Genomic DNA, 72,089 nt, shown 5'->3' on the forward strand with positions numbered 1-72,089 from the left:
GTTTTAGGGGCTTTTGAAACTAGGCGTTTCATATTATATTATTCAAACTATCATAATAGCATAATATAAGGCCAAATTAATTATACTGCTAACAAATAGTACATCTTTTACTATCCGAATAAGTGCAGTTATAGATATCTAAGTATAAGTTTCAAATTTTGCTAAAAAAAGCAACTAAGTACGTTTTGCATTGCATCGGGGTTATTTTATTTAAAATTTATTTATGACGTCTTTGCACTTGCGAATATTTAAAAAAAATTATTACTGAATAATATTTTAGCAAAGAATTCATTATGTATATTCAGAATCGAATAAAAATAATATCTAATAAAATTGATATAAGTACAAGGGTTGTCACAATTTAGTATGTTGACACGGTTATATTAAAAAAATATATGCAGTTGCCAAAATAATTATTCAAAGTAGTTTAAGTTTTTTAAGCTTCTAAGGGTTAATTTAGAATAGTATTAAAATAGTATTTATAAAACAATAGAAATAGCATATTAACACTTACGGCCTGGAGGCAATGCAAAAAGATAGGATAATTGTTTGCAATTTTTATACAGGCGATAAAAGCCTAGATGATTTTCACCCTGAGGGCTGAATGAGAACTTAGTCTTCTTACACGTCAACAATTTTGCCGACAGTGAGATATATGAGCCTGCTACAGAGCCTCTATCTAAACCTTTGAAATAAAAAAGGTAGAACGCAGTAATAATTTGCATATAAATGAACAAAGTTATATTTAAACGCATGTAAATGCATTGTTATATGGGTTATGCATAGATAAAAGGGTAATAAAACTGAATTAAAAATGAGTTTTAAGTGCTATTTAATGTGTGCAACATGTTTATTTTTTACATTATTATACAAATAAGAACGTAAAATATTAAAAATTAAACTTATTACATAATATTATATATATAATATGATATCCATGACGTATTGAATTACCACAAGGGCGATCAATAGTCATCCAGATCGATGAGACTTCATTTTGAAAGTCTAGCTTTATTTTCATAAAAACGGATAATTAGCATACTTCAAAAATTGTGCACGTTGGGAAAATTTTTATTGGCAGTTCAGATAACTCTAAATAAAAGTGTCTACTATTATACTAATATTTTTAATTTGCTTTTAGTGCTAAGTGAGACGATACAGACAGAAAATCACTTTCCATAAAATATTATATATAGAAGAAACATATTAGTCTAGACGCAAACCAATAAATTATCTATGTTTGAATGTATTAGTTTAAAGAAATATTGATACGTAGAAATTTAACATTGTTATTAGCTTCAAAAATAAGTGGTTGTAGCATATATCCAGGTTTTAATTAAGTACTGTGCGAAAACATCTTCTTGGCTACGTAAGGAAGCGCTGTTGGCGACTAAATGGGAGGAGCTTCTTAGTTTATAATGGAAGTGCGGTTAAAAATGAGCGGAGCATGTTAGTTCATAGTTTTAACATGTAACCAAGAAGATGTTTTTGCACTATAAGTACCTAATGTATATCGAATTTACATACAAATTGCAATCAATATGCAATTTACTATGGCTGGTGTCAATATTGAAAATGGAGATCAAAACAAAGGTGTCGATTCTGTCGACATAGAGATACTCATTTTTTATGTGTACTTAAGTGCATAATTGGTGTGGTGATGGGGTGATGTCCACCAATCTGTTTAATTAGGTGCCAAGCATTTTCAATTTATCAATGATAAAATATGACAATTATGACTTCTTTGAAAAAATAAAATAAAAAGTGAATATTTTATTGTATTAATTTTATTGCACGAAGGAAATATAGTAATTATAATGAAATATTCAAATGAAATATTCGAGATGAATGTAAACCACTTATGAATATAAATGCAAAGTCATTGAGGTTTTATATAAAGTACAGTAGATGACGATTACGTCACCCCGGGGTGTATTAGGTTATCTATTGAGTCAAGAAGGAGGTCTATCAGTCTCAATAAATGGTGTTTTTTCGTCTCATTCAATTCACCAACAATCGCTTTCATGATTGAAATATCCTGTTATGAAACGTCTGAGCATAATATTGGAGAAATGTCAACTATATCTTCGTACAAGCGCTGAAATATAAAACGATTATTGAGTCAAGAGATATTTGAAATCAAATTATCTCGTTACCAATTTTATTATAAGATTAAAACGTCAGTTATTACAAATTTATTATATGTAGGATAATCGGGGTGATGACCTACATAGATTTTACCTTGAGTGTAAATCAGTATACACCTTTAAATTTTACATAAGTACACAACAATTTTGAACCGTATACTTAGAAAACAGTATTATGCCATTACAGTTATTTGCCAATACGCTATAATACATAATAAAATATAATGAAGAATTATAAACAGTATAAAATGAATACAAATCCAATCTAAAACATGAACTTAAAGAGACTGTAAGTTTTTGTATAAATATAAAAATAAAACAATGAAAACAATTATAAATTCAATCTATATAAAACGTTCACAAATAGGTGTTTTATAGTAATAAAAAAATAATCAACATTTATGGTGATACCAAATCATGAAACGTCACATCCGTCCGGTGACGGGATAATATGAAGACCACAGAGTTACGAGTGATATTATCAAAAACCTGAAAATAATTACTTGCCTGTGTAGATGGATTATAAATGAATCTACAAATAAGTAACTATCACTCTTCGGGTGTACAGTGATTGTATTGATAGCATACCCAGAAGAAAACGAGTCGGGAAATGAAGGAAAGAATCCGTATGTCCTTCAGTATAAAAATCGATAAAACCTATTGATTCGGTCAAATTGTGGTCGCATTCATCCTTAGTCCCCGCCTACTAAATCCTCTTATTTATTATTGTCACAAGACCAGACGATGAGCAATGACGGGTCATAATATGACCGTGATGGCGAATAAGGCAGTCAGCTCAAGTGCTATCCAGAAAGCAGACGTGGGCAAGTTGTTATACTTTACCGTCGTTACCTACCTACAGTGTGACTCATACAAAACGTATCTGTTCGACCTTCGTTGCACTAAGTCTGTTACGGTTTGAGTGAACGTCGCGTCCATCAATCATACAGCCTATCATCATCAACCTCATGTATTATCATCCATCAGAATGTATCGTCCGTTTACCAGTGCCTGAGTGCGTGAATACCAAAATGGCTCCAGCGCGCGCCAGCCCTCTCAACACAAAGGTCAGTATCTCGCATCCTGTGTAAGGCCCCTCCCCTAGACCCATCACCTTCAAATTATATAGTCCACTGCTAAAAGCACCACCACCTAATATGGATCCGATCTAACTTTAATATTAGGACAGACCTGTGAGGATTCTAAATAATTCAGTCATATTACGCTAGAATACTTAACACGAATTAATTTTATTGATGAAAGTTTTAAAATATCAATAAACTTGTATCAATTATAAAAAAACTTAATTCTAAAAAAGAATATAAATACGTACATTTTAAGCGATTTTTAGTTTTTTTTTCGACCATGTCCAATCCTGACAGGATCATATGGGCCTTCACAGAGTAGGGGTTTGTATTAACAGATTTTGTTTTTTACGAGAAATGGATGTCAGCCACTTGCTCAACCTATTAGGTCCATACCCAGACTCACACACAAATTGAAAAACAATATGTGTACTTGCCAGACGCAGGATTCAAACCTGAGACCCACGGCGTGATAGTCCAACGCTTAAGCCGCGCGGCCACCGTGGGTATGCGAATTTTATAGTACCTTAGTAACAATCTATTATGTTATTAATACCATCGACCGAAGGTACCTACTTGATGGAATTTGAATTTAAATTCTAACAGATTTAAGTTTTGTACTATTCTATTTGAGTCATTTTTTGCGACCTGTGTTTCACCTTTCGGCATCTTCAGGCACTGTGTACACTCACCAAAAGTCAAATAAACACTTACAATAAATACTATTAACTCTAACTTATATAACCAATCAATACAATAAAGTAGGTAAAAGGCACAATAAAAAAATATAACAAACAAATCATGAATGTTTTTATATTTGTAAAAATACCACATATCTTATCAATAATAATACAATCGATAAACGTATAATAAATCGTCAAAACCTAATAATAGATCATTAGTAATTATAAACTACTCAAGAGTACACTCAATCAAGAGGTATAAAGTCGTGCATTCTTTGCGACTCAAATGGAATAGTACACAACTTAGATACAATATATACATCTATTATTTGGTTAAAAATAAATTAAGAGTTTAATCTAGAGCTTTCAGGTTTCGCGCTTTCATTTTCATCGCTCGTTGATGTCTACAAAGTCGACCTGCAGCACGAAGGCTTAATTTAGTCATAAATAAACATCGGGACTTGCCATTGTAAGGGGACATAAAATGTGAACGGAGAGCCATCATGATATAAAGAGCGCGATACCAAAGTACCTGGAACATTGCATCGGTGGTAGATAATTCAATAGATTGATTTCATACAAGATTTTACAAAGAGCAAAAAAATGCTTATTTCGTATTCGATCTCATATACTAAATAAGCGTATAATATCAATCTGTTACTGATAATATAAAAATTAGTTAATATAATATTTAAATCCGTTTATTTATTAGTAAATATTTGTTATTTTTCATCGTGTACTCTCGCCTTGTAAATATAATAATATTATGCTATTAATACTATCAACCAAAGGTCTTCGATGGAATTTGAATTTCAATGCTAATGGATTAAAGTTTTGTACTATTTCATTTGAGTCATGTGAATGATCAACTTAGCTTTCCTAATAGCCCATTGCTATATGCTATATTATGCAGTGGCGAAAACTCCATACTAGGCGATTATTTGAAGCATACCTTCTTAACAAAAATATTTTTTTATTGAATATTGACTTATTTGTATAATCACTTGATTATATATTCCATAAAATAATTTATTTAACAACGAGAGATGCCGTATGTGTAGGAATGTATTACACAGATAATTACAAAATAATCTGCAAAGGTTTTAGAAAAATATACCACAGGGCGCCATCTGTCTTGACGTAAATAAAGGTGGGATTATGTTTCAAATAATTCTCAATTTTTTTCATATGGACTTGACGTCACGTAGCCCCGCCCAGTCTATCGAATTGTATGAACTAAGGTAAGCTCTGATCGCAGAGCCTAAAACTAAATAATTAATAATTAGATAATTTAAAAAAAATAATTTCTATGGTGTTTAATCGAATATTAATAAATATAGACCGTATTTAAAAATAAAAAGAACTTTTATCTAATGATTTTTGATGTGTATAAATATTTTGAAAAAATACGTAATTTAAACTGATGGCTTAATTTTATGTCGTCAGTGAGTTTTTGAAGTTTCATTAAATTAGTGTGTCGTTGTCATTAGTGTGTACCTATATATTAGTAGTAATATCGTATTATCTTCTTATTTCTCGTAAGTATACTTGACAAGTACGTTATTTTTTTATCAGATCTCTACAGCCTACCTCTTTCCAAAAGTCACCTTCGCCACTGATATTATGATTGTTTACATGCGAGATTATTATGGTCAATGGTATTGTTATACAACATTTGTATATAATATGTATGAGGATGTATGTATGCGGATGTAGGTATATATACGTGTGAATATAAATATATATATTAGGTGGGTTTATTTATGAATTTGTTATATTTAAAAATAATATTATAAAACATGTAGGTATCATGTAATAATAATAATTGTTTGACTAATAACTTTTAAATGCTGATATCAGATATATATCTCATTAGTTAACTCCTTTAATACACAATGATTTTCAACTTTTCTCAGAATGGTCGATTTTACACCTCTGAGTGTAATATTTTACAACGTTTTTCATAGCTCGTATTCTTATTTGTTTGGTACAAATCTTGCAATCGATTTTTAAATAACTTCCCGACAAGCTAGACATTTGAAACTTTTAGAATATATCATAACACGATGCCAATGCATTTTTTCATACTTTTAGCCATCTTTAAGTAGAATTGATGTCATTTTCAGTTAATTCTGTTTTGTATGAAAAGTTATTTTGGAAGAAATCCGTAAAAAGTAAAACTATTATTAGTTGCTAAGTGGGTCCTAGCAACTAAATTATTAATATTAATATATACGTGCGTCACTATGGAAATCACTATGATATTTCAGTATTATTTCTATCAAGTAAATTTTTTTTTGATCGTTGCTTCGAAGTTTCATTTGATCTTCGTTTGATCGAAGCTAGTCAAGTCAAAAATTACGATTCAACAGAAAATTTAAAAACGTTGTAAGTATATAAAAAGTTATTTTTATCTTGTAATTATTTTGTTTATAATTACTATTGATCTATAATTAGATTTGACGATTTATTATACACTCGTTTTATTATCGAGTGTTTTATTATTGATAATATAGGGGGGGTTTTTTACAAACACTTCAACCAGTGGGTCTATTCTATACTTATCGAACACTAAATTGATAAATAGTATCAAACTTAGGGTAGGTTTGTATCAAAATATTAGCACTTATTGTAACAATTACACGAAGCCGGTTTTTATTGTTGCAATAAGTGCGATATTTTAACAGCAGCAAGATAGGTGCTGTTAAAATATAGCACTTATTGCAACAATAAAAACCGGCTTCGTGTAATTGTTACAATAAGTGCTAATATTTTGATACAAACCTACCCTAAGTTTGATAATATTTTTCACTTTATCACTTTAGCGGTCGATAAGCATAGAATAGACCCACTGGTATGCATAATTTGTTTGTTATATTTTTTTATTGTGGCCCTTGACTTGATAGGTAGGCAATGGAGTTTTTAACCTACTTTATTGTATTGATTTGTTATATAAGTTAGAGTTAATAGTATTCGTGGTCAGAATTTATTTGCCTTTTGACGAGTATACGCAGTGCCTGAAGATGCCGAAAGGCGAAACCTCGGTAACAAAAAAACGTTTCAAATGGAATAGTACAAAACATAAATCCATTAGAATTTTAATATTATGCTGTCAAAAAGTAAAGTTTGAGTCCTATAGCCATAGAAAAGAATACATATTATGTACAACTATTGTACAAGTATCCCGATTTTCCATGTGTTTAGTATAGGTACCTAGTTAGACTTAGTAATTTATTCCGCGAGATGCCATCACAGTCTATCTCCCTCTTTTGGGCATCACGTCCGGCCGAGATAAGGAACACATGTATCGAGTATCGACACGTGTTTGTATCTCCGCAATAATAATATTGTGACGCTGGAGTATCAGAGAGAAGAGGGAAAAGTACATGGCACTAATGCAATTCGAGACCGTACCTTAAACGCAGATAATGTTACAAGCGGCTTGTACCTGAATCAGGACGATCAGGGCATATTACGGACTGAAGGATTAATATAATCACAAAGAATTATTGAACTTTTATTTATAGAGTATTCTGTAGATTCCTTATTATAAAACACTGAATCAAGATCTAGTCTGTGCATTTTTTTTATGTGAAAAAAATCGGTGCGTGTACTTATGTACGCGCGTTAGAAGTTATACTTCTTTGTCGTAACAAAACAAAAACAAAACGTGTGATAAACTAGATTCTTTGACTAGCTCTTAATTATCATGTTAAATTACACACTCAAGAAAAACGACCGCTAATTGGAACGCCGTTGGTTTATTTCTATACACTTTAAATTATATTACTAAATTGTATAATGGTTTCTCGTTGTTTTTATTTTTAAAGTACCAACTGTTTACGTAAGGAATTGCAAATGGCCGACAATAATAAAATCGCTACCTAGACTATAATATTATACTGTATAATCGTCACGATTGCAGTATCATACTGTGGCGTAAAGATAGTGCGTTCGGCTGATAACCGAACAATCGGTGGTTCGAATACAATCGAGTGCGTTTTTTTCGTGTGAAAAAATAAATTATATGTCACACGCCAAAAAATACACTCTGATCTGATTTCGCAAACGCGCCAAAAGAAGTATAACTTCAAAAAATGTACACGTAATCACTGTTTAGAATTTGATATACAATTAGTTATTCCAGATATCCTTTTTACGCAAATTTCATATATATACTCCATCTTTATAAAAGAAGATTCTTTTATATTTTTATATATAAAAGAATATCTTTACACAATATCTAGCTATCAAAGTAAAATATTACCTCATAAACATACCCATCAGAAAAGTTTTGGACTGATTATGATTTGAAAACAAAACTTTAACTTTCATTGTGAGTGCTTAAGTCCTAATCGTAACGCTATCTGATGTCGTTTAAAGTCCGCAAGAAATGGCTACCATATTTGTAGTTTTAATCAAGTTTACTAACTTGATGATTAAATTTATAGATGGCATCTCACCACACACAGCCACATCTCGAAAGCTTCAAGTCTCCGTGACATCTCTTGGTTTAGCGTCCATACTTCCATAACATAGAAAAGAATTGAGAGAACATAACAACGTAGGTACCATATGCAGTCTCAGACCTAGATTAACTCATTTAGTGCTAACACCGCAACTGGCGCGTTTGGAGTCGTTGGACATTATAATATATAATTAACGTGTTATTTAAATGTGGTAATTAAAAGGTTAACAATGATTCTGTTGGATTTCATATGAATGACAATGAACCGGCAAAGAGAGTGATGTCCAGCAATCCAATAGGACGCAGAAGAAGAGGGAGGCCAAAGATTCGCTGGTTAGATGGAGCTACCAGTGACTGCCGTATTCTGGGGGTACCAAATTGGAAAGCGGCCACACTGGATAGGGACAGGTGGAGGGAGCTGTTGGAGGAGGCCAGGACCCGCACCGGGTTGTCGCGCCCCTGATGATGATGATGAGTGATTCTGTTGGTCACGATTGCTAAGGAGGCGTCTCATTTTGAGAAAGACGATTAACGCTTTTAATTATTCGATATTTAAACGCAAAGTTTTAGTGTTTTATTTGCGTATTGAATCGTATTGAAATGTCATAATTGGTTTATACATTATGGTTTATACCTATATTAAGGGTTAAATAAATAAATACATAAAAAATAACACTTATTTATATGAAAACAAAAAGAATTAATATTTTTATGGTTAACATTTTTGGATTGACAGCACATGCAACCTGCAAAATTCGTATCAAGCCATTCAGCGTACGCCGACATAATAAACATAATAAAGTTGTATTGATTATTCGGACTTAACTTTATCGTACGGCCGGGGCCACACTACATATCGTACACAGCCTGATAACAAATAAAAAGAACACGTACGACCGGCCGGATAACAACGTAAAATACAACCCGTTTTAGCGTGACATCTCTGTCTCTGAATACGATTGTATTCATATTATTATATAGATACAGTGCGATTAGTAATTTAAACCAAGGTTTATTAATAAGATGACACAAAACAATCGATAGCAGACTATCTACAATCTTACGCTAGAAAGCTATAAGTAGAGTTAGATTGGTAAGTATCCCGTGAGAATCCTGGTGCACTGTTGATTCATAAAAATGCATTTATTTTGGAATATGTATTTATACTTCAATTCCTCACCAAAAAGCTCATATGAAAAGACCCAAGTACAAATGCATATTACCTACATACGACGGGCTTCGAAACTCAAATTTATAGTACACAAATGACTGACTCGATCCAGAACCCTTAGAAAAAAAAATCAAAAGTATTCAATCAATAAAAGTTTGGAAAAAGCTCATGCCCTTAAGATTCCTTCTCGATGTACTCACAAAGATAAAAAAATTTAAAACCGGTGACCAGAGATCAATTAAAAAATTTACAAAGTCAGTTGGGTACCTACCCCCGGAGGGCGGTGTACACACAATAATTTAGCGTAATAGTTAGAGCCCTGTTTAACTATTTAAATGAATAGATGTGTATACGAGAAGAGTACTTCAAATCTAAATGTTTTGACACATACTATTTACACGATGCGAAACATGATTCATCGGTGTCCTCCAAAGACTTTCGAGATTTTGATAAAATTATAACTACTATCTGTGGATTCCAAAATATATAATATATATATTTCAGAAGTTTTAAACGATTGAATGTGATCATACAAAACTATTTGTGAGGTGTTGTCGTGTTGTGTTTATTACATTTTTATCACTCTTCAAGTTATTTAATATTTCGCAATAGGGATAATTCAGGTTTAACGGCCCACATGCTCGTCGTAGGTCAAAATTGAGTTTTTATTGTGTTTTCAAACCATGATCCTGGACATTCCTTAAACGTTATTTATCCTATATATCCTATATCTTAAGCCTTATTATCCTTTATATTTTTTTATTTTAAATATTTGATGACTGCATAAAGTATTTTTGTTACATAAAATAATATTCTTTTAAACCTCTCGCTCTAATGTTTTAGAATATAGTCATATTTCGGTACATGAATGTGCAGTGGTGTTAAGATTTTTTACATTTATTAATTTTTAAACGCATTTATAAAAACATTAGTATAATTTATGATGAGATAATTTTAGTTAAATATTCACGATAAAAAAATATATTGATAATCTCTGTGATCCCAAATTTGACAAGAATTAGGCAGTTTATTATTCAAAAAATAAAAATAAAAACTCAATTTTGATCTACGACGAGCATGTCCCCCTTATTTTTTTGCAAATTACTATTATTATTTATAATACTACGTTTGTTCAAAAAGTATTCGATATTTGTCCGGAAAATTACGATTACTCACGTGGAGCTCTGAATCCTTAATCTTGTTTAAAATGATTACTTTGGAATAACACATACTCCTTACTGCGTGCTCTATGAGACTAGCAGATGGAGTTACTTCTGATGTGTTATTAGTAGCTATGGTACAAATTTCGTGGACACTCCTCAAGACCAAATCCTTCCTCAAAATGGAATATACTGAATCAATGATTACCCCCACTTTGTCCATACATTCTGTTGATGGAATCACTTTGTTATTGTCAAGGGATCATCACCAAAAAAAAACTTCTGAATTTTAATAGTTTCCGTATGGGCATTCCCAAGTTTCATGAAATACAGTTACAAAGGTCGTTCTGTCATTACGTGTGAAATGAAAATTCAACTTCATTTCATCCTGAAAAACCAAAATAATATCGAATAGTTTTTGAACAGGGATATAATTTTAAATTTTAATTACATCATTATTTTGGTAACCCTGTAGAATACCTATAACAAAAAAACAATCAAACGTTCACTAAAAATTCTCTTGTATTATTGAATTTTCGACACTTTCAATGATGCCATACTGAGACTTCGCCGAGTGTCTCATTCTATAAATTACTATTACAAGATGCTCACTCGCGTTTGTTACGATAATGCATAATGCATCCATACAAGGAGGGAGGACCACACGCGAGAAATGATGCTTCGATGGCTTTTATCTCAGAATGATTTGACGATTTACTGCCATTGATGGCACCGAATCACGTGATGCTATGAACGAACTGCTTCAGTATGATAATTATAACTAAATCAATATAGAACACGGAGTATTTTTACAATAAATATTTATAAGGTATAAAAACATCTGTCTTTAACAAATATAGTATTTCTATGTTCGGGCTGCTAAAACAGGTAAAAGGTAACAAAATTGAAACTTTGCCTGAACTGAAGAAAAATATTTCATAAACACACAAATGAAGATTTATGATAATTTATATTATGCTTAAGGCAATTATACTTCAGCTGAGACATGGTCTCAAAAGATCGTGACTACGCGTAGATTGTGCAAACGACGCGTGCAAAACAAAACATAATTTGTCATAAAAATTCAACATGCGTCCATTGAATGTTATGTTTATTGTTATATTAGTAATAATAATAATATATTCATTGAAATATTTTCTTTTTCGAGTAAATGCGTAACGTTTTTAGTCATCTTTACACGATTTAAGAATATATTCCGACGCCATCACAAAACGAATTGACGTGCTCACAGCTATGCTATCGCTCTCTGATTAGCAACGAGTCCGAAATTTCGTCCCACCTATTGTTGTAAATTATTTGCCGTTTCACTGAAGTATAACTCTTAACAGGTCATACTACTTGGGTCATCATCAACGATTATTTTGTAAAAGCTTAGATTTGTACGTACATTGGGAGAATTACCATCTTATTGTTCGATACTATTGATAAAAAGCTAATAAATTATCAATAATAATAATTTAGGGATCGAATTATGGCTAAATGGACTTTTTGTGATTATTGTAAATCATTAACTGTGCCCTTGAATGAGTTCTTCAGATAGTTAACGGAAATTATCGCTTAGTGAACGTTGTGAACAGTCAAATCATTCACAAGTAGAGGCTGTGATCGAGAAATCTCGAGAATAATCAGAAAAGCTTAATCTCGAATATCTTTTCAGAATTTTTGAGAATTCTTATTTATTAAGAAATCATCAATGAGGTTCTTGAAAAATCGAGAAACTATCACGAGACTAAACAAAAAATTGACCGAAAGATCTAAAAAATGAAAAAAAAAATCATGCAAGAATACGTAATTTTGTAATAATCTTAATTTTTAAAAAAATCTGTAAATCAATTTGGAATTCTCAATAAATAAATTATTCTGGATTTTATGAACTCTCTAATTTCAAGAAATGATAAAAGCCAAGAAATCACAATCTCAATTCACAAGACACTTAATAATTAATTGTATCATATTAATTAAAAAAAATATCTATAACTAATTTACATTTTTGTATTTCCACCTTTGTCAGTATTGTGAAAGTATTAACAAATATTGTTATTTAATACATTGTTGTAGATAACAAAATAATTTTATACAACTTGTCAACTAAATTACTAAAGAAACATCTCACTTTGGTATTTTAAATGTAACACATTTTGTTTAGATTAGAAATTAGAGAGTGTTCGATCTAAAATTAAAATTCAAATGGTTGAATAAATAAAGGTAATATGCATTAGCACAATTTATATCAGACTATTATTCTCATTCTTTCGTAGTTGCGGTCAACCTATGGAATTAGTTTTACATATAAAATCATATATTTAACTTATACTTATATTATTACGCAATCCAATATTACGTAAATAGATATACATATTTATTTATGCATAATATTCTAAAAATATTGTGATCCTCGACAGAATTCTTTTTAAGCTTTGCACTTGTAAGCTTCCAAAAAAGCTTTAGGTGAGTATACATAACAGATTAATTTCCACACGTAACTCAGTTGATTTTCTTCTTCTTGCTTATTCCCTCATATCTGAGGATTTATGATCACGCCAAAATGCAGTCATGTTTTGAGCGACCACGACTCTCCACCTTTCACGGTCATCTGATTCTCTCAAAGATAGAGTATAGGCAGCCCCCAATACGTTCCATCAATTAGCATCAAAACCATATTTTGAAGGCTTTGAGTGGCTTCCGCTCCTTTGTTCCCAGTGTCCATGATTCGACACCGTAAAAATGTAGAGAATTAAAGTTTATTGTTGACACAAAACTCGATAGTCATTAATAACGCAATTTGATATTTAATGTAGGACCTAATAAGTTTAAATTGTCGTAATTAGGTAGGAGGCTCATAGCTTAGTTGGTTAAAGCATATTGGGACAAAACAGCTGGATATACGGGTACAAATCCCGACGGGCGTCGTATTTTTTTCAAATGTGATTTTTTCTAGTAGGTTTTCTGAGGTGTTTTCAAGTTACGTATGTTTAATACCCGAGTTTATGGTTGTTGTTGACTGCCAATGAGTGATTTCTGACGTAAACCGTTGTTTCGAGGTATTTATTGTTTCCGAAATGATCACAATTTATTATTCTGATGTCTCAATAAATAAAATTATTCAAAATTATTCAATTCGACTTTTGATTATATGGGAAGGTTTTATGGCTCAGTTCTCTGAGTGACATAAATCTTGTTTCAGATACTATAGTTGTTTTTTTTATAAAATATACTCGAGAAAAATTCGTTTAATATAATATATTGAGTTTGTCAAGCTATTTGTCAAGCTAAAAAGGCATAAAAAATGATAATTTGAAACCTTAGATAGGTATATCTAAATAAATATGTATTTTTTATATTGTAAGTACCTGTCTATCTACATACATACTAAAGCTTTGTGGCATTTCAATCAGTTAGTGCTGCAAACCTTGAACTTGTGAAAAGTAAGGACTTTGGCATCATACCATCCCCTGTCCAAGTTATATTATAAACTAATACCTGGAACAGTTAGTTGGAACAGTAGAGCTTAACAATTATACCGTTTGTAACGTTTAGTCGAGATACAGTAGTTTTCTGGTTTTGATACTAAGTACAACTTTTCGGTCCTTTCCCATTCATTTGACGATGTAAACATTAATTTGTAGTAGGAAAGTATTGGGAGAATATATCAGTAAATCATATACAGCCCCATATCTACGTCAAGGTATTGATAGATGAAGAGGTGTATGTACTATGTTATTATTATTATTAACATAATATTGTATTAAAACATCTTATCACATTTTTAAACCACTTTTGACTTTTTTGTTCAAATAATATTATTTAAATGCTAGGGACACTGTATCATCTGTAGTGCATGCATGTATTCAAATAAACCATTTTAATCAACCATTAAAATATTCAAAATTGACATCAACTATTAAAATATCTTCTTTAATTTTTTTAATTGTGTTAACTGTCAATTCATGGTGGCAATGCATTTAATTAATAATTTTACACTTTTTTACAATTTGGTACAATTATTTAATATAAATTGAAAAGTGGATTCAGTACAAAAAATGTGTTTTATTAAAATTATTAATATTATAATATCTTGTCTGAGGATCGTGACCAGCCTGAAATGAAGTCATATTCTGGGTGACTAAGCTAGGTCGCATTTACGCATGAACAGGGTTATAAATCAAAATTACCGGCAATGTTGCAAGTCTATTCCGCGCACAGGCGAGCGTAACATCACAAGGCCAGCCGAAACGAATAAAAAAAACAGTAGCAGTATTTTGCTATTATACATGCAGTGAGTACTACCTTCTAGGCAAGGCTACCTCGATTGAAATTTGTTACATGCGACCAGCAGATTTTTTTTAACCAAAAATGTCGCACTGACATTATATACTGCAGTACATGTTTTTTGTAAAAAATAACAAAATCATCTTGACAATTTTGACGTGTTGCAGTCGAATAAGTTTGTATGTTAAATTCTCTACTCCTCATGGTCCACTGTTTCTCAGAGAGTAGATTAAAGGCTGCCCCAAGTAAATCTCTTCACTTGATCGCTCATCTGTTTCGTGTTCCTTGAAAGCTATTCAAAACTACCCATATGATTCACGCCAAAAAATATGTCAAAAAATCTGCAGAATATGACGTCACATATATACTGTCGAAAGCCGTTGCTTTATCTGGAGTCTTTGGATGATTGACTTTTGGATGTTTGGCCTTATGATGGAGAGGGTTCAGAAGAAGTTCTTGAGACTCCTTTATTTGAGGTTGTATGGATACTATCCGTGGCTTTATCCAACTGATTTTCTCTTAGGCATGCTTACATACTGCAGTCTACAATTTATAAGAAATCTTTATTTAGCTACGTATTTTTTTCGACTTATACGAGGTATAAATGAGAACTCTGCCATTCTGGGCAGTGTTGACCTGTGTGTCCCTGATAACTATCTTATAAATAGAGAACATCAATTGTTTATTCTCTCAAGGTGCAGAACCAACCTGTCACTGGTAATGCCAATTGGGAGGGCGATAACTATGTTCAACGAAATTGCTTCGGGTGTTGATATATTCCACCTACCTGAGGATGAGTATTATAGGTGGACGTTGTTTTATAAATTATTCTTAAAATAGGATCTGCTTAACTCATCAGGTGTACTTCCTTGTACCTATTTAATTAATATTTTTTGTATGTACACATTTCTACTGTTTAATAACTTATCTATCTATCTCTATATACTGATCTATCTCTTTTTTTATGTTATACTGTTTTATATTTCTTTGTTTCTAAATGTCATGTTGTGAACATCTTAAACTTATAATAATTTGTAATGTCCACAATATGTTAAAAATAAATTAATTAAATTGAAATTGTTGTTTCGGTTATATAAATCTACAATATACTAAGCATTCACCACGAACCACACTTTGAAGCCACTTCAGTTGATACGCAATATATTATTAATATATTATAATTTATGAAAAAAATGTGCAGCGTTTATACTTTTATCGTCGAATGTCAAATACAAAAAAAAACATGACATAGGTATTTTAAAAATTGCAGCACTTTGAATGACCAAAAGTGATGTTGGTATGATATTTACTATTTTGTTTAACTGCCAACTGTGCATACTGTCCATAATTTGATAGTAAGTAAATGCAAACACATGTATTATATATTTCGTTTTGAAGTGTATTATTAACACCCGCAGTAGATGGAGCATACTCTTTAGTTTAATGCAACACTATGGTCGTTTATACATACGTATAATCGAAATACACATGTCCAGAATATTTACCTTATTACTTATTTAATTCCTTGATTTGTATTTCCTGATGTAATAGAGAGGAGACATTCCGATCCAATAAAACCCATTTTGATTGTCCTTTCCATCTCAAATCCCTACATCGGCAATAAAATTTGATTTTAAACCATCGAGCCAGTGATGTTCCTTCAAAATATAATAAACTGCTCAGTATTTTTTCAACTTTGAAATCATACTTCACACGAGCCTATTGATAGTTTTATAAACCTACCTATAAAGCGGAGTTTTTTGTTCTCAGTACACATCATCCGCTTAATATAAAGATGGAATTATTATAAAAGTGATATATTATTATATTATTTATGAGTTCTAATTGTATCCATAAATAAGAAAAAAAAAACATAAGCATAATCGTATAAATTTCTACATAGGTACCGTACGTATGTACCGTTGAATAGAAATCATTGCTCTGATTGCATGACTAAAATAAATATACAAGAAAAGACAAAACCTCAGAGAAAATCAGTTTAAATATAGCATTATCTCGATTTCAGTACAGTATAATGTAACCTAATCTAACCTTTCCTAATAAGATAAAATTACTTTAAAGCATCAGCAATAAATGATGTTATATATTTTTCGATATTGTATAATAAACAAATGACCAATAACCATTTAAAGTTTAAAAAATAGTTTTCTCACCAGGATGATTGTAAATCGAATAAAATAATAAAGATTCAATTTTTTAATACTTGAGTAATTTTAAGATGGTTTTAAAGCTATATAGTAATATGAGGCATCTAAATACAAAAAGCGACAAGTCCACAATTCAATATTTTCGGGAAACAACGTTTTTATGTTTCAAGCTTCAATTGTTTGTCTTAACGTGAGATTATTTTTTCGTTTGTATTCTATGTCGAAATTAAAACCAAATAGCAATTTGTTTCAGCCGATAAACTCTTAAATGTAATAAATATAGGCAAAATAAAATTAGACGTAGCGCTAATTGTACCTCACTTTTTAATTTATTCCGCAAAAGGCATATATTTCCGTGGCACTGTCATGAGTTTACCAGATGCTACAGCATGGGAGACGCCCTTTTCCATATTGAACAATCTCTTATTGGTTGACTTAAGCACGCGCAAAATCAACCAAGCTTTAAATAATATGAAACACGGACTTGGCGCTTTTTGTAATAAATCGAGACTTAAAATATTTTTTTTCGTAGGGTAATGTCGCGTTTTGGAATTTATAGATCAATACATATTGTGTAAAATTATACAAAGAATCCGTGCATATTATTATTTCGATTTTGACCAAATGTGACTTATCGCTTTTTGGAATTAGACGCCTCATATATAGTTTGTCAACCGGTTCGCACGAGCCGCTCTCCAGCTGCAGGTAAGCACATCACTAAAATCAAGCCTTTTAAAATATTTTATCTCTCGCTCTGACCGGGCGTTAAAAGTGTCAGAAATGTGACAAAATAAAAATAAAATGAACAGGCACTAAAAACATTTGGTGAGCAATAAAAACGCATCGTGGTCCGCCGGGCGAGCCTGTAGATTGAAATAGTGTTGGCCCGAAATCGCCACCAGGTAATGATCTATTAAATGTCTGAACACGTTTTTTATTGCACGCGATGGCTTTAAAAAAATAAAGCGTTAAAATTAAAAACCGAATATTGGGCTGTTAAAGCAAGTGATTATATCGGTCGGAGACGAATTAAATCGTTAACATTTTTTATGCGTAGTAAAATACGGAACCGTTTTTATAACTTACTGTCCACTGATAAGGATCATAACAAATTGCAAACACAGTAATTTCAACTCGATTGCCATGTCATGTACATTTACACTTAGGCATAAAGCCCACCAAAAAAGCGTTCGGTGCGCTCACTACTGAGTAGTCCCCCTCCCACCCGCGCATTACCCTTCACTCTATGTAATAAAGGGCTCAAGGAGCACACAATAATTATTATTATCAGCGTCTCTCATAACAAAGCAATAAAAATATTATTAAATTTCTCGGGGCATGTAATTAATATCGGACACGCAATAACCAAACGAAGAGTTCACTGTTCTTAAATAATGGCTTCTCGCCCGTCTTATCGACGTCGCTTCGAGGAGCGTGATTTTGCTTGCCGTGTTCAATGAATGGACTACGTTGTATTTTCGTTAATTCGTATCGCCGAGAAGCGAAAAACGGTGACTCATGGGGCAGGCGGGCACAAGGCGTCGTCAAATCCAGTGTGCGCTGGCGTATTTGATTACGTTGTATTTTCGATGATTCACATAGAAAATGCGCGAGCGCCCCGCAAGCCTGCTTAAGTGTATCGTTTTAAATAAAAATAAAAAATACATAATTAACAACAGCTGCCTTGGTTCAATTACACGATCAGACCTGCAGATTCGATGACTCGAGCCGAACTTCGTGTGTAATTCTCAACATTAAATAGCAATTACACGGAGCGATTCAGCTATCAATTCGATCGTGTGGATCCTTCGTTTGATCAATGCATGACATGCATTGCTTTGCTAGTATTAGTGACATTGTCAACTGATTGACCGTAACAGTGTTAACTATTGGAGATTGTATTTGTACAAGTAAGAGAAACATGGTGTTAATTTTATTTACTAGCAACTCATAATGATTAAGTCGTAAGGCGGCTCTCGTGGTGCAGTGCGTAAGGCGTTTGTCTTCCACCCGAGAGTTGTAGGTTCGATTCCCGGTCAGGATATAATATTTATGTGTTTTTCTCAAAGCCTGGGTGTTTGTGATTATTCAAAATTACTAACAACCGCCTTGTACGAAAAAGCAAGGACATGGTTATTATAATTCAAAAAATAAATAAATAATCAAGTCATAAACGTCAAACTTGCGTTTCAAAATTATCTATAATCCGAATAGCCGAGGCATTTTGATATAAAATAACAGGATATCTGTCTAAAACACGAGAAAAAAATCTAATTTCATGATCGAGTGTGATCAGGACAGACGAATGTTCGACGTTCATCGTTTTCCCGCGCTGGTCGTAGATCGATTAATTACCTAATATGTACAGAGATACAAAAATAATGACAATGAATAATGAATAAATATATTATAATATATTATAACCAATAGAAAAAATCTTTTTTGAAAAAAAGTAAGCCAACCCGACGGGGAATCGAACTCCGTATCTCCTTGGTTTACGTCCTGATCCGTGCATTACCACTATGCTACGAGGTGACATACTAATTGCGACAAATTAAATCTTGTGAATTATTCGTTGAATAAAAGAAATAGTTCGTTATAAATTATTTGCAAGTGCAAGTGGTTACATCAAAAAAATATTGGAGAAATTCCACGACGTCGGTTAGTAATCAAAGTAATAAGTAAATAGTTACCTACTTTGATTTAAGAAACAAAAATCGATTGCCAAAGTAGCTTGATTTGGAAGAGCACTGATGAGTAGGTATTAAAATTGACCAATAGTTAAAATTTGTCGCAATTAGTATGTCACCTCGTAGCATAGTGGTAATGCACGGATCAGGGCGTAAGCCTGGGAGATACGGAGTTCGATTCCCCATCGGGTTGGCTTACTTTATTTCAAAAAAGATTTTTTCTATTGGTTATAATATATTCTCTCAGAAAGTGTTTTTCTAAATTATATATGTTCAATAATTAATATGTTATGCTCTAGTGGATTTTGACTAAATTAAAAATCAAAAATAAATTCTATATAAATACCACTATATATATATAATATCGCGGAATTTTCATTTTTCCCTTATCACGAGTTTATTGTTTTATCTCATTTATCGTTTGGTATAGCAAAAAACGACTTGTTATTTATCACCCTGTTTCCTATGTGTGGCGTGAAATATTTAAATTGGTCAGGCTAAGTTATAATATAAATTAAATTACTGGAAAAATCACTTACGTTAAAAGCAATTTAAAATGACCTAGAATATAATAAATTTGACGCACGCCAGTCGAACTAAACGCGCTTCGAGACCATCAATCGATGATATCTTGCCTCGTATTTATCGAGAAGGCGACATAAGTTGTGGAAATGCCTACAGAATATTCAAAAAATAAATATTATCTATTCACAAATAATCTTGTCTTCATTGAAGATTTTAATTAATAATTAGATGAATCTGTGCATCGGTAGGTATCACCTATCACCGATCCAATTTCAAATACTCCTTTGGTAAAAACTGACTGCATTGGAAGTTTAAACTGGTTGCGTAGCATACACTTTTCCATATAACACTTTATTAATCCGCATGCATATTATAATATTACGAATCTCTACACGCTATTTACTCGTTTATCGGTTGATTAAAAATAATGTTAATATGTATACAATAACCAACGCACGAAACGCCATTAAGTTTAGTGATGTGAGCAAACGACAGACACATCTGACTAAAAATTGACATAATATGTAATTTTTATCCAGAAATTCAATAAATAGTTTTGAATGTCGTTTACTTGATTTTGACAAAGATAATTATTTAATAATTAAATGCAAAAGATTGGTAGCAATAAAAATGTCTTGTAAACAGACACTATCAAAGCATAATATACGAAATTATTGCCATGTTAACAAAAAATATACGAAAAAAATTTAGTCATGAAACTATATGTATACGTGAACACCGTACGTATAGTCATTATTAAAACACTGTATTAAAGTAGGTAATCATTAAATTATTTAAAGAGTATATTAACTAATTACTTAATACAATTATTCAATTTATATTGAGAAGTTTAAGCACATACTTTTCTCTAACTGTTCCTTATTGAAAATATGCTAATATTTATTATTTATTCAAACATATATTTTTTGCGATTGCGAACATAACGTAGTATCACTATTTTGCTACTTTTGCAGCTGTTAGTTCATTTTTATCTATGCATGTCATTTTAATGTTAATTCGATTTATATTCAATATTCTGTGCTTTTATGAGTTAGTTTTCAAGCCTATTCTTTATTACTGGTTCATATTTTGTATGTATTAAAGTATTATACAGCCAGTTAAAAGCATTTTATCAGATCTTTGATCTCATCACCCAAACTATAAATTAAAGACATGTCTTCTCAGATGTAGGTATATAGAACTTCATCTATCTGAGTTGAACCCCAAAAGAGACTTTTGAACTCAAGATATACATAAGTATTATAATCAGTTAAGTTTTACGAAGTATATGTCTGCAAAATGTACAGGATCGATAAGAGTGAATATTTAGGTTGGAGTGATCTTTATCCAGATGTGAATTGATCCAGGCAGTTGAAGATAAAGATATAACTCCTTTGATAACCTACTCTAATATTTTTTTAAACTGTCCATTTTTATTTTTAAATTAGGTGTTTGATTTTTTTTGTGTTAGAAGACGTAAACAATTATATTAATGAAGTTAAGTAGCTGATTCCGAATCATTGTGTACATTAACAAAACGGGCCGACGCTGCAAACACGAAAGCCATAAGATATTCTTCGCTTCGAATTACTTATGGAAATAATTCAACATGTCATTAACAAATAAATGAGCGTGTCCCACTGCGGATAGAAACTCTCTGCTTCTGCTGTATTACGAGGCAGGCCTTCTAAAAATCTGACGAAATCTGTACAAAAATGATATCCTATAAAACTGTTGGTGATCTTGCCAACAGAAGGGTAGTAAAATTCAAACGTAAAGTGTAATGCCAAACGCTTATTCTAGAAGTTTAAGTCTTTTAGAATAGATACGATAATTCGCATGGTCATCCAAGAAACTTGAGTTACCACTTTGCACTATTGCATGCAGTATCCATATTTCCTCACCGTATAGAAAGGTATAGAAAGAAGACAAAAGATTTACCTTGTTTGAATCGCAGATACTTGGTAATCTCAGCTCAGGGTATTTGATGGGGTACAAAATTATTATATATATTCATAAAAGCTACATACGTTTGCTTGTAAACCATTGTAAACTATCAATATTTTTTTGAGACATAAGATACCATCTGTTATTTTTATATCGTTTTAAATTATTTCAGATAATACCAGATGCATGTTAGTGTAGCTGTAGCTTGTTGTGATCATAATCTCTATATATATATAAATCTCGTGTCACGATGTTTGTGGTCGAACTCCTCCGAAATGGCTCGACCGATTTTTATGATTTTTTTTATGTATATTTGTTAGGTATGAGAATAGGTCAACAAGTATATTTCATACCGCTAAGAGATTAGGGTATCTCTATCCAGAATAATTTTCTTTTATTTTTTTGACAATTTTTTTTTTGTATTTTTTTATTATTTGGTATAAAAAAATACCTATAACCCCAAATTTTCACCCTCCTACCCCCACCCTCCCATTTTTTAATCGCGATTTTATTATTTTTGTATGAACAAATTTAACCGTCGTTCGTATTTCAAACAGAACGAAATTATTTATGTTGTTGAATGACAGATGGCGCTACGTCCGAGAAAAATTCAAGAGAAGCGTCGCGTCATTTTGACATTTCATTCGGCATACCACAATGCAGTGCGTGCAAAATTTTGTACGATTTATTTTATTTATCTATTTTTATGTGCGTGTATTACAGTGCACAATGCCAGCAAGACGCAAAGGGGGCCATTTGGGCTGTCGAACGAATAAAGCAACGAACATGCGAAATAGTAGAGCAGAAAGAACAGACGAACAAATCCAACAAGATAACAAAAACGTGCGTGTAAGCATGTCGCAATTGCGTGCATCTCAATCACAAGAGGCACGAGCTAAACGAAATCAACAACGACAATTGGAACGGAGCCAAGCGCGCCGGTTCGTAGTTAACACACGCAGAGCAAATGACCGATAACGCCAACAAGTACATCGAACATTTACATCCGCTTCGTTCCTTCGTCTCGCATTCGAGTACGAGCCAGATATTTAATATTCCGCTCATCCGAAAGTGCTGATTGGTGCTATGGACAAAGAATGTCCCCATTGTCGTGTGCTCAAATTCAAACATGAGTCAGCCGGGATGTGTTGCGCATCAGGAAAAGTGCAACTACCAGAAATTGAGATACCACCAGAACCATTGAACGGCTTGCTCATCGGCACGGTTCCAGATTCAAACCTGTTCCTGAAGTCCATTCGCACATTCAATTCATGCTTCCAAATGACTTCGTCCGGAGCAACAGAAATAGTTCACAATACTGCGGCAAATGGTCAACAATTCCATTCTACGTTCAAAGTCAAAGGCCAAGTATACCACAAAGTAGGCTCATTGCTGCCAATGCCAAACGAACCACATACATTTTTACAAATCTACTTCATGGGCGTGGCGGTGAGGACATCAATCATGTGGATGCACGTTGCGGCTACAATAGCCTCAATTCGCCTAATGCCAGGCGCATCGTCGGCGAACTGGACGCCCTGTTGAATGAGCACAATGAATTATTGAAATTCTTCAAAGCACACATGCACGAATTGCAAAGTGACAATCACGCTATTGTCATCAATCCTGATAAAACACCAGCTGGAGAGCACGTACGTCGATTCAATGCGACTTTTGTTGACGACATTGCTGGAATCATGGTTGGCCACCGCACATCGACGCGTGAAATCGTGATTCGAAGAAGAAACAATAATCTGGAGTTCATCGCTGACACTCACTGTTCATAGGACGCTCTCCAATATCCGCTGATTTTCTGGAAGGGACAAGACGGATATTGCATAAACATTAAACAACGAGATCCTGTCACAGGTAATTCATTCATTATGAACATCATTACTCATTTTGAATTGAGAAAATGAATGGTTGATGTTTTTTTGTTTTTATCGGCGATCATCGTCTACAGCGCTCTATTCCTCTTTCTGTCATAGATCCCATCCCCACACACTTACGATACATTCGTTATTTTTTATTTAACAAACAAAATATTCACTAGAAATAATTTATATGGCAGAACAACGTTTGCCGGGTCAGCTAGTAGTATATATTATTCTGAAATTAGATACATCGTTTTAACCATTTCTGAGAATCTATTATATACACAAGGCGGTTATCGGCGGCAATTGACGGTAGTTTCTCATATCTATGTATTGAGGTGATTAATTGTTATAATAAATTAACCGTCTCAACTGTCAAAAAGTGCTATGTTATAACATCCCCTCTCTTGGCTGTGTTATCTTTTCGAGCGAGACAGTTTTGACAGTATAGACGGCTAACTTATTGTAACAATTATAATGCTTAAATACACAAATATGATAAACTACCCTTGACAGTTACTGGTAGAAAAGAAAAAAAAATGTTACGTAAAACTAAACAAGGTCAGGCAGAAAGCTCGACATGATTTTTTTTCGAGGAGGTGAAGTGATAGGTAATTGATAATAGGTTCTTCATTTACGGTCGGATCCGACAAAACACATTTATTTTGATACTAATTTTTGATACATTCAACAAAACTCATTTATATGATAATTATACATGGATATGGATTATTTTATTGAAAGGGGCGACGTAACAACACGCTCTCCTACCCCTGAAAAAAATCTGCCTGGAGAAGTTACATTTTGAATCGGATGTTCACTAGCTCGCTTGAAGGATGACTAATACGTTCTCAGATATTTGAATGCAAAAGCTCCTTTGTTGGCCGCTTTTACTGGAGGGTAGCGCGGCTTGCTAAAAAGCGCAAATTTCAAACAAAAATCATTCTAGCATTGCTTTGATTAATTACTCACGATTATAATAACACATCGTCTTAGAGTAAGCATTTTCTAACTTTTTTTGCACTTTTTACTACACCGATTCGCCTAACTACCTCGCATAATATTAGTTTAAATGAAATTCACTTGTATTGGGAATGTAGTAAATAAAAAGAAAAATAGAACCTATATGTAAAAAAATAATTGTAGAATATCATATCAATCATTTTCATCCTAGAGCCGGGAGTGCAAAGTTATGAAGAAGCAACTTTACCTATGTAATTATTACGATGGCTATAGTAGGTTTAATATAGTATTGAGAATTCTGTTTTATATAATTATAAATATTATTATTCATATGTATATAATATTTGAAATCAGATTAAGTAAAGTTTAATATAATCTTTAATTTAATTGGACTTATGATTACCGCCTTTTTGGCTTTATATTATAATTATTATATGCAGCTATTTTATTAATTATATTATTTAATATTACGTAAAAGAACCGAATCGGGTTGTTTGCATGTTAACAATATATATTAACGATTACAAGATAAAAAGAACTTTTTATATACATCGTTTTTAAATTTTCTGTTGAATCATATAAACTTGACTTGACTAGCTTAAACGATCAAAAAAAATTGTATTTGATAGAAATAATACTGAAATGTCATTTTGACATGTCATATTGATTTCCATTGTAACGCACGTATATATTAATAATTTAGTTGCTAGGACCCCAGACTCCTAGCAACCAATAATGTTATCGAAATAAATTTTCATACAACACAGAATTAACTGAAAATGAATTCAATTCTACTTAAAGATGGGTAAACGTATTAAAAAATGCATTGGCATCGTGTTCTGTTATATATATATTTAGAATTATTAATAACCATGTCCTTGTTTTTTCGTACAAGGTGGTTGTTAGTAATTTTGAACAATCACAAACACTCAGGCTTTGAGAAAAACACATAAATATTTTTGTCATGACCGGGAATCGAACCCAAAACTCTCGGATGGAAGGCCAGCGCCTTACCCACTGCACCACGAGAGCCGCTGTTCTGATATATTATAAAACTTTCAAATGTATAGCTAGTCGGGAAGTGAGTTAAAAATCGTTTGCACGATTTGTACCGGACAAAGAACCATCGGACAAATAAGAATACGAGCTAAGAAAAACGTTGTAAAATAACAAAGTCATCGTTGTATATGACGTTGGGTTAAATGCGTCTGCACCTATTTTAAGTTATCTGTCAGTTCTGGATGATGCAAGTGAATTGTGCACTCTTAAGTTTGAGAACCGTAATGCATAGAAGCTCTTTCATGCCGTTGGAAGGTAGCATGCCAAGAATCGCATGACGCGATGATGAACGAACTGTTAGCATGCAACCTGCGACACTTTTTTGCGAAGTTCACACTTTTATATTATTACAGCGACGTACTTACCCGGTTTTTTGCTACTTGCGTTTAGTCTTTCTACTTTATACAGCGAAGTCTGTCATATTTGAGCGATGATCAAAGTGCTTGGAATATATTAAAGAGCAGTAAGTTAAATCTTTTTACTAATGCTGCACACTAATCTTGATCAGCTGTCAAACTCATACGGCACACCAAGTACCGACATACTTCAGTAGTTAGCTTGCACATCTAAATTCGTCTTATCTGCAACGTGTCGAATGTGACGTCATCGTTATTCACAAAACTTCACAAGACTTTTTAGTTTGAAAAAAAACATCTAGTGCTGCTAGCAACAAATCGCATGCACACGCTACAAATTGGTCATTCCTGTAGCAGCTCGCTGGTCACTGCATCACATATATCCATGTTTCAAGAGATTACGCGCGACTATCGCTAGGTGCCTATGTGCGCGGTCTTCATATGAAATATCAGTACGATGTTCCTAGAAGGTTTCATTTATGGCTGTGCGGCAGACGATACAAGCTGGCTTAGACATGTAGCGGTCAAAAACTTCGGCTCTTGTCAGCATTATTTCGACAGTGTAAGAATTAGCAAGTCATTTAAACTATCGCACAACCGTTGCATCTACATTTAGTATATTCTACACGCGTGACATCGAAGTCCAATAATGCAGAGGCCAACAGATTTCTCAATTGCAATCTTCATCACCAATGACTCGCAATTTACCGAATATTCATGCTTATAATTAGCAGGTCATAGTTGACGAGTAAGTCAGTCTAAATACCTATTAGTATTAATCGTAAGCTTGGTCCGATCAGTACCTAAGCTTCGTGTCAGTCGCTCCGCACCGCATTCTATTTGACCGAGTCTCGGACCTCGGAACAGTATCATAAGTATTGTAACATAATGCTCTTGTAACATACTCTTGTATCGACTGTTTACGCTGCAATTAAAACTCGCTCACCCATCCATCAGGCAACCACCAAATCTCGACTTCTCATCTCTCCTCTTGGCGACTCTCTATCTACACCTTCTGGTCATCCCCAATCGTAGTGGTCTTCGTCCCTCAACAATGATACCAGCAAAAGACATAACCCTCTTTATATACAAAGTCCGACTCACAATAGTTGACAGCGGCGCGTATTGCCAAAGGTAGAGCCAATTTTTACGCCTACATCAATGTAGCTTTTGGCGACAGAATTTAAACGTCGTCCATATAAACTATAGTTACAATCCCTACTTATTGGAAATCAGTACATCGCAATAGTTTTTGGCACAACTGTTGCCAGGACGTGCTCATGACGCTCCCAAAGAATGCAATGCCAAATTAATCCTACTTTAGTGTTGACAGTAAAGTTGACGCAGTACGTTCAACACATTCAACTCAATGCATGCGCATAACCACTCGCTGTTAAAAATTGTATTAAAAAGTTGAAGTGAAGTAGAAGATGAAAAGAGATCAGCACCTTCCGCTTTGAACTGCAAGGGCTGCCTTTTTCTACTTTGACGTATTATAAAATGTTGGCTTTAAACTTTACTATTAATTATAACCACCATTTTTGGTCGGTAGCTGTTTTGACATATTAGTTTTATATTGTACCTACATCAAATTTTGTGGTTGTTCATTTGAATATTTTTAAATAATGATGATCTGGTGAAGGTATTTTGCTTTTTATCTATGTACTTTGTACACCATCAAACCAATTATCTTGGTCATCTTGTCTCTTTGTTGACTTTTTTGATCATATAAGATTAAGTGCTTTGTTTCGTAGGGTTTTGATTATATTTATATAGTAAGATAATCAAAGTATGTTGATGAGAATTATTCTATTAAACTTTTATTAAGTATATGAAAATTAAATCAAAATGTTAATAAATTATTACAATGTTGAGGTTACCTTTCATGCAAAAAAATAAATCATTAAATGGGGTTATATAAAAAAAATGTAGTTATATTTTTTACTTTCTGAGACCAAACTATAGTTTCAAATTCAAATATAATAAGTAATGCATTCTCTTATATTATTATATGCCTAACTAAGGACTTATAATACTTACACTGACTTGACTTATATAAATATTCCAAAACAAGTTGAATTGTAATTTAATTTAATTTACACTGCTTAGGGCACTATTTTACACTGGGTCTCCATCGCAGATATACTATTTATGAAGATATTATATCTTTTTAGTAAAATATCTATTTTTAAAGTAAGCAACTACTAAGTATTTTTATGTTTAATAAAAACCTAGAGAGAGAAAAAAATCTTAAGGACGAATTAAGTCTCATCATATGAGCGTCATTAACTACGTTCCAGTGTATGATGGTAGCAATTCAATAAATTCTATTGATCAGCAAATAATCATAATATAAAAATACAAGGAATTGAATGGATTTTAAGGTTATAATTAGCAAAAAAAGGCTTAGTTCAAATCAGTTGATTTGAATTGTAGTCGAGTGCGGAAGGTACTGGGCTCTCACCTTGGGCCCCGGTTTGATTCCCGGTGAAGTCACAATATATATGTATGTAGTTTTCTCAAAACTTGGATGTTAAAGTGATTGTTTTGCTTATACTGCTGTTTCACTACACTAATTTCATTGGGCCACATATCATGTTTTACCTAGACATGGTCCTTTTTAGAAGTGAGTTCTTTGAAACAACCTACTTTAATTATTTATTATTTATATAAATAAATGTATATATCATAATTTAGTATAACTAACTGTTGATGAATAAATAGATGTATAAATTTGTTGATATAAGTAATAAATAACTTAAGTAGGCCGTTTCAAAAAACAATTTTGTAAAATATTTTTAAAAAAATGTGAATTTCTGCATTCAGCTGACGTAAGTGTTAAAAAGAATATATCGTCACTGTTTTGGCAGAAGACACTAATTCGAAAAAATGTTATACCAAAATGTTCCTTATTTCAAACTATACCGTCTGGAAACCTTCTTAATAAATAAACAGTCTTTATTTTAGAGTCATCCTTTTTACGATTACTTAATAAACTCACATGATAGACCATTTCAAACATTTTAAAAACTTCAAAGTCAATTTACTCAAAACTAGTATTCTCCAGTTGGTGTGTTCTGCCAGAACAGAGATGATATTATGTTATATTAATTAAGATTTAAAATACAAATTTAAATACCTATGTCTCACAGGCTAGTCAGAATTCAGATCTATTTCACACAGTATATTTTAATCCAAGCACGATTATTAAAAGCTAATCGAATGGCTGAAAACAAAGTAAAATGTAAAGATTTATAAACCCCATCTTATTCCGAGCGGAAATGGTGATTTACTTGCATCATAGACGACATTTTAATATTCGATTGACCCTAATGTCGCACATTAAAATCCAGATCTCTTTATTGTGAATTTGTAAGGTCGCCGCCCCGTCTAATGAACCACCATGATCTTTGTCTTTGTTCTTAATCACTTCATATTGCGGCCATAAATGTCGTTCGCATTGTTCTTTTAACAGAGACATGAAATTTATTACCCTCTTAATAGCAAATTATTATTAAGAAGAGAGCTGTTCATGATGTCGCTTCCCGGACGTGGATACTTATATGAATCTTATACACTACTGGATTCCTTCAACAATAATTTACTTAGCGATAAAATGTGTTATTCAACAATTGATTTACTTAAGTTCTTGTATGACGTTACGTTGTGCTTCTAAACTAGAGTCTGCCAAACTTTTTCACCTTGCGACACACCGGGGGAGAGAAATTCGTTAAGGGGCATACCAAATAAGAATCCTCCAATAAATTAAATCATTATCAGACGGGGTCGATCGACTGCTGGATGAGAGATTCCCTTAGCTCTCTCCACTCTTCTCGGAGTTTCTAGTTCTTTAGACCCACGTACATTCATTAAATTTTATGAGCTCGTCTATCCAGCAAGATTTAAAGCGTCCCTGTGGGCATTTAGTGCCCCTTGGGTACCACTGTATGAAGGTCAGTAGCGAAGGGTGGAGATAGACTGTTAAGATCCGCCATAAATAGTGCACGTTAAACTTTGTTAGTCATACGTATTTGATTTTATTGAACTAAGTGTGCAATTATTTACAGATGGTAGGTATTGGTTAATTTTTCAAAATCAATTAAACCCTGCCTAACCAAACCATAATAGTTTTGGTAAATTTTGGGTTATACGACAAAATTTTGCGAACTTTTTAATTCATACTTATTTGTTTTCGTTGGAGTGAGAATACATACATAGTGTTGGGTTCATTTTTTTTAATTCATTAAGCCCTGCCTAAAACAAACTATAATAGATAAAAAAATATTATTCTATCTATAAAATATCAAAAGTTATGTATGATTTAATAGCATAATTTTAGATGTTTTATAGAGAGATGAGTATTTTTGACTATTATCTATTATGGCTTGGTTTTCGCAGGGTTTAATTGAATTTTAAAAACTAACCCAATTATCTGTAAATTGTAGTCTTATTTCAATGAAAACAAATACGACTGACTGAAAAAGTTTAGTGTGTACTACCTATGACGGATCTTAACAACCTATCTCCATCCTCTACCACTGATGAAGGTATTTATCCAGCGGTTGTCCACTCGCCGAGCACCATGTCCAGACCATCGCCATTTCATCTACTTAGCGACCTCTATCACCCCGCGTAACTTCCGAAAATGAGGCGTTGAGCACAGGATTGTTTTTGTTTATGTTAGGTACAGTTGTAGCTTGCGAAAGGATAAATGATCCACTCGTGCATTTGATAATCAATTAAAGATTGAAAATGATGCAAAAATATTTTCTACTGTCATTTGCATTTCTCGTAAAAAATTACTTTGAGAAAGCATTTATGCCTTGAAACTAGTCAATCTGTGAGTTTTAGGCCCGTTTCAGACGGGACACCGGTGTCGCGCTCGTTATAATAAGGAGGTCTTTGTATTCGAATAAAGGGGACTTTGAATTATGTCTATGAACGCCACAGAGTTAATGAGTCAACGCGTGTCCGGTACACTTTTCCGTCGGCCGCTACATTCTCAAGCCGCCGATACACTTGTTTTTATTACCGCAGCCAGTTTTATGTTCTAATTTATAACGCGAAACTATGCGTTGACTCATGAGCTCTGGGACGTTCATAAACATAATACAAAGGCCCGTTTATTCGAATACAAAGGCTTCTTATATTATATCGAGCACGACACCGGTGTTCCGTCTGAAACGGGCCTTTGTGTAATACACAATACAGACATTTTAACAAATTTATTCTTTCGCGGCACATCTGGAATCTCTCGCGGCACACAGGTTGGTAGACACTGCTCAAAAAATTGTAAAGCATGCTACGTACATATAAGATAAATCTACGTCATAATGCCTGTAGCGAATATAATACTAATAATAATTGACTAGGTAAGAAGCAAAAGAGATTCTCTCCATTTTTTACTCATTCACTCCTTGAAATTTTCAATTTAGACGATATAAATAACCAGAGCATTTTCGTTTGCGGAGCTTGTAGCAGGAACACAGAGCAGTGGAGCAATAGTGTCTTACCCGGAGCATCGAAGATTTGAAATGCTCCACTGCTCCGGATGTTTTTTTTATTGTTATTAAATTTTCGTCCTAAAATGTAATGACAATATTATATTTGACACTTTGCAACACTGGAATTATTTGAAATACGATAACACTGCCGGGTGATAAATAACCTCAATTTTTGACAGAATATGCAAATAACGAAAAACGATTTGCTATCGGATTTTTTTAAAAATATAATTACTTAATGAATAATACAACTTATTTTAAAACTACTGATTTTTTATCACTTGTATACATATAATACATATTAAAACTTTTTACACGGAGTGAACCAAATTCTGGAGCGGAGTTGGAGTAGAGTAAATTAAAAAAGGGTCCGCTCCAACCCTCTGGAAATAACTTTATTATTTTTAATTCAAAAAATAGTCAAAGTAGCTCAATACACACTATTAATAAATAATACAATAAAACTTATAATGTACATAGAAACTCTTAAAACTGTGTCATTATTTGTACGTGCATACCTCAATGTGTAATCGATGGAGAGAAGCCCTTTTGCTTTTGACCTACTCAATTATTATTCTCACACGTAACTAAATGGGTGTGTAAAGTTTCAATTAAATAAAAAAAAAATGTTAATAAAAATATTACTAACATAATTAATGAATGTTTCATTTACGTGACAATCTTCAATGCTTGTGGAAAAATAACATATTAATTGAAAATACATTATTTTGAAAAAACACTTTCTTGGAGAATATATATTATAACCAGTAGAAAAAATCTTTTTTTGAAAAAAAGTAAGCCACCCCGGCGGGGAATCAAACCCTGCATCTCCCGGGTTTGCGCCCCATCCGTGCATGTATATTCAATAATTAGAATGAGACATTCTTAAATATTGTGAATTATTCGTTGAATAAAAGAAATAGTTAATTATAACATATTAATTGTTTAACACGTGTTATATCATATTTTTCCACACTCGAGAAACGTACCTTCTAACAGCTACACTTTCCAAGTTTTCTCCAAAACTATTTTTCCTGTCTTTTTCATTTCCTTAATAATATTTACTTGCACCATGTCATTTCTTTCACGTCTAGTCTAATTAAAATATTTTTACATTGTTAAATATTACAATAATAAATATTGATAAAATCAATTTTAAACACTTCTTATCTAAAGTGCACTCATGAGTCTGAAAAGGTTGCCGACCCCTGAGGAAAACATGTTGTATTTCGCGCCCAATGAAAAGTGACACTGAGCAGAGTTAGTCATTTCATCTGATATGATTTAATATGGCCGCCGCATCGCCACTGACAGCCTGTAATATATGTAAACCTGAGTGTCTACTAAAGGCTTCGCCACCATATATTTTATTTACTACAGTTGCGTGATATCTTTTTTTAATTCCAAGCTTCCCATACTATGCAACTAGCATACAATCATGTTATGCGATATCTACTGTATTGAATATAACAGGCATATCCAACGCGGTGATCGTGATATATAAATCTGGTCGATCACTTCTCCTTCTTCTTCGATGGCGCTACAGCTCAAGTCGAGCCCTGGCCTCCTTCACCGCTGTCCTCTAGCCGGAACGGTCCTCCGCACGTCTTTTCCAGTTCCTGATTTTTAGCAGCTGGTTGGCATCTTTTGTAACATTATCACCCCATCGTGTGCGTGGTTTTCTCACTGGCCTTTTCCCCCCTGGGTTTCCTTCGAGGATCTTCTTCGGTATCCGTGACTCAGGCATGCGCTGGACATGGCCTACCCAGTTCAGCCTCTGGAGTTTTATGGAGTTGGAGAGTTTTGAATCTTGGTATAAGCGGTATAGTTCCGTGTTGTACCTAATTCTCCACTCCCCACCATCATTCATGGGTCCGTATATCCGCCTAAGGATTTTTCTCTCAAAGCAATCCACCATTTCAGCTGCTTTCACATTTAGCGTCCATGACTCGCACCCGTATGCAACGACTGTGCGTGTGATGGTTTTATAGAGCCGCGTCTAAGTTTTTCTACTGATCGATCACACTATCCTGCTATTTATAGGCATAGGAATTGAGTCGTGAAAATTTAAAAAGTGTGTAACTTCAAAACTTCAAAGAGGCTTTGATCTACTATCCATTATCAAAACTAGCAGTAATATACCACACTCTACCATTAACAATATTCAACAAAAACTATCTGAGGACTAAAATATTAAATTTCCAATTCGCCATGAAAATTATCAGTTTTGGTTTTCGTTTGGGCACTTATTTATTTATTTATTTATAAAAAGAGTATTACGGCATTATAGCTATTGGCCAATGCGCCATAATACTTAATAAATACAAATCTATAAAAATGTCTTAATTACAAATAACAATAAAAAGACAGCATGTGTAAATATTAATGAAATATGATAATTTATACAATTATAAATTTAGCCTATTTAATACGTCCACAAACATTATATAGTTAATAAAAAACAAATCAACCTTTATGGTGCCATCAAATAAGCTAATTGCACGATACACAGCATCATAAAACATAACATCTGTCCTGCGACGAGGTATCTTGAAGACCGTGGAGCTACGAGTGATATTGGTGGGAACATGAAAATTAATATTTGCCAGTATATACGGATTGTAAATGAACCCACGAAGAAGTAAAAAGAAATGCTTTAAAAGAACAATCACTCTTCGGGTAGACAGGGATTGCATTGATAGCATACCCAGAAGAAAACGAGTCGGGAAATTCATTTTACTGTCATTATCATAAGGAAAGAACCCGTATGTTCTTAAGTAGAGAAATCTAAGAAATCTATTGTGGACTCGATCCAACTTAATTGTGTGGATGGACCTATTAGGACTCCAAATAATGCTGGCATATTCAAGAATACTCAACACAAATGATACGTATAATGTACGTAGCACTCGGACGTTTTCGAATGATTTTGAAACCCTCATTACAAAACCAAGCATTTGGAGTGGCGAAGGGTGACTTTTGGAAACAGGTAGGCTGTAGAGAAAGCACACTTGTTAGATGTATTTACGGAAAATAAGAAGATAATCCGACATAACTCCTACTGATGAATAGGTAGGTACACAAAAACCGATGAAATTTCAAAAGCTCACTGATGGTATAAAATTAAGCAATTAATTTATTTGAATTATGTATTTTCTTAAATATAAACGCAAGATACGCTCAAAATATATTGAAAATATCCGTTATTGTGAATCTGTTCCATAAAAAAATATAATTTAACCCGTAAACTAGACATTTTAAAATACTTCTATATTTAAAACACAGACTTAGATACGATATCAGATTTCAACTTACATAATTGGCTGAATAAATTGTCTTAGTCTATGAATAAACTAACTGACAAATAAAAATCACGAGATAAATTATTTATTATTTTTAACAACCACCAAGATTTATTTGTGATTGAATCCCTAGAAATTATTTTTTTTAAATACGTAAAATGTAAGCGCTCCTTAAATAGCTTACCAATTTATATGGGCCGCCGTCTTGAAATTATGAGAAACAAACATCATATAAAAAAAGTTTTCGATTCACGCGAACGTAATCCATACAATATGTGAAGCGAAACGAGATGTCGCTTATTTTTTTAAACCTTGAGACATGCCATAAATGGTGCTTATTGAAATAGTGGAAAAGATCGTAAAATTATTATGACAATTATACGATAGATGTCGTTGGGCATATTGAATATATTATTATGTGATTATATTATTTAATATGTCAATATAAAATTTAAAAATATTTTTCTTAAGAAGGTAGGCTTTAAATAATCGCCTAGTATGGAGTCTTCGCCACTGACTTATTGTCATACTATTTTGCTACTGTGAAAAGAGCCAACTGCGCGACGATGAGAGAAAACTACGCACCAGTTTAAATTACGGAGATTCACATCTTCTTTTTCTTCCAGTCCTGCGACAAGTTATGTGTGATGCAATACGAATTAGTATATTATATGATAAACTTATAATTTGTAATGTCCACAATATGTTAAAAAAATAAATGAATTGAATTAAATTCAAAATCAAAGTCATCTTACAGAAGAAGGTACCTATACATTAATGTCACCGGAGGTCAACATTGTAAAAAAAAAGTCAGTTAGGTTAGGTTATGTTAGGTAAATTAAATTAAATTCTGAACAAAAAATAACTGCCATAAAATATTAACTTTATTTTTTTTTAAATATTCAAAATCAAATATGTTCGAATTTTAAAATTTAAAATTATTTCCTTGAAGGCTGATAGTAAAAAGCCTTCAACTATAGCAACTATAATTTGCCAGTGGATGTCGTGGTATTCTATACAAAAACAAGATACTTTACGTTTGAATAATTATTATGAGTATTGGTGGGATTACATTATATGATTATGTATCGAGGTAACTGTCAGTATGTTAGTGATATAGTGTAAAAGAAAATTTATTCTTATTAATATATACTTTAAATAATCGTCTACTATGGATTTTTCTTGCTATTTCGGTTGTGACACAATTATAAAGAATAGCTTCGATAGTCCACTACTGCAAAACGTTAAAGTAGTAATTCACATTAGCATGGAAATCTCGTAACTTACAATTTTCAAAATATTGTGCATTCTGAATGATAAAAGTTTTGTGTGTATTTTCCTTTCTAGGATATATTATAAAACATTGTACGCATATGAAATAATCAAGAGGAGACATCTGAACGTGTGTATCATAGCGCGATGACTTTTGACTTATTGTTGATGCCGACAAAGAGGTTAATAATAATCACAGGTACTAGTTTCAACATAGCATTTTTAGTACCTATGTAAGGAAAGTTCTCATGATATGTTATCTTTGAAGATGTATAGCCATAACAATAATATTATTATCGCAATGAAAAATACTTACAGTTTGTGGTTTATAAAAGTTTTTGATTCACACTGTACGTTGCTTCTTCATAACATCACTTCCGGCTGTTGGATGAAAATGATGTAGATAATATATTCTAAAAATATTTTTTTACATATATAATCTAATTTTCTTATTACATTATACTCTCAGTAATCCGCCGCTCGATTGTCCAACAACTACTATAATCCGCCGTTATTTTTACTAGTTGAAAGTACAAAATCAAGTTCCATAATTCGCTGGTATTCGATTGACAAATTCAGTAGTCCGCCACGTACAAGTATACAACGCAGATTGAGACGGGTTTATTTTGGAAACTTCTCCTTCATAAAACGTACGTTCATCGCGAAGAAAGTAATGTACCAGGGAGGAAAGTGCCCAATGCAACCGGGACATATTAAATTAAGTTTTTGGTCATAGGGAAATCCAGGAATCATAAGCCATTTAAGAATATCTGCCTCACTGAACAACTGGTTGTGTCAAGTGATTTACTGTTTAATCTTTATTTAATAAAATTGGTTTATAAATATTTCTAATTTAGTAAATAGGTACTTGATTTTAATTATAAATAAAACTGTAATTTTTGCTAGTACAAATTTCTCAAAAAAACTATTTCTACGAACCTACCTGTTTTAATTTTTACCATATTTTGTATCTATGTACTATAATCTGCCGCTTTCACTAATTGGACACTTGTCTGGTTTTTGGAGTGGCGGATTACTGAGAGAGTACTGTACTACATTTATCAATTCAAGTGAGTATCATTTGATCTAATTTTATGCAAGGTAATTAGTCAAAGAGGCGAATCACTGTAGTAAAAAGTGCAAAGTTATAAGATGTATACTCTACACTTAGATTATAATAATAAAATGCTAAACTTATTGTGAAATAGCTCAGAAATATAAGTACTTTATACAAATATTTTGAAAACATATTGGTGCCGAGTGGTTCACCAATAAAGCCACTTTGATATGCTGTATTATACATTGATAAAAAATAGCTTTCTTCTAATATTTGAAATATTCATAATTTTAAAACATCTCAGAAAAATATTATGTAACTACTAGAAAAAATCTTTTGGAATAAAACGAGTCTCAGCGGGACTCAACGCGCGTTCACTGAACTCGCGCCAATGTGTTCTACCAACTAATCTATGTGCGTCCTATCTAATTTATAGTAGTTATATATTTGTCTGAGATGTTTTAAAAGTATGTATATTCAATAAAGAATGTTACATTCTCTAATCCTGTAAATTAATATTTGTTGAATAAAAAATAGTATCTATATTAAACTATATTTTATCTATATGAAACTACTAAATAGGTATTTTTACATATTATTATGAAATATATATTATATACATTCCAATTGGCCATGAGGCTCAAAAATCTTGATGTGCTCTCTTGTACCCTCAGCTTACCTTACCAATTCACCGCTGCTATATGACCGCTTTACCTACTAGTAATTAACTTTTCATAATTAATTAATTTACTAGTAAATATTTTCTTCGTTTAAAGCTACTATGCACGATCAACAATGGTTGAGTGTAAGTGTAGAGGTTATAAAGACTTAAGTATATTGCAAAAAAACATAAGTATAATTTCTTTTATTTTGTTAACTGTCAATTCATGGTGGAACTGCATTGTATTGTTGTTTTAATTTAATAAAACGCATTTTTTTTGTAGTAATTATTCCACTTTAAATCAATAGATTAGGACCGGTTTCGTCCGACTCAGAGGGACATTTTCAACATTGAAAATGTCCCGTTGAAAATGTCCCTCTGAGGCGGACGAAACCGGTCCTAATCTATTGATTAAAGGTGGAATAAGTACTACAAAAAAATTGCGTTTTATTAAATTAAAACAACAATTTACATAAGTATAAAGTTATGTCAAACTCAATTTACGTTTAGTTCTCTTAAAAATAAAAGATTTAATAAATCCCTTTATCTTTTCTTGCAAAAATATAGGCCAATAATATAAATGAAACAACATTTTTTACAATGAGACATGGACATAGAACCATTGCATTTCGTGCACCGGTTTACATTGTTATGTATATATTATATATATATATTTTTTTTTACTTTTTTTACTATATATGTTATGAATATATTTATTTAACTTTTTTTAGGTTATGTATATAGATTATTGATTATTATTTTTTTAGTTGTTTCTTATGTTTTTTTTAAATTGAATGTTGTTTTTCAATAAATTACTATATTCTGATATCTGATGTATATTATCAATTGAATAAAAAATAGTTCAACTAAAAACCAGTGAGATTATGCTAAAAATACGCCATGTATAAATCAAGGCAGAAATTTTCTTTAAATAGTTATTTCGGAATACTGATTGCATACGCCATAGTCAGCTTAATTAGTAAAGTGTTGTGTTCGGATTGCAGGCATGGATGTAAGGATTCAAATATGTATGCTTCTGATTTGTCTAAATTACTTAAAAAAACATAGTGCACGAATATTTATAATATTTTAAGTCTTATTGATAGTTTTTTTTACAATTAAATTTCCGAATTGAACTATTTGATATCTGTATTTTGGAAAATAATATTATACCGAGTATAAATTATAGTAATATTTTGCACCCCTAGTATTAAAAAAATAGTGTTCCTAGTAATATTATCGATCATACTTGTGTACGCGTTTCTAAATGCCACAAGAACGAGTTTAAACGTTCTAGATAGGTGCGCGTTTAAAATAAAATATACTCGGATATTGATAAATTACACCCGCATTTCTTTATGAATAAATTGCTTATTTTTAGCTTTGTTTTTGCACGTCGAGTATTTTTTGTTGATATTTGCAATTAAGCAAAAAATAATTTTAAAAACTGCCTTGAGTAGACAAGAAACTGCAATATTCAATATTAATTTATAATAATAATTAAATTTATCACCGAGTAGAGGAATGATCATGTCATCTCGTTATTCAGATATAAGACTTTTTACGGGTTTTGCTTTTCTCCCGGTTATGTGATAAATCGCGTTTACAATTATTGCAGCCACAGCCAAGGTCTTTAAAAGTTTGTTTTGATATGCGCTTCCAGGACAACTTTAAAGAGAGATTCTTGTTCTTTTCGCCACGGTATACCAGTCCAGTGGTAAAGGTTGGAAGTAGGCTATGGAGATCCGTCATAATGCGCACAAAACTTTGACAGACATATTTTTTTGTTTTATTTGAATTATGAATACACATCGCAGATGGTGTTGGTTAATTACAAAGTTTTTCGTAGCTCGTATTATCATTTGTCCGGTGGTCCGGTACAAATCTGGCAATCGGTTTTTAACTAACTTCTCGACTAGCTAGACATTTAAAACTTTTAGAATATATCAGAACACGATGCCAATGCATTTTTTTAAATACTTTTAGCCATATTTAAGCAGAATTGAATTCATTTTCAATTAATTCTGTTTTGTATGAAAAGTTATTTCGGAAGAAATCCATAATCCAATCCACTATTATTGGTTGCTAGGGGGTCCTAGCAACTAAATTATTAATATATAGGTACGTGCGTTACTATGGAAAGCAATATGAATGTCAAAATGACATTTCAGTATTATTTCTATCAAGTAGATTTTTTTGATCGGTTAAGCTAGTCAAGTCAAGTTTATATGATTCAACAGAAAATTTAAAAACGTTGTATATAAAAAGTTCTTTTTATCTTGTAATTATTTTTAAAATTAAATTAAATCCTGCCCAACCAAACCAAAATAGATAAAAATATTCTACCATCTATAAAACATCTAAAATTATATATGGTTTAAACGTCATCTGCAATTTATTAATTTTCGGATCTCCACAATCTATCTCCACTCTTCGCCACTGCGGTATACGGACGAAAGAGTGTGGAGATGTATATAGCAGCAAAATCAAGTGGTTTTGATATTTGTAGTCAGATGGCAAAAACATGTACAAGAGGAAGAAACTAATTCGTTTTATGGTGTCTAACTGTATAAGTAAGGAAAAAGTCAAGACAACAAAGAGATATATGAAGCGCCTAGTTTCAAAAGCCCCTAAAATGATTTAAGGTAGTTCTGAGAAAAATGAGAAAAACACGATTTTAGTTAGTTTTGAGAAAAATGAGAAAAAATCTTATCTATTAAATCTGTGAATTTTATGTATTTATTTTTGAATTCGTTACATTCTAAAGAGTATTTTGGCTTTCCATTTTAGGGGTATTTGAAAAGCACACCCAACCATTTTGGCGGGCTTTGAAATTTACCCTAATTTTTAATGATACGTATTGACGGTTTTTGTCGTTTTTTAAAGTTCAATCTTTAGCCATCATATAGGCAACAAAAATATCCATATTAATACATATTTAACTCAAAAATTTCCAAAAACCGTTTTAGGGGCTTTTGAAACTAGGCGCTTCATATATTCTTTCTTTAAACTTTACTAAGTTTGTATTTTTCATCGCCATTGTGTAGTTATGTCTCCGGACATGAAATTGTGGGTTTACTAAAATGTTTTCATTCTGAGATATCTCACGTGCCATAGAAGACTGCAGTATTCAAAATAAAGGTTAATATTTATGGCGGATAGAAATATGGTAAATTGAATATGTGTTCTTAATTCTATTTAAGTAATATAATAACTATTGATAGGTAAGTATATTCTGAGGTCGCAAATAATTGATTGTGATACAAACGTGTCATGAATGAATTCAGAAAATAAGCGCCTGGATGCAGTGTTTCCGAAGCAAAGTGTTCGACAAATTATACAATCTGCCTATCAGCAATTTAGAGTGCAGCGTTGCATTATTAATAGGTGTAGATTATGAAGTTGTCGCACGGCACGACTTGTAAATTTCTATATCAAACCAGGAACTGCGGCTTGTCCAGTCTAATACTTTATCATGATATAATTTTAACGATTCTGTAAAAGTCTTGAGACACATTTTGTATTCAAAGTTTGCAGTGTTTGGAAAGTGATTTTTTATCTTATTTATATATATATTTTTTTTTCCGACCATGTCCGATCCTAATAGGATCATATATGGGTCTCCACAGAATAGAGGTTTGTATTAACAGATTTTTTTTTTTTACGAGAAATGGATGTCAGCCACTTGCTCAACCTATTAGGTCCATACCCTGACTCAGACACAAATTGAAAAACAATATGTGTACTTGCCAGACCTAGGATTCGAACCTGAGCCGCGCGGCCATATATTGAGGAGGTTAACTGTTACAATAAGTTAACCGTATAAACTGTCAAAAATTGCTATGTTTTAACAGCCTCTTTCTTGGGTGTATTAATTTTTAGAGCGAGATAAACAGTTTTGATAGTCATTATTGTAACAATTATATTTACCTCAATACATAAATATGATAAAGTGACCACTTTAGCCGTCGATAGCCGCCTTGTATATCGCCTGTGTAGACCCACAGGAGTACGCATACCGTGTAAGGCCCATTTCAGACGGGACACCGGTGTCGAGCTCGATATAATATATGAGGCCATTGTATTCAAATAAACGGGCCTTTGTATTATTTTTATGAACGCCCCAGAGCTAATGAGTCAACGCGTGTCTGATACACTTTTCCGTCGGCCGCTACATTCTCAAGCCGCCGATACACTTGATTACCGCAGCCAGTTATGTGTTCTAATTTATAACGCGAAATTATGCGTTGACTCATTAGCTCTGGGGCGTTCATAAAAATAAGACAAAGGACCCTTTGTTAGAATACAAAGGCCTCCTATATTATATCGACCGCGACACCGGTGTACCGTCTGAAACGGGCCTAAGGCATAAAGCCCACCAAAAAAGCGTTCGGTGCGCTCACTACGGAGTAGGCCCCCTCCCACCCGCGCATTACCCTTCACCTATGTAATAAGGGTCCCAAGAAGCACAAAATAATTATTATTATCAGCGTCTCTCATAACAAAGCAATAAAAATATTATATTATTTCTCGGGACTTGTAATTACGCAATAACTAAACAATGAGTTCTCTGTTATTAAATAATGGCATCTCGCCGACGACGACGGCTCCTATCGACGACGCTTCCAGAGCGTGATTTTGCTCGCCGTGTTCAATGAATGGACTACGTTATATTTTCGTTAATTCGTCCGGCTGAAAAGCCACCAACGGTGACTCATGGGGCAGGCGGGCACAAAGCGTCGTCAAATCCAGTGTGCGCTGGCGTATTTGATTACGTTGTATTTTCGATGATTTACACGCCACTTGTGAAATTTTGCGCGAGAGCCCCGCCCCACTCGTTCCGTTAAGTGGGTTTTACGGCTAAGCGTAAAGTATAATTGAAATATAAAACTAGGTAGCCATATTATTATTATTATTAAATTTATATTACATAATATGTTTCAATACGCAATAATAATGTTCCAATAACAGAATTACGCACACGTCATTCTGATGCAATGACAAACAGTTTGTATGTGACAGACAGCCCTTGGGGTCATCCGTGTCAACTGGCCAAGCTTTATTGCCGCTGACCGAAAGTAGACACGAGTGATTTTGAATGATGTACAACTTCGGATCGTAATTGATGAAGACATATGAGCAGGACTCAATTACGTAATTAAAGTGATATTAGATGATTTAAACATTTTTTGTTTGTAACAACGTGATGTCATCAATGCGTTTTTGTTTCGTTATCAATATCGGATCGATTTGAATCTGATCGCGTGGTTGATTTGTATGAGTAACCGAATACTTGATATTAATGGACTTAATTTAAATCGATTATTAAGATAATGTGTTATGTTGTATTCAGGAACTAATTTAATATTGATAATATATCTGTACCTCAGAGGCAGACGGATGCAACTCCGTTTTTGGGGAAAATGAGTTTTTTTAAGAATCGTCATGCTAAAGGCTTTATTTATTAGAGGCAGAGAGATGAAATTCCTAGTTGCTATAATAAAAAAGATATGCATAATATCATAAAGATGCAAATACCATAATGCCATACCTACCTTATAAGCAGAAGGATGCAAATCCAATAATCCACTAAGATAAAATTCTCTCAAACCGTCTGCAATATGTACTAGACGAGAACCAGCCAGGAGAATAAGCTTTAGAGGAGGATACAGCACTATAAACCATATCCAAGTCATCAGAGAAATCATAGCGGTAACAGGAATACAAGTTGCCGCTATCCATGGGTTTTATAGACTATAAGAAAGCGTTCGATTCCATAAAGAAATCTTCAATACTCGATGCACTCAGAAATCAATGAATCCCCGGGCGCTATATAAATATTTTTAATAATATATACAGTAGCGCAACAACATCTCCATAAACCATCGCGCATTTCCTATCAGCAAAGGAGTCCGACAGGGTGATACAATCTCACCTACACTATTTACAGCTACCATTGACGACTTATTCAGGCAACTTGACTGGAATGACAAGGGTCCCCATAAATGGAGAATACGTGAGTCATATGCGCTTTGCCGATGACAATACATAGTAGTTTGCAAGACTGAGAATACCTTCAAAGCAGAATGCAGGAAGCAATAAAGTAGGCTTGAAAATAAATGTATCAAAGAAGAAAGTCATGTTCAACTGCTTTGCGGGCCAAAAAGAGATCCTCATCAATGGCATTCAGCTCGAACAGGTGAAAAACTACATCTATCTGGCACAACAAGTGTCTATAGATGGATGTATATTTGATGAAATTGTTCGCAGAGTAAAGCTAGGCTGGAGTGCTTTTGGCCGTCTGAATAATTTCTTAAAAAATGACCTCCCACTGTGCCTAAAGCGCAAAGTGTTCAACCAGTGTGTGCTTCCCGTAATCACATGCGTATGAAACATTGACCCTAAGTTAAAGAGAGATCCAGAAACTTAGAGAAGCACAGCGTTATTGGAGAGGTGCATGCTGGGCATAACGCGAAAGGAAAAAAGAAAAAAAGAGGAATGAGTGAATAAGGAAGCAGACAAGGGTTTGCGGTGTAATAGAGTTCATTAAAAGCCTCAAAAGGAGATGGACTGGACACATAGCTCGAAGAAGAGACAATTGTTGGACAAATTTAGTCATCCAGTGGTATCCAAGAGGTACAAAACGTCCGCGAGGTAGACCTAGAGGCCGCTGGATCGATGAAATGATAAAGTTCTGCGGAAGTACTTGGCAAAGCAACGCACAGGAACGAGAGAAGTGGGATCAGCTTGGAGATTCGCGAGGCGTTCATCCAGAAGTGAATAGATTCAGGCTGATGATCATGATGATGTAATAATAAGATTTAAAAAAAATGTGTTTTGCTTTGTTATATTTATACCTATAAATTTTTTTAACTTATAAATTGTTTTATTTTGGCTAGGTAAATAAGATACAAATCCACATTAACAAAATATCTTTAGAGGCAGAGGGATGTAAATCGACACAACGTTTTTTATTTATTTTTTTTAGATATAAAATTGTATTATATTTATTCCTTTCTTACATATTCCAGAAGTAGGTACTTTAATTGAATTAGAATACAAAAAAAATGATCATTCTATGTATATTTTCATATTAATCTAAGTTATTCATATTATTGGAGTATTCGTTTAAAATAAAAATTGTTTTTGGCTCTCCTAAACAATTGGGTATTTGGCACTTGCATCCGTCTGCCTCTGAGGTACAGATATTATCTAAATCGTATAAGTTAGTGTACCTAGTATTTTCCCCACCATAATGACTTAAAAGAAGTGTTTAAATCAAATGGGTACATGTCATATGAATAATATTAAAAAAAACAACATTAACTTTTGCAAGGTTTCGAGTTACTAGTTTCTGTACCTAAATAACATTTTTTGAATAAACCGATATTATTCCTATGACTGTTTTAAAATGTAGATATATTTGTGTGTATTTTTTACATAATATACATATTTGTTTATGTATATTATTTAAGATGTTATTTTATAATTCTTCGCAAATAAAATGTACAATTTTTATTAAAATATTTGCAATGTTTTCGACATTTTTGCTCCAGGTGAAAATATACATAAGTAACTTGAAAACATCTCAGATAACTATACCCACTAGAAAAAATCATATTCGAAAAAAAAATATGATGCTCGACGGGATTTAATCTGTGCATTAACCAATTATGCTACGAGCCACCTATCTAATTGCGACAATTTAAACTAGTATGTCATACATGAAATGCTTAACAAGTTGTGTAATTCTTTTTATCTCGCGTTATTTTTTCAAATATGATTTTTTCTAGTGGGTATATATTATATGAGATGTTTTTAGGTTATGTACGTTCAATATATGGAATGTTACATTCTCAAAATTTTAGAAAAGCGTTCACTAGCTAGGTATAATATACACAAATAAATATATTTTAATCTGAATTGATCATGAACTATTTTTTTATGAAATAAGATTAGATGAATGTTATTTTCAAAACTGTTTGAACCTTATTAATGTTTTAGGCCTCATTTCTATTTAAATTTATTAATTTATAATGATATAAGTTTTTCAAGAAAATACTGCCTTTTTTGTAATAATGAAAAGTTTCGGTACTTTGTTATTGAAACTTTCAAGTATCTATACTTTCATTCAATTCATTTTCTTTCGACATGACGGCCCTAACTGTGGGCACACAAAACAAAAAAAATGCACCGATATTAAATGAAGAGCTATTAATTTAAAAATTAAAACCTATATCTTTAAAATGACAGTATTTATTGATTTAATTCATGTAACATGTAATTGGAACAAACTCTAAACGGCTAGAAATTTTAGCTTGAGGGTGATTTAAATGGTGTTTCGAATTATTCAATTATAACTTCTGTATTCTCAATAATTTAAAGTAATTGACAGCGGTTTTAAAGTCGCTCGGTATACAAATCACTGTTATTACGAAATCATATCTGAGAGTTAAATGCTCCAATTGGAATTTAAACTAAAAATCTTTAGAAACGATAGTTATCGACAAATCGCAAACTAGATTTTGTTGCAGATACTAAGAAATGCAATATTTATGAATAAAAATAAATTTGAACATATATAATTTTGAAAAACACTTTCTGTGATAATATATTATAACCAATAGAAAAAATCTTTTTTGATAAAAAGTAAGCCAACCCAACGGGGAATCGAACTCCGTATCTCCCAGGTTTACGCCCTATCCGTTGCATTACCACTATGCTACAAAGTGATATACTAATTGCGAAAAATTTTAACTATTGGAAAATTTTAATACCTACTCATCAGTGCTCTTCCAAATCAAGCTACTTTGGCAATTGATTTCAAAATTATATAATAATATGTTCAATAATCAGAATGATATATTCTTAAATCTTGTGAATTATTCGTTGAATAAAATAAATAGTTAAATATGAAAAAATAAATTTAATAAATACTGTTGTACAGTTTTATAATTCGTGGGGTTGCTGCTAAAAGTTTGTGAGTCGATAATTTCGGTATTTAGAGTTAACAACGAATTATGACATGTTTATATAGAAATGTGTAGGTATGCTTGAAAAAAATGCAAGGTCATTCGAAATATAGAACATGCACATACAGCATAAGGAATTATCATTTTGCAGGCTTTTAGAAGGCATTTCAAACGTGAAATTGCAATACTTTTTATTGCAATTATTTTATTTTTAATACTACTTCGTAGTATGAGTTTAATTACAGTAGCATAGTGAAACACTAGTGTAATTAGTAATATAAGTGAAATAATCACAAACACCCAGATGAGAAAATCATATAAATATATTGTGAAAAGCCAGTTTTTTCGCTGCACATGCCCTTGTTTGAAGGTATGCTGTTAAAAAATACATATTATTTAATTACTGGTTTTTGAATATTGTCTAATTAAGATTTTGTCACTAATTGAATCTTGGTGGGGGCTGATGAAGTGGTATGGATCCTGGTGTTTCAGCATGGAAGTTCGATTGCCAGATCCAGGATTAAAACCCAGGGCCCTCGACATTATAAGTGGAAGCCGTAGCCCCTCAGCTATTGTGCACGTAAATAATATTTACCTACATATCTAACATGAATAATATAACCTTTACAAGAAACAAAGTTAAGTAAAATTTATGATTACAGAATAAAATATCTACATATGTATATAATTTCATCGATTATTTACCGTGGAAGTCTTTTTAACTTTAAAACACTTGTTTAAAGTATTATTTTCCAATGTGTATCATTAATATCAACTATTATTATAATGGTTTGAAGTGATTAATGATTTAAGAGCTATTCGTTTTCATATAGATTGATATTTTTTCTCTATAGTATAATAGTGCCTACTAGCATTTAAGTTACGTTTTAAAGTCAAGTATGTAGAGAAGAGATATTAATATTATTTTAGTATTACGTAGACAATAAGTAATTATGAAGTCGGAAAGAACATTCTCTCATAGTATTGCCATAGAAAATATCTAAGCAAAAAAAATCTTTATTTTTTAGCCTTAATAATTAAAATAACTATTTGTTGAAAAAAATATTTTTGCAGAGTTACTTGAATTTTAAGCTACACTACGATTGAAATCTGCTTCACGATCAATTGGGTTCTTTCACTATATTAAAATGTATTAAAGGTGGGTGTGATTTCTTATTTAGGGGTATACCCAAATAGGCGTAAGACCAGCATGTTGGTAATTGTTTGTAAGAAATAAAATTGATCTATGTGATTTATTTAACGGTGTTAACGGCCCACGTGCTCGTCGTAGGTCAAAATTGAGTTTTTATTGTATTTTAAAACCATGATCCTGGACACTCCTTAAACGTTGTAGATAATCTATTTATATAATTTTGAAGCCTTATTATCCTTTATAGTTATTTTAAACATTTGATGACTGCATCAAGTATTTTTGTTACATAAAATAGTATTCTTTTAAACCTCTCGCTATAATGTTTTAGAATATAGTCAAATTTCGGTACATAACTGTGCAGTGGTGTTAAGATTTTTTACATTCATTAATTTTTAAACGCATTTATAAAACCATTAGTATAATTTATTACGAGATAATTTTTGTAAAATGTGCACGATAAAACGTTCAAACACGCGCGTTAACATAATTTTACTCCCTACTTTAATTATAGTTTGTCAATTTATAGCTACGGCCGTATGTTGTAGCTTAACTACTAGGGAATGACAAAAGAAATGGCGTATTTCAAAAAAACACTACCTTATTCTTAGGTCAATAATTATAATAAAGCAATCATTATTCATAAAATGTTTATCACACTTGAATGGTGAAAGACATAGCTTATAATAAGTATCTTTAGAATTATCTTCAAATGTGTTAATCTTGCCTATTTTTTGAATAATAAAATGCCTAATTCTTGTCAAATTTGGGATCACAGAGATTATCAATATAATTTTTTATCGTAAATATTTTGCAAAAATCATCTCGTAATAAATTATACTAATGGTTTCATAAATGCGTTTAAAAATTATAAATGTAAAAAATCTTAACACCACTGCACAGTTATGTACCGAAATATGACTATATTCTTAAACATTAGAGCGAGAGGTTTAAAAGATTACTATTTTATGTAACAAAAATACTTTATGCAGTCATCAAATGCTTAAAATAACTATAAAAGATAATAAGGCTTCAAAATTATATAAATAGATTATCTACAACGTTTAAGGAGTGTCCAGGATCCTGGTTTGAAAATACAATAAAAACTCAATTTTGACCTTCGACGAGCATGTCCCCCCAAATTTTGGTAGGTATATATAATAATACTTACATACCTAAATAATTTAATAATGATTAAAATCGATTTCATCCAATATAATAAGTAATTTTTGACTTATAAAAATTCGCATGGACGTTATTAATGATTAGTTTACTTAAAAATATCATACTTAATCGAAGAAAACTGGTCCTGATCGTGATTATGTAGCATTTTTAGTTTTAAGTGTTAAATTAAATATTGTATTGTCATATTTTATATGAATTAGTTTGTAAATATGTTTTTCACATTATATATTATAATATAAATTGGTGATAGATCAATATATACGCTTCATTAGTGATAAAATAAACCATTGAACAGGTTTGTTACGGACACTTAACAAACTGTCAAATGGAATCGTTTTTCGTCTACACTACACCATTCATCTGTCCATTGAATAAATTCGTCGACTGACCACTGAATGAAATAGTACTTGCATGGGAGAAAAGATGTATTATATTATACAGCTAAGTCAAAAGTTGTCTTGTCGTTATTAAGCAAACTAAGTATAGATTATTTACATGTATCGGAATATAAAAATAATAATTAACATACTATGCACTAAAATTTGAACGAATAATAGAGGGGTATATTATTTTCAAAGTGAACTTATTCCACTTTAACAAATTGTTGGTGAACGCCAAAAAAATGTTTGCGGTGTTGATATTACCTACATTTATTGTGTTTTTTGTATTGGAATAAGCTACTTTTGTAACGAACACCGATTTTGAAGTTGATTTTTCAACTGGATTGAATGCTATTAGGTTATTCTATACAAAAAATACTTGTTCAAAATTTTATCCCTTTCTGGCATTCATAACTCATTTTCGTCAAGTAGTGGAATAAGTTCACTTTGAAAATACACCGCTCTATCCTATTTATACACTGGTCATCAAGTTAAGTAAATTGAATTAAATATTAAATATACAATTGTATATTCTACATTCTTAACGGTCTTTAACATTCTTTAAACAACGTTTTATGTTCAAATGATTCATTATTATTCCTTCAATCAAAAACTAGATATATCTTTATAGTTTTTAATGTATTATGTAGTTGAAGGCAAATAATGCCAAAATGTTAAAATTGTATACGTTGCCATGGCAATAATAACATATGTTATACACCACCTAATATATTATGTTACCTATATTAGGGAAGAATTAAAACTTTTTGTGCAAAGCAATTTACATGTATGAATATTATTATTAACGCTCTATTATATGTTGGTATGCGTACCTACTTGTTTAATCCTAAGTACCTAAAATCATCATTTTAATAAGTATTATATGATAATACAATTTATTATTAAAAATATTTAATAGTAAATGTTGAATGTCTACCATATTATAGAATTTTAGATATGGCCCAATAGGTTGAGTTCTTGCTCTGAATTAAATTAATCTTTTGAATGAGTTTATTATAATATGACATTACAAATAGGTATTTATAATATGTATTTAAAATTGAATTACAATAATATCTGAGCATATAGGACTCAACAGAGTAAAGGTTAGATTAACCGACGTTACGAGGAATAGTCGGCAGTCAGTTGCCCTATCTACTATGTATTGAAAGTAGTTCGAACTTACATCTAAAAATCATAGTGGATTTTTTTACCCAGTTAAAACTTTAGATACGGCCGCTCTACTAACCGGGCCACCATGGGTGCTTAACGTATAGAGTTACTTTATTGCATTTTTAGTTGGACTTATATCTAGGGAATCCAATCCCGAGCCAAAATTCTGATCCCGGGATTTCGGGATTACAATTTGACATACCCGGGATCCCGGGACTGGTCCCGGGATTGGCATTTTTTCCATTGTTAATATATTTTTTTTATATTTACAAATAACATTGATAAAATCGGTCAAAAATAAATCTAGTATAATTTATACTATTTCAGACATTTATTGTTAATATTGTATTCGTTCAATCCTGGAAATATATAAGTTTAATGGAGTAAATAATGTTGTGATATAAATAATAATGTGAATTTAATATGAAATTGCTGTTTCTGATAGTAAAGACCTAATGAATGGGTTAGCGAGATTTATAATAGTAAAGCAAATCATGGTGTACTTATGGCCTTTCCGCTTCATAAATCTAATTAGTCAGCCAAATATAAAACTGCCATAAAACGTATGCGATTATGGTGGAATTACTTTATTAATAGTGCGAAGCATTATTTTTTTCTTACCTTTCTCATTTTTATTAATTTATATGAAAAAAATAAAATAAATCGGCAACTTACACATGGGTATAAATCAAATTTCATTTAAACTCAGTTTATTTCTAATGTAGTTATTTGTTATTAAAAGTATTTTTTTCTGTTATATTTTCGTTTTTATTTTATTTTCCATAAAAATTGATAAAAAAATCAATCCCGAAAGTTTCGGGATTATGTTTATCAATCCCGGGATTCATAGGTATCTAAAATAGCTCGGGATCCCGGGATTGGAATCCCTACTCATATCTATCAAAATATTCAGAATGAATGCATTTTACAATTATTATTTATTCTCATACGAATAGGTACCTGATTATCAACAATATCACCATTGGTGAATTAAAAACCTTAACTCGTCCGAAACTTTTGATAAAGCTTGATACATTACTGTTTAGTATCAAAATCAGCTATCGAGTGGTAAAGTAGTGTGCAATTTGATGGCAGCAGACGAGGCTTGTAGATTTGTTTTTGTTTCTTTCACGTTGCCACCATACCTGTCAACGTCGAAACGGTGATTTTCCGATCGACAGTCCAATGGCGGCAGGTGACAAATTATATTGATCACGAGAGTTGATATTTTGAATACACTACTTACTTTAAAAATACACTATTCTGTTTTGGAGTGAAGGACAATCTACTTACATGGTTTGGTAGCTACCTATATTTAAAAATATAAATAACGAACTCTTAACGTTTAGATATTTTGTTTAACCATCCTTTTGATGTAACCTTGGGTTACCGTATAAGATTGACAATAATATTACAGTAGGTAGGTTAACCCTATTTAAAACGCCTATTTTAGCAACATAAATAAGTCTAATTAGATTTCGTCACCATTATTTGCTATTTGTTTTATCTATAATATGATAAAAGGCATCAAAACATAATAATTATAATTATACGAGTATTTCAATAAATTCTTACGGCCAAAAAGTCCTAATACGTTCCTGCGCATCTATTCTATACATAAGACTGCTAACGGCCGGTATCGGCAGTTATCGAGGGTAGTTTTGTATCGAAGTATATTGTAACAATTACAATAAGTTAGTTGTAATTGTTACAATAAGTGCTATGCTTTAACAACACCTCTCTTGGGTATGCTAAATTTTAGTCTTAACTAGTTCCTAGCCGTCTAAACAGTTTTGATTACTTAGACGGCTACCTTATTGTAACAATTATAATACTTCGATATAAACATATGAAAAACTACCCTCAATAGCTGCCGATAGCAGTCTTGTGTATAAAATAGATGCGCTGATCTCACGCCTTATTTTCATATCTCTTTCTCACAATTGAGTATTTCTTTCTTTGTCGCATAATATTATACTTTTACACAGGTACTATCTCTTTTGTTCGTTGAATGCGACCAGTGACATCCCGTAGGGGTAGGCAGATTGAGCGTCGCTCGGAGGCGGCAGTTACCGAAAGGGCGGCAAACCGAGGAGAATCATTAGGTATATATAGAAAGCTACCTAAACTTAGTAATAACACTGGCTGGAAACATAATTTATTAATTAGGTACTGTAAAAGTTTTAACAGGACTTTATGTTTTTTTTGGATTCGCGATGTCTAGTTTACTTCCATTGTCCTTGGACGTCATGTTCATGGTGAACAGCAATGACGCGTGCATACCTAATTATTATCCAAATTATCAAAAAATCAACTGAAATTTATCCAAATATATTTGCCAGTGTTTTGGAAGTGGTCAGGTGTATTTTTAAATGTACCTATCTGAAACCGTAGACTCGCAATATTGTCTATTGAAGCATAGATGGCATTTAAATTAGATTTATTGGTATACCTATATCTTGTTAGTAATGTATCCATACAACACATTTCTTAGATATTGGACTCATAAAGGATGATAAAAAGTACTGTATAAAAAAAATGTGGCGGCATTTTGGCACTGCCTAGGGGCGGCATTTTGTCTTGGGACGTCACTGAATGCGACGCTATGTATTCAGTGTGGATTTATAATTTATGACAGATAAATGAAATCTGACTGAATGTCAATTACATATATGTACCTATTTACTAGATAATGCTATCAATTTTAAAAATAATATCATTTTAATTAGATGTAATATTGATGATTCTAGGACTAGCCAAAATATGAAGATGATGAAGTGCGTATTGACTGAAATATTTTCAGTTTAATGGGCTGGGTAATCTAAGGTCACATTACAGTAACGAGAATGTTAAAACGTTCATTAGGTATGGTAAAATCATTTAAATTATCGCACTAAGGTAGATTAGAAAGTTTTTTTAAAATCTCCGGATGGTGCCACAATTCATAAAAAATCACTGTTGGCAAGTATCATTCTTCAAATGACTTCTGTTAAAATTTCATTCAGATATGATGCGACTTTAATGTTTGACAGTCTGATAAATCCTACCTACACATTTAAAACAAAAAACAAGTTCTTGCTGTCATAAAATATTTTTATTTAAAAAAGTAAAGATCAAAGCCGAGTTACATGAAGTATATGAAAACCAGCGTTGAAGATTGTTTATTTTTACATATTTATGTATAAACTGTTAAAAGGGGGTCATGGAGGAGCCCATTTAGAAAAAAATCTCCGTAATATAATAACTCACTATTATTATTTTGCCATTTTTTTTCCGACCATGTCCGATCCTAATAGGATCATATGGGCCTCCACAGAGTAGAGGTTTGTATTAACAGATTTTTGTTTTTACGAGAAATGGATGTCAGCCACTTGCTCAACCTATTAGGTCCATACTCTGACTCACAGAAATTGAAAAATAATGTGTACTTGCCAGACCCAGGATTCGAACCTGGGACCTACGGCGTGGTAGTTCAACGCTTAAGCCGCGCAGCCACTGTGGGTGTAGCACTGCCATACTCTCAATTATATTTTCCATACCCAGACACTACACACATTGCTTTTAGCGATGAACCCCTAACCTGTAACTGTAATCTTTGGTGTGATGTTCACCTACAAGACGTACAAGTTGTTAAAACCCATGGCCTCCACAGAAGGATCAAGGGGGCTGATAGGGCTCTAGCTTGAGGGCCTGAGATTTGGGAGGGGGGGAACGTAGTGCGTCGAGCAGTTAAGTGAGATAAACACACTAAAATACGTACCTATGCGATGCAATTTGATGAGATATGGTGATTGATTTAGATGATGATGCGCTTGTAGAATTTTATTTTATAATTATTTCTTGTGTGTTTCTTGACTAATTCAAATTGCCTATTTATCCAATATGGCCAAGGCTTGCATGTTACTTGACTACCACAAAAAAGGGTCGCGATTAGTACTTCATATTAATATGATGGCAAGTGCCGACAACTCAGTAATTCAAATGGATTTATCTAAAAATACACTTAATTTTACCTCGCGGAATACCATTTGAGGAACATCACCGTAGAACATCACACCACTTTTAACCTTAGGGTTAGGTAAGGGGGGCCTACTGTAGGATGTGGGGGCCAAACTGCAGCCTATCGTACATACAACTGGTTATCTTGTCACTTGTGGACGTCATCTAATTTTTGAACCATTTGTGTCCGTTACATATTCGCGGCGCTGTCATATCTTTTAGACCTCAAGCAAGTTTCACAATATTTGAATACAAAAAAGTTATAGTGATAGTTGATCCCGAAATAATCGACATTTTATTATTTGTTTTACTAAATATAAATAAATGGATTTATTTAAATGAATATCACTAGCTGCCACTGTGAAAAAAATACCTGTCAAAGTGAGCCACACGCCATGACAAATTGAAATATGTGTGTGATGCATTTGTGACGTGTGACTAATAAGATCCATTGATAAAAATATTATCTGTAACAACCGAATCATTCGAATTATTGAATTATGATATCGCCTTCACATGAAGCAAAAAATATACATGAGACAGCAAGTAATACATGCCTATGTATCTATTGAAAGTTTTATCGTAATTGTCAATTTGTTATTTTATAAAATTGATAAAAGTCTTATTGAAAAAGTATAAAGTACACATTTCTCAGTTCTTAACCGAACATGGTATTTTTGCCTCCAACTTCTGTCAGCTTGGCCTAAGCCCTAAATCTTATAAAATCTCCGACTTGCTTATGGGGCGGATTGCAGGATATCAATCACATACTTTTAGAGTGTCCACATAAAATTACGATTGAAAGGAAAGAAACTATCAAGTTGGTCTAACCAACAGTTGGACTGGTCGGGTCTGGTCCGGTATCTACTAAGGAAAATTTCTTTGCTTTCAAAAAGTTTGCGGCATTTTACGGCAAGCGAGAAGGTCTTTTACTATCGAGGATTTATCGTAGTATATAGTAATCGTGCACACTTTAGTACTCGGCAAAATTTACATATTTTTTTAATGTGTGAAGCAGAGTATAAATACCTAATGGGTTGGGCAAATGGTTAAAATCTTGAAAATAATCTAATATGAGTGTAGTTCAATATCCCCACCGGATTGTAGAGAAAATGAAATAAATGTCAATTAACTATATTATTTAATATTATGATAAAGCGTATTTAAAGGGTTGGTAACATCATTAAAACGGTTGCTAGTTTCTAATCATCCTTCACTGTGAAAATAAATCGATAAAATTAAAGATATTGTCAGTGCAAGAATCCATTTAAATCATTTATGGGAAAACAAATTGAAGCATCTATTTCCAAAAACCGATATGTCCATAAACCAATATTTGTGGTAAACGAGTCTTATTTTTTTTTGGTTTCAATGCAATTTTCATTTTTCTAATGTATTATATTTTCAAATTAAAACTAGATATTATAATATATTGGGTACACATTATTGTATTACTTTAAACAGTTTGTGTAAATTGTAGAGTTTCAAATTAAAAAATGCGTGACTTTGGCGGGCTTTTTCATACCGCAAATATGTATTCACTATTCAGTACCTAAACATAAGCCGTCGGTAGGTATATAGAAAAGCTTGTGTATTGAGTTAATTATTTTATTACAAAACTATTTTATATCTATCAATTTACAAATAGTTTATTACCAAGTTTCCTTAATATAACTGTTGGAATCTTCAATAAAACTCACTTCGTGTACGAAGCAATAAATAAATGGGTAATGTGAACATATCAAAGGGGCTTTTTACGTAAGGGGCTTTCGAGAATTATTATTGATATAATACATTTCTGTGAATCGTTCTCGTGTCTTGTGATGTCAAGTGTGAGGTAACTCCTGTTTTTTATTCGCGTGTCGCACGTCGATGGACGCCAAATATGTTAATAGCTTTCGCGGTGAGCTTTAAAGCAGAAGCTCTCAACAAGTTTCTTAGATTGAATGACCATGAAGCATTAACAATTTTATTATATTTTATTTCATGGATACACAATTTTATATAGGTATATATTATCATGGTCTAGCGATGTTATATGACATATAAAACTTTTCTAAGTAGGTACCAACTCTCATTTTGAAAAATATAATTTCAATTAAAATTCTTTGATTATTATCAGCTTCCACCAGAAAATGGTAATAATAATGTATAATGGTTAACTGTGTAACCATTAGACATTATTTTATTATACACAGAACTTTTTTTTCTCAAATATACTGCATTTTATTTTCCTCCGTTACTAACTAATACTATGTAACTCTGTTCTTTCTTACTATGCCGGAAATGTAGGTGAGTACATAAACTTCTACAAAATTTACCAACACCAGATGAATATAAAAATTGTATTTTCCAAACTATACTGATCCAAAAAGTGATTCCAACTAGAGCAGTAGTTGTTAACCTGGGTTCGATCGAATCCCAGGGGTTCGGTGAGTCAGTTTCAGGGGTTTGGCGGAGGTTTCCCTACAAGAGAGTCATATCCAGCATGGGTGTGACAGCCGTTCACGTTTAGTGTTGAGACAACAGATGTCAATGATGAATACTTCGATGAAATCATTGAAATTCAGCAGAGCCAGGTTCAACAGCAACTCTTTAGAACAACAATGCTCTCAACGTTTTGGTGTCAACAAATGGTAACGTACCCTGTTATTGCTAAGAAAGCTCTGGAGATTTTCATACCGTTTGTTACAACATATCTTAGCCGTTCACGTTTAGTGTTGAGACAACAGATGTCAATGATGAATACTTCGATGAAATCATTGAAATTCAGCAGAGCCAGGTTCAACAGCAACTCTTTAGAACAACAATGCTCTCAACGTTTTGGTGTCAACAAATGGTAACGTACCCTGTTATTGCTAAGAAAGCTCTGGAGATTTTCATACCGTTTGTTACAACATATCTTTGCGAGCAATCCTTTTCGAGGATGCTGGACATAAAAACGAAGAAAAGGAACAGACTTTGTTGCGAAGATGACATGAGAGTGGCACTTGACAAGGAGAAGCCGCGCATTTCTAAACTGGTCTCTGAAAGGCAACAGCAGAAGTCATCCTGATTTGCGGTAAATATTAATTATTATGTTTTTGTTTTTGTGTAAAAATCATGTTTTAATGGTTTTTTTCTATGAGCACAGTGATGTTGATGCACGGTTCATTTTGTGCACCAGTAAAATATATACCTATGTTTTGAATTTGAAAAAAATCATATTTTATTTTTCCAATTAAGAAGGGTTCGGTGAATGCGCATATGAAACTGGTGGGGGTCTGTACCTCCAACAAGGTTAAGAACCACTGAACTAGAGGTTATAATCGTGAATTAGCATCTCCAGATTTCTCAAGGAATCACGTTAAAACGTGACGATTTTTAAAATGAAATTGCGATGTTCACATTTCTCGTAAACGAAAATTGTAAACAAAATAACACAAACTGGTGATATATAAAGAATACTTTGAAACAGCGAAAAAATGATCCAAAACAAAAATATTCCTTTTAGATCAAAAATAATTTCTACGGAATTTTAGAGAAACTCGTTTATATTATACAGTTATTGGTAGTGGTTATATTTGGGTTTGATTTTGTATATAACTAAAAATCTAATTATAATTAGTTAACTAAACTATCACAGTATGAGAAGCCTTGGCTTGTCTTCTCGCGTGCTATTTTATTGCATTAATAAAAGCAATAATATACGATGACGTTTTTCGGATCACATTCAGCGGGAGTTTGCAAAAATGTTGTACAAAACCAAAAATAGACACATTTAAAGCAAATTTAATATGCCTCGTTAAGAGCCGCCACAGTGTAGCGGCAGTTGGATTTAATTACGTAATTTTAATAAATGTTTTGCATATATTTAACATGTAAAGATAGTATGTCGTTTCAGTTGCAGCATATTTTCAACATTCATTACGTTTTTAACCAAGTTTATATATTTTAAAGATTAAACATAATATTATAATATCCAGCATGATCATTGCTTTATATCCTAATCTCTTTAAAGGATTCACCATTTACTCGATGCTTGGTGGTAATTTTATATTGGTTTTTTAATCACTTGGTATTTATTATTTTCACGATGAAGAGAAAGAGACATTTGATAAAATTTGCAAGTTACAATTGAGAAGATGGCATAGGACAATTATTAAAAGTCAGAAGTAGGGAGCGATTATGATTCTAAATTATTATAATAATGTATATAGTAAAACAATTACAAAAATACCCAGATTTAAAAAAATAGCTGATGCATTGTGACTTCACTGAAATCTGAAGCTCCTAGATGAGATGACAGTGTCTTACGTACTGGACTACCTGGGACGTTGTTATGAGGCTGACGTACCGAAGTGCTTCATGTGGCTGAGATGTGTACTCCAGATGTCACCTGAGAGTGTGATATTTTGCACCCTTGTAGGTAATTATTTTTCACCTTCAGCAATCGCTTTCGTACGATATAGATGGCGATGGACCGAGAGACATAGCGTGACTTCTCGATCTTCAATATTGGAGCATGATAGATTAAAGTAACTACGAAAGTAAATTATTAATATTTAATAAATATATTATAATATATCAAAAAAAAAATAATTATAGCTCACTTCCCTATGATAACAATATTGTTAACAACTTTTTTTGTTCATTCAATGTCTAATTCACAATATGTAGGAATGTAACGTTTTTTATTGAATATGTACCTATACATAATTCTAAAACACCACAGGAACATACTGATTATACTATCTGATTCCGGCCAATGTGCTTTACCAATTTAGCATTTTAACTATATCTAATTAAGATGAAATTAGCTAATAATCATGCAACTGAACCGTTTCTCAAATTTTGTAAATATCGACTACCGAGTTGTATGATTTGAAAGAAGGTACCAATAATATAAACACAACACTTTAATACCTATCCGGCATTCGAATATCTTCAATTTTTATTTTCTACTAATATTTTAATATTTTTTTCAGATACATGATTATTAGTTAATTTCATCGTAATTAGGAAGGGTGCAGGTGGGTATATTGGCCGGAATGGTATGTTTCTTAAGTGTTTATGAATTATGTATGTTCAATACAATTTTTAATGAAGTAATGATTATTTTCGATAGGCTGGTATACACATTTTGATAAATGAGTGTTTCACAAGCATAGTAAACCAAGTCCATTCTGATTATTTTTGAGTAAGCTAGGTTCAAAGATAATATTTAAGTATTTCTAATTCTGTAAGGGTATGATTGCTCTTTTGAAGTGTTAGTTTGAGTACGTTTAAGTTATTCTGTAAGGAAAAGCATACCCTTACAGAATAAGAAATACTCAAATATTATGTTTGAACCTGGCTTACTCAAAAATAACCAGAATGGACTAGGTTCACTACAAAGCTTGTGAACCACTAAAATAATTGTTACTTTTATAGATTTCATAGGTTTATCATTATATTTTAAAAACATGCAGTCTTTCCTGTGTATACGCTATCATAGACATTGCATGTTAATAATTCGACAATATAGCTGATATCTAAATTGACTCTTTATTTAAATTATTTTAATGGTAACAGACGTCGTATTAAATAATTCTTATTGGTTTGTATTGATTAATATGGTACTTTTTTTATTAATATAATCAGTAATCACAGTCGATATTAATAATATATCTGAGTTTGATTGTAATATATTATTATCATCTAAAGGCCTTCTATTATAGAATATAAAAAAATAAATATGGTCTGTATATAGCTACGGCAGATGAGTTATTTATAATACGTTCAAGTCACCTGTGCTAAGAATTAATTGGCAGAATTTATTGCGCCACTTAGCTCAGAAACTGAGTTATAGGTACATACTGTTACACTTTATATTCATGAGGACATTTTTTATCGGAGAATCTTTGCCTAGATACCTACCTGAATTATCCATAATGACAACCTGTCTGAACCTAGTATAGAATGTATAATGAAATACATAACGTTATATAGTGCCATGATTTTTATATTCAACGTTTGAATTATATAATGATAACTAATTCATAAAATAATGTAATAGATCATAAGCGAATAAAACACAATTTATTTATATATTTTTTATGTCATAAAGTAAGTACATAAATAATCAAGAATGTTTTGTCTTATGAGGAGGACTTTATAAACTGTATATAGTATTGTGTTATATATTAATAATTATTGATACAATATATTTCTACCAATAATTTCAAAGTACATCGACAGCAAAGTGAATAAAATGCATACATGACTAATTGGAGCAGCTTAAAAATGATATAGGTGGTATACCTAAAGAAATCTTAAAACATTAACTTAAATTATTTTGAACCGATGGTTCAAATCAACACTAGATAATATCGACGTGGATAGTAAACCACTTGCCATTCAATAGATTGATAAGTACCTATGTGTTTTGAATGAAGAATATACATTTGTGTATTAATATATATATATATATGAATAAAAAATGTTAAATCACAAATAAGGCTAAACCTTCTACTCTATTCGTTTTTCCTTAGCTAGTAAAGCTTAGATATATTTTATTGCATTTTTAGTAGACCCCATATTATTTATCAAAATGTACTACCGAATAAATTTTTTAACAATTATTTTGTATTTTACAAGAAGTTATTCTTATACGAATACTTGATTATCAATAATATCACCATTGATGGATTAAAAAGCTTAATTCGTCCAAAATTTTTGATAAAGCTTAATAGTTTACTGTTTAGTATCAAAATCAGCTACTGCATATAAAAGTAGTCTTCAATTTTATGGCTTTGTTAGTTATTCCGTAATATATGCCACATTTTTGTCTAGATTGATTTATAAACATTCACATATTATGGAAGAAGTGTGTGAATAGTTTGTCTCCCTTGAAATTTAGTCTGCCAGAATCATTTATTCCATATTTTTTTTATTTTTTCATTATAAACAGATAAATACATATTATGAAAGTTACTAAAAATCAACTCTACTTGCATTGTAATTAGGAAAAATTTTGAAACCGCATTTATTTTTATTCGTCAATTGTATTGTTACTTTTAAAAAGAATTATCATAAATACATCAATCATAAAACTGAACTTCGAATATCAGATCAGTTTATAACCTTTTTTTCTAAAAGTAGCAATTGTTGTGTGAACAGGATAAGATAATGTATTATATACATGGATAACAATAATATTATTAACATAGCAGTAAGATAAATGTAATGCTGAGAATGAGTAAAGTTGCTTATCGATAAAATCGTAATTATATCATTCATATAACAATAACTAAATACGTTTTTCAACTCAAACGGTATGATTTAATTTTTTTTCCTCAAAAATAAAATTATATTTTTTCACTTAAGTCAGCTTACCTCTCGAGTGTAGATATTATCGTTAAAATACAATATTTTTCATGATATCAAAGCGGAGCAATCATTTATCTCAAACGGGCCAAAACAAAAAGAAAACATGTTGTACATTTGTAACTGTCACACACTCATGTTCGTGTAATATGTGAGTGTATCATAAACCAATCGATATTTATTAAATAAACCCCTTACGCCAGCGGTTTACAACCTTTTCATAAACGTGGATACCACAAAATTTAAAATCAAATAATTCAGCTCCACCAACAAACTGATAAGTCCTGAATAATATACGAATAGAATGTCAAACATACAGCGAATTGGGTTATAATAACATGTTTTTATTTCTAATAATTAAAAAAAATACAATTAATATTAGCAAATACAGTAAACAAAAAAATAAATAAAGATAGATATTATAAAAAAAGAATTAATGCGATCCTGTGCCATCCGGTGCCAACATTAAAACTATGAATTTATCAAAAATATTTTCTGTACGTTAGATAAAACTTAATAAACTCAATTTTAATAATAAACATGACCACAAAATAATATTTGTCTTTAACGAATTCATACTTTGTTAGTTTGACTTACTTAAAAAATATTTTTCTACTTAATGTTTTAGATTATTCTTCCTCTTCTTTTTTATTAATAATTAAAACAACTTAAAATGTTAGTTCTTAAAAAAACATTCGTCTTAAAGTTGAATAAGCATACGATTGCATTATTCTAAATAACTGTTATATTATTATATTAACCGATTATATTACTATTCATATTCAAAGAAAAAGAATCTTATGATTATTAATGTGTTTAGCGTTTGAAAGTGTCAGAGTTAAACATGCAAATGAAATACATTGCTAAGTAAATAGTAACATCATTTTATAAACAGGAGTATTCCAATGGTAGCAGTAAGATTTAAATCACTTTCTATAATAATATAGAGTAGTTTCATGTTTCAATGCGGTTTCATACATACATAATACGTAGAATTTGATATAATAAAAACTGCTTTTAACTAATTTTTCAATAATTACCTGTGTCATTTGTACTTATTTTATACTCAACAGCTTTTATGATATTAAATATTATTAAATAAGTTTAGTTTCGTTATAACTTACCATATCTAACTTAATATAATTGCAGCGTAATCTCTTGTGTGTCACCAGTTGGGAACCACTACTTTACGCGTTCGGACGCTAATAAAAATTCCTCATAAGAAGCGCCCTGTCGCTTTCCATAATCGTGAGCGAATTATTCGAATGCGAGCGCATAAAAAACTAGTGTCAAAGTGTTCCGGACCAAATGCGCCCGGAACGTACAGTAATTTATGATTATTATATTTGCAGTGCTACCAATTACTACTGAACCTCGCGGCGTTCAACCTGCGAAGCCTTCGTTTAGGCCTCTTAACAAGCGAGGACATGATTTTGCACAAATGCATCATTAATGCATTATCTGAATTCAGCGATTCAGGTTTTAAAATGTCATGGTCGCCATCTTCATTTTAATTAATGATTATTAATCCTTATCTAAATTATCAATCTACATATAATTACACATATATTTAGTGATATTATTAATTTATTTACTTATTTGAAATTATCTTCATTATACACACTTCCAAATTAGAGTTTATTTTAATGTCCTATTATTGCAAAATATAAATCCAAGTGTTGATTTTTAAATCAATAACTATTTCGTACATCATGATTTTGTTTCTACTTACTAATATTTTGGATTCTCTCTCTCCCTAGCTTAAGTTATTACCAATGGCCAACTTTAAATAATATGAAGAGTCAAAATATTGTGTCTCTCAAATACATATAAATAAGAAATTAAAGTACTCACATAGTGCCATTATAATCTTAACTCTATGCACAAGGTGTTGAATCCGTGATCATTTCCGGAAATATAAACATGATTTTTCGTTTATAGGTATCTACTATGGAATCGAATCACAACTGTGCCTGTCATAATACGTAGACAAATACATCGCACGCGCCAGGTGTCCATTACGTACCAAGTCACAACCACTTCCCGGCCTGCCACCATGACTTTTTGTGTATGCTATCGTCTAAAATAGACGAATCACAAAGAAAAGTACGTCTCTCTAATTATGTATACGAATTCAATCACAGCTCCTGGACTAATAAGTAATAATATCTTTTGTTCCTGCCTTCTTATATTATCAACATGGTGTCTCATAAGAACAAAAACCTACTAGAAATAGAATAATTATTGCTATATAAAAACACAGATCACCAATAAATAGTAGCTCAATTTGGTAAACGCTTCAGTGAGTATTAAAAACCATTAGTAAAAACATAGAGGTCTATGTGCATTCGCGCGATACCCGAGAGATGCAGGTTTGATTCATGCGGGGTATCTTACTTTCTTTTTTCAAAAAGATCTTTTCTATTGGTTATATAGTTTTTTTTCTCAGAAGTATTTTCAAAATTATATGTTTAATAATTATAATGTTACATTCATAATCTTGTGAAATATTCGTTGAATAAAAAAAATACTTTTTTAAAAACACAGTGTTTTTACTTAGCTGCGTTGAGATACTGTGTTTTTACTTACAGTGTGGTAGCAATTTGACAAAATCCTAAAAGCATTTTGACACTTATTTTCCATTTACTTTCACCAACACTTTTTTAATATTTCCACGTATTTTTACTTAGCAGAAGAGAGTACCGTTCAAAAACACAATACTCTACTACTTAGTATTTTTGGAAACCGTTATTACTTAATTAACTATACTTTAAAAGAGGTAATTATTGTATTATCCCTGGATAGTGATTAGGGATTCCTATCCCGGGATCCCGGGATCGCGAACTATTTTCGATACCTATGAATCCCGGGATTGATAAACATAATCCCGAAACTTTTGGGATTGATTTTTTTATCAATTTTTATTGAAAATAAAATAAAAACGAATATAACAGAAAAAATACTTTTAATAACAAATAACTACATTAAAAATAAACTGAGTTTGAATAAAGTTTGATTTATACCCATGTGTAAGTTGCCGATTCATTTTATTTTTTCACATAAAATAAGAAAAATGAGAGAGATTGGAAAAAAACAATGCTTAGCACTATTAACAAAGTAGTTCCACCAAGATCTCATACGTTTTACGGCAGTTTCATATTTGGCTGACTAATTAGATTTATGAAGCAGGAACGCCATAAGTACACCATGATTTGCTTTTCTATTTTAAATCTCGCTAACCCATTCATTAAGTCCTTACTATCAGAAACAGCAATCTCATATTAATTCACATTATTATTTATATTACAATATTATTTACTCCATTAAACGTATGTATTTCCAAGATTGAACGTATACAATATTAACAATAAATGTCTTAAATAGTATTAATTATACTTGATTTATTTTTGACCGATTTTATTAATGTTATTTGTAAATATAAAATTTTTATATTAACAATGGAAAAAAATGCCAATCCCGGGACCAGTCCCGGGATTGTCAAATTGTAATCCCTAAATGCCGGGATCAGAATTTGGGCTCGGGATTGGATTCCCTAGTCCCGACTCATTGAGTTTATTTTTATAGTTATAATATAGCTAATAATATATCAACTTGTGAAATTTAATATAATTCATATATCATCATTTTGTAAAATCATAATAAATCATAATATATCATTTTGTAAAATAGAATAATTCTACTAAGTATATTTCAAATAAGATTCAATAAAACATATAATGCACGTTATATGTTATTATTTATTCAATATTACGCTTAGATAAAAATAAAAACAGGCAAAAGAAGTAAAAATAAGATCCACCATGTTAAAACAGATTTATAAGCCTAAGCATGCTGGCCTTCATCTTCCCCGGAGAATTTCTAAAAATAGAAAGATATCCGGGATTAGACTTCGTAAATATCTGCATAAAAGGGATCTGACCCCAGAGTAATGATATCTAGAGAGCGACTATTGTTCGGCAGAATGAAGCCGTATTTCTTGCATATAAACGCACAGTAGAACCTCGATTTTATTATTATCAACTTAACTATGAAACGTTATACCATCATATTGTTTCTTAGTATGGCTGCCAAATTTAAACACAAGATAGTTAATCACATTATGTTCTACAAAAATAACTAAAAATAATTACCACTAACTTTATATTTAACACAAAAACAATACATTTCAGCAACACGTTCCCGCAGTTTTTAAATGAATGTCATCAGTCAAATCCATATTTACCTTTTTTCCCTTTTTTTTGTTAACTGTCAATTCATGGTGGAACTGCATTGTATTGTTGTTTTAATTTAATAAAACGCATTTTTTTGTAGTACTTATTCTACTTTTAATCAATAAAGTAGGACCGGTTTCGTCCGCCTCAGATTGAAAATGTCCCACTGAGGCGGACGAAATCGGTCCTAATTTATTGATTAAAAGTGGAATAAGTACTACAAAAAAATTGCGTTTTATTAAATTAAAACAACAATCCATATTTACCGGCGACGTTTACAAAAAATGTTTAATTCAGCTATAGAAATTCGATCTTACTCTAACGCAGGGGTAGTCAACCTAGTCTCTACCGCCGAATAGTGGGCTTTTGTGGATTAGTGAGCTTTCATGGTGGGCGGCAGTGGTTTTTAAAACATTTTCATTATATTTTTTAAATGTAATTTCATCAGACTTCATGCTTCTATGTATGCAAAGTATAAATAAAAAGATAGATTTAACTACAATAAGTTGTTTTATAAAGATTTATTCTGCAAAACTTAGCGAAAGTCTGACATAAACTATTTGGTAAGTAATTATCATTATATGCTTTATCTTGTCTTGTTATAACTCTGCATTATAAATTTTATAAAGTAAAGTTACTTCCCTACTTTATAAATCACCATTACTGTGGAACCGGTGGACGGTTAGAAAATTTTACTTCTAACAGAGATACAAAAGTAGACAGTAGGTATAAAAAGGTTGACTACCCCTGGTCTAACGCATAGTGCGGAGATACAAGCATGCCGAATGCTTATTCACTCGCACTTATGGTTCGTTTTTGTTCAGGTCTTGGATCTGACGGTCTAAAACAGGATTTAGAAAAAGAAGATTTGGTACAGTTCGGTTATGAGGAATACAGCGGAAAACACATTTAGAAAATACCCGATATACTGGATTATTTATTAGTTTGGGTTAGGTTAGGTTAGGTTAGGTTAGGTTAGGTTAGGTTAGGTTTGGTTAGGTTAACCTAACAAATAATTCAGTATATCGGCTATTTTCAAAATGTGTTTTCCGCTGTATTTCTCATACCGAAGATTTTATTTAGACCATTTTCCATGTAATTGAAAAACCAGCGCAAACTTTGACATGAAACCATGTTAATAGTCGCCCAGCTTTAGCAGTGGTAGAATACAACGTATTAATATAACTTGCGCATAACTAAATCATGTACACCGATGTCATCGCTGGCCGAAAGACTTTCCCATTTTAAAATCCTGTTGCACAACATGTCCGCCATTCACACAAACTAATAGGATACGTCCAAGTGATATTGTTTATGCCGTATTTACGAGCAGACGACATTCGTATCTGCGTTCTTTACTCCATCGTACCATAGATTTATCTCTGCCGGCTTAATTAAAATCACTCAACACTTATTCCGTTTGGTAAAATATTGCTTATTTCATGAATCTCTCGAAAGAATTCAGCGCAAGAATCATCGAATAAATCTTAAAGAATATCATACGATATTATATTTTTCTAGAACGTATTACTCGGACAGCTGCGTTATAAATACATTTCTAAGCAATCAGCATTAAAAATAATACACGTAAATTATTTTTCATAATATTAAGTCATTGCTAAGTATATTTAGCTAATATTTTTGTAGGTGATTTAATATGTTTTCTTAGCCAAAATATTGGATAGTATATTAATATAAAAACAAGTGAAGAAATAATGATTAATTTTAAACTAGATTTATTATTTTTCCAAAATAATATTTTTCCGAGATACTTTTTTATTTCCTGAAGATTAAAATATTTACAAACGGAAAATATTGAGAGGGAAATCGAGCAAAATTTATAAAACAACAACTGAACAGTTAAATGCAAGTGATTGGAAAATAACTCTACCTACATTGCAATAAGGGTCCTTATGCCTAAATTACATTGAACTACTTTACGAGCTGTTTGTTGGCGAATTTAATATAGCGCGATTCATCTACTGCGATTGTGATGATGACACACAAAACTTTCCACTCGCTGAGAAGCCACAAGCCAGCGACTATTTTGACAGAACGTAGTTCGTTTTTTTACCGGGAGGTTGCTACTGCGCTATACTGCGCAGACTCAGTAGGCCCACACGCCGGCGTGTAGCGTGTAAAGTAGACCGGTTTTCAACTTTTCTCGGTAGATTCTTTAGAATCTGCTTGTTCAATGATGACACTGGGCGACTTAACAGGCAGATTGTAACTTCGCCAACAAGCAGCTCGTAAAGTAGCTCAATGTAATTGACGCATTATTGAATTATTGTCTTACTCTGCATGTTATATTGCTGCAGCTGGTGTCTGCTTAGATATTGTCACGTACCTACTAACACCGTCAAAAGGGTGTCATCCCCTAGGGACCACCATATAGCTCAAAGTAGTTCAGTGAGTCTCTATTATATACACAAGGCAGCTATCGACGGTAGTTTATCATATTTATGTATTCAGGCGGTTAATTATTATAATGTTTTTGTATTGTGGTTGAGTATGTATTTATTTATTTAAAAACAAAACATTCTTTACATTTAAAAAAATCGTTAATAAATACGCTCACAACGTGAAATGTAAATTGAAAAAAACTGGGTCTAATCAAACGAGTTAAATAAAAATACATATATTTTTATAAATTATTTCCTATTGTAAAAAGACCATAATATGAGCCTCCACACAGTGGAAGTTGTATTAATAGATTTTTGTTTTTTTACGATTAATTGACGTTACCTACTTGCTTAACATGTAAATTTTTTTGCCAGACCCAGAATTTGAACCTGAGACCCATGACATTATTAGTCGACGGGTTACCCGCTCGGCCATCGTAGACATATCTAATATTATATATAGCAAATAGGTATTAGGTACGCTATTAAGAGAGAAGACAAATAATAATGAAAACATAAACAATAAAATAAATGTTCAATCACATACCTAGCACATCACTGAAAATGTATATGACTCTGGGGAACGCATTGGTTAGTCTCGCACCCATTGCTGATTGTAGGTACTTGAAAAGCCTGACACGAGGAAAAAGTTTTGATCTAGAAGAGGTCAAGACAATAACGACGGACACTGAAACACTTACAATGTTCAAATAATTATTGTACATATTTTAATTCTTACAAACTGTTCAAAACGGAAAATCAAAACCTGCAAGATATTATTTAAATATTTTTAATAGCAATTCACCTTGTTTTAAATTCCAAATACGTCATCATGGACGCAAACCTAAATTTACGACTTAACAAATAATCAATATTTACGATTTCACCGTCGCAGTCTACATTATAAAACGTCACTCTTTATATTATATTCGCCTGGTCTAACATATCATTTATGATCTCCCCTTTACAAACGCTGAGTTGTAAATAAATATGTAAATACATTGCGAGATGTTCCCCGAATAAATTACGAGGCACCACTGTTTATAGCTTTCGGCCTAAAAAGCTTCCCGATTTTCTGTCAATTATAAATTAAATTAAGGAAAGGCTTCGGCGCAAACGCCACTTGAGCTTTCGCTTGAGATATTGGGCGATAAACAATTACAGCTTTCAGTGAGGTGTAAAGTTTTCTTAAAAATATTTTTGAAAACTTCTAGGTTGTGTACCTGTAAGTAATACGTTTTCATTTTGAGAGTTCTTTTGGTATGTACTTTTAGGGTTTATTTTTTAAATGTATGCCGATTTGGAAGGCAATAAGTGCATTCAACTAAATCGCTTCGGATATTGATATATTCTACATGCGTGAGATGAATTTAGGCAGATGTTATTTTATATTTTTTTTATGAATAGATCCTACTTATCTAGCTTATTCGATGTATTTTTTCGTATTTTTTGTGATGTTTCTATTTACTCTATTACTATTGTTAATGCTGTTATATATTTCTTTGTTTTCCTCATTAAATATTATGAAAGTCATGCATTTATAAGCTGTAAAGTTCACTAGACATAAAAATAAATAAATTATTTTGGCAGAGCTATCATGAATAGCGCCTGGATAGTATCTTCAGAAGTGACCTCTCTTTGTGTCTTGGAGATCTAGTGACAAGAAGAATGGAAGAAGCTAGAGGAGGCTTTCATTCAGCAGTCGATCATCCCCAGAATTTTGATTAGAATATTCTAAGTATATTATTTAAAATAATATTTTTTTTCAGATTGTATCACCTCATTGATATTTCGGTGCACTGGATACAATTTATATTCGCATTAATAGACGGAAATGATTTTAAAATAAAAAAATTACGTATTTTATAATATTAATGACGTTTAATGAGTTATAGCGAAAAGCTTAGGAGAATTTGCCATTACAACACTCTTAGGCAAAAAAGTTTAACGTCAACTTTGTGTAACTTGGTATAATCAATACTTTGAATGTCGAAATATTTATTTAAGAATATTTAGGTATATGAAGTAATATTTATTTTTTGTATTATGTTACTGGATGTATTATTCATTTGTCTTAGATATAATATGATAAATAGTTGAATCGGAGCAGATAAAATCTCTTCTAAAATGAGGCAAAGACATCCCCAGAGGGGTAAATCGCAACACTTGTTGATACGAAAACACGCACAATGATACCAAAGCAAAACGGTGAGATGTCCTAACACGCTAATAAGGTTTTTATAGATAAATTATATTTTACCAATAATAACACTACATTGTGCAAACGATTAATTAATATAAAAAAATATTACTTATTTTATAATGAAACTTTTTATTTTTAACAGTTGTATAGTAATTACACCAGTAGGGTGATTCTGGCTGGAACATAGTCGATTCTAAAATCTAAAAACAAGCCAAACGCACTGCAAAAATTAGAGAGTTCTTCAAAATTCTCATAAAATTTTGTGTCGAAAGCGATTAAAATAATTTTATTATGTATTTTAATATACGCCGATGACGCTGTCCTATTCGACAACTCAATCAAGGGTATTCAACCGACCAGTGGCGCAGGGTGACTTTTGGAAACAGGTAGGCTGTGGAGAAAGCACACTTGTTAGATGTATTTACGGGAAATAAGAAGATAATCCGACATAACTACTGATGAATAGGTAGATACACAAAAACCGATGAAATTTCAAAAGCTCACTGATGGTATAAAATTAAGCAATTAATTTGAATTATGTATTTTCTTAAATTTAAACGCAAAATACGCTCAAAATATATTGAAAATATATGTTGTTGTGCATCTGTTCCATAACAATTTATAATTTAACCCGTAAACTAGACAATTTAAAATACTTTTATAT

Source organism: Rhyacophila brunnea, unplaced genomic scaffold, assembly GCF_057557595.1.
Source record: "Rhyacophila brunnea isolate RB1 unplaced genomic scaffold, BYU_Rbru_1.0 scaffold_14, whole genome shotgun sequence".
Lineage (NCBI taxonomy): Eukaryota > Metazoa > Arthropoda > Insecta > Trichoptera > Rhyacophilidae > Rhyacophila > Rhyacophila brunnea.